The sequence below is a fragment of the Triticum urartu genome, chromosome 4A (genome assembly GCF_056163025.1).
Source record: "Triticum urartu cultivar PI428250 chromosome 4A, HENAU_Tu73, whole genome shotgun sequence".
In the NCBI taxonomy this organism is placed as follows: domain Eukaryota; kingdom Viridiplantae; phylum Streptophyta; class Magnoliopsida; order Poales; family Poaceae; genus Triticum; species Triticum urartu.
The window spans coordinates 606,670,366-606,725,390 of record NC_141876.1 but is presented as its reverse complement, the minus strand read 5'-3'; the positions used below and the strand labels follow the sequence as shown (position 1 = coordinate 606,725,390).

Genomic DNA, 55,025 nt, shown 5'->3' with positions numbered 1-55,025 from the left:
GAAATCAGAGCAAACGGCAGTGACAGTACGGGCTAAGAACTGAGATCTAACCTTGCCATCCCTACCAGCCATTGATTTGCTCAAGCACTTCACAAATTCCTGCCCAAGATTTCCATTCTCATCAGTCCTACTGACCCACCCTTTCAGAGGCTCTGGGCGTGGGCATGACGGGCACCTTGTGAGCGGCACTGGACCATACTGACGCCATTTTGAGTGCGTGGCGGAGGAAGTGGACATCTGGACTAGGTCACCGGAGAAGAGGAAGAATGGGGAAAGGGGAAGCAATGGGCGGCGGCGGGCGGATGGGCACGGGCGAAGAGGTGGGTCCCGCGCTTACTGGAGAAGTGGTGGGTCCCGCGCTTACGTGGATAAGTTATGGGTCCAGCCCATAACAGCTAATGAGGGCATCAGTTCAACTTAAGGGCCATCTCGTGTCTGGGCTATTTTCGCGCTCAAAAGTGTCGCTCCAAAGCCATTTTCTTCAACAACGTCGCACTCTTTCCAATTCCCACGAAATATGTCGCATAGGAGCTATTGACCTAGCAGTCCCAAAAACATCTTGGGAACTCCACTGAACTACTAAATCACAAAAATAAGGCATGACATCCAATCTGGGTGATGGCACTACCTCGATCAAGTAGTGGCCATGGTCAATTCGACACCACAGATGAGAAGGATTAGGGGGCTGGCACCATGGCGATCATACGTCATCATGGCCTCAGGAGCTTTGCTGTTGGCACCTAACAGTGATCCGTTGGTTGGGTCACATTGGATATTTTTGCATGAAGACTGGAGATGGGAAGGAGTAGGAAGACCTGATGTGGAAGATTAGCGTGGGAGTTATTTGCAGCATCACGTGGGACAATAGGGCTAGGACTCATAGAAGCCATCTGGATTGTACATCTTTCCAACGGTTAATTACAATTAAGACGCGAGGATTAACATGGAGGCTTGATTAAGGCCTTCAATTAGTAAATATAAGATATAAGATGTCCTGCCCCCTATTTTTTAGGGAAAGAAACCATTTGCAATTTATTATTTATTTATAAAACTATAGGAAAAAGGAAAATATGTTTCACCCAGCCTCTACGTCAACAGATTAATACACCTCAAAATTTTGTTATATCATCGCAAAAGGCTCGCGCCCCACTTTATATATAAAGCAACGATCATACAAACCAAGCCATACTACATGACACCACAACACACGCACATAAGGCTAGATACAAGGGTGTTAAAGGACAACTACACAACCCCAAAAACTTGAAGCACACTACACGAGGAAGCAACTTGGAGTCACCGGAACTCTCAGCCGTGATCGAGTTACCATGAAGTCATGTACGACCAGCCAGGTACTCCAAGGTGGCACCTTCAAGAAAGGCACAACACCGGAGCGCCGCCACCGCCTGATCCAAGATCAAGGTTTCTCTCAAAGCAACATAGAGGACGAAGAGTATCCACGACGGTGCCTTCAAAAAGGAAACGATGCCCATAGGCACTGCCGTCGTCGGCCTAGCAGAGCCAGAGCAGGCTTTCACCCCCACTAGTAGAAAACAGGCCTATTGTCCCGGTTCGTAAGGGCCTTTTGTCCCGGTTCCTGAACCGGGACTAAAGGGTCGTTACTAATGCCCTGACCCTTTAGTCCCGGTTCTAACCAGAACTGGGACAGATGGGCCTCCACGTGGCCTGTGTGGTGAGCTCAGGCAGGAGGGCCTTTGGTCCCGGTTGGTGGAACCAACCGGGACCAATAGACCTCCACGCGTCAGCATTTCTGTGGCTGGGGTTTTTGTTTTTTTTGAAGGGGGGGTTGGGGTTTTGGGGGGTTAATTTAGGTATTTCATATATTGTGTTAGATAGCTAATTAATTAAGAGAAGTGTCCTCTCTTATGTCCGTGCTTGGTCGACGCTACGTACTATACATACGTATAGAGAGGACTAGACATGCTAGCTAGCTAGTAAGCAAACGAAGGAAACCGAAGATCGTCATGAACATATATGCATACAGAGAGAAGTGATATCGACCACCTCTCCTTCTCCGAGAGATTTGTCGTCTCGTATATCTATCCGACACTACCGGCTACACATATACAATAATTATCTCTTACAAATATAATCTCCTAAATTACGGACGCATGGTCCACATAGTATTCTCCGTCTTAAGCGATCACGTGGTCAAGAAAGAATGCCGCCAATTCCTCTTGAATTGCTCGCATGCGATCTGGTGCTAGGAGTTCATTCCGCATCCGAAACATCTAATTTGAAGAAGGGGGTCAATACATATATATATATATGAATGAATGAAACTCAACACAAATGATGGTAATAAAATAAAATTGTGAATATTGTTATTTACGCACTTCATATTGTTCGTCGGAGTAGCCCCGCTCACAGGTCGTGTGGCGGATGGACTCGCAGACGTAGTATCCACTGAAATCATTCCCTTGTTCCTGCCACAACCACTTTACAAGAAATAGAGGTCAATCAAACTGATAAGCAAGAATTCCAAATGGTTTTGATGAAACTAGCGCTTGAATCACTAGGAGATGCGCGGAACATGCTACTATAGTACTTACTTTCGGGTGTCTAAATTGCAACATCTTCGGCAGTCCCGGAGATTTTTTGGTGAATTTTCTCCAAACCCTGCCAGACAAAAGAAAACAATTACTTGATATCAGGAAATGAACAAAGTTGCTGATATGGTAGATAATGATCGATTTAACTTACTTCTCGAGGATTTCAGTCATGTCCGCATACTCCTGGGGATCTTTTCGTCTAGAGTCCAAGACAGTTACTACTCCCTGCTCAAGCCTAATCTCTAGGAGAATATAGTGGTACCTGCGCACGCATGCATAACTCATCAATTACATTACTATAACCTGGACTAATATATAAGGGAAACCGAATATGCACAAGACAGTAACACTCACTTGAAGTTGTAAGGAAAGAGTATTATATCTTTGTGTTCATTTATTTTGAATGATCGTAGCAAGCTGGCCTCGGTTTCTGCGGCATGAAATTTAACCTGAGTTGCATCTATGAGATATGTGTTAATGAACCCAATATCTCCGACTTGTCTTTTCTTCAATTCGGCGATCTTCAATCTGCATAATTAATATAGTGAGGATAATTATAAATACATGCAATGAAAGAGCTAAGCTATATAGAGAGACTTAAGACAGAAGTAGTAGTACTTACAGACCGTGGCAGGTGACCGTTGCTTTATCGAGGGCCAATTGATTGAAAAACTGATAGAACTCCTCAAATGGAATAGGCAACAGATCAATTCCAACGAGGTCATGCTCCGGTTTAACTCTCACATACAAAGTACTCCTCCCCCCAGACTCTCTGCAGATTTTCAAGTACCAATCATGCAATCTTCGCATCATCGTTGTTAGAGATTTTTCATCTTTGATGAGAGGCTTCCCGTACTCGTATCTGTGTATCTGCACATCTATGGGATCATAATGTACATCGTCGGGTAGGTAATCTTCAAGATTGCTATAACCAGGCACCATCCTCGGATCGACGATGCCGCTAGGCACCTTGAGCGGGGGGCACGATTGATTCCCTTGTTCGCCGAGCTGGGCAATTTGTTTCCCAGCTGCTCGTTGTTCTTTCAACCTTTGATCACTGACTGTACTTCCTGACCGCTCCGCTTCGGCCCATGTCTTTCCAATAATGCGCTCATAGTTGCCTTTCGGCAGAGACTTGGGTGGTTTTGCAAGGGCAGCCAGAGTGCGCTTCACTTTCACCGGATCTACCTTCTCCTCCGAAGGTGGATGTCTCTTTGCTTTCAACCCTTGAAACCAGTCATCCACTTCGGTTCACGCGATCTTCGCGTTCTCCTCCGGGGTCCTCTCGTATGGTAACTTCTCTGGAGTCTTCAGAGAAGGACCGAATCTGTATGTCCTCCCGCCTCTGGCTGTACTGCTAGACGCCGACCGAACAGACGGAGCGGCTGTCTCTATAGTTGCTTACGAGGCGGAGGAGAAGGACTACGACGCGCCGGAGCAGCTGCCGGAGCGGCGGCGGGTCTCTTCCGCCCTTGCTGACGAGGCGGAGAAGGAGGAGGCTGGCTGCTCGGGTGCGCCGGCGCAGGCGGAGAAGGAGGCGGAGTGCCGCCACGCGCCGGAGAAGGAGCCGGCCGAGGGCCCTGATCGTCACTCGCCGGAGGAGGAGGCGGTGGAGGAGGCGGAGTGCCCTGACTCGCAGGAGGAGGAGGAGGAGGAGGCGGAGGCGTCCAGTTCGGAAGGTTGATGAGCTCCTTCCGCCATAGGCATGGAGTCTTCAGAGAAGAACCCAGCCAAGTCTCCCCTTCTCCGGTAGGGTGGTCAAGCGGGAGGTCCTCAAATCCCTCCGTTATTTCATCCACCATCACCTTAGCATATCCTTCTGGTATCGGCTGGCAGTGAAAAGTTGCGTCGGGTTCATTAGGAAAAACAGAGCCAACAGCCGCCTTGACCTTCATATTAATCCATTACGTCATAAGGTGGCAATTTTGAGCCTACGTGATAGCATCCACAGGATAGCTGGCAGGAGCCGTCAAGACAAGCTCCGGCTGAAGCAGCTCAGTGGAAGCCACGCTGCTTCTCCGCTGAGATGGCGGGGTAGCTTCAGGGGAAGCTTCGGCAAGTCATTTGCTGCGATTTGCTTCTCGTTCCTCTATCGCTTGTACCCTTGCATGCAGCGCGTGCAGTTCGGTCTGCTGCACTTTCTTCCTCCTCTCGTGGCTTTTGTAACCGCCTACGTCCGGAAACCCAGCCTTCCACGGAATGGAGCCTGGCGTGCCTCGTGTCCGTCCAGGGTGCTCAGGATTTCCGAGGGCCTTTGTGAGCTCGTCGTTCTCTCTGTCTGGAAGGAACGTCCCTTTCTGCGCTGCATCGATATAGTACCGAAGCTTCTTCAAGGGTATGTCAAGTTGCTCGTCCATCCAAATGCACTTCCCTGTTACAAGGTCCAAGGATCCGCCAGCCCCGAAGAACCAAGTCCGGCAACGGTCTGGCCAGTTCATTGTCTCTGGTTCGATCCCTTTATCAAGAAGATCAGTCTCAGCCTTTTCCAACTTAGGCCGGGCTTTGAGGTAGCCACCTGACCCCGTGCGATGGTGAAGCATCTTCTTCGCAGCATTTTTCTTGTTTGTCTCCGACATCTTCTTACTCCTATCCGGTGTCTTGTGGGCCACAAATGCGGGCCATTGATCCCTGATCTTCTCATATTTGCCCTTGAATTCTGGTGTCTCTTTTTTGTCGACAAACCTTTTCAGCTCATTCTTCCACCTCTTGAATAGCTCTGCCATCTTCTTAAGAGCAGCAGACTTAATTAATTGCTCTATAACCGGCTTCTCCGGATGCTCCTCTGGCGGTAGGGTGAAATTTGCCTTCAGCTCATTCCAAAGATCATCTTTCTGCATATCATTGACATAAGACACCTCAGGGTCTTCTTCAGCCGGCTTAAACCATTGGTGGATGCTGATCGGGATCTTGTCCCTAACAAGAACCCCGCACTGAGCAGTAAATGCATCCTTCGTCCGGATGGGTTCAATCGGTAGGCCGTCGAGCGCGATTGCTGTGATCTCAAACCTTTCATCCTCGCGCAACTTTTTCTTCGGGCCTCGTCTCTTTACCGAAGTTGTGCTTGATCCGGAGGGCTAGAAAAAAGAAGAAAGACGAGAGTTAATTAATATGTGTACGTACCAAAACAATGAATGCATCAATTAGCTAGTGTCAGCACAGGCTTAACTAATATATTTACCTGGCCGGACACTGTTCGGTCACCGGAGCCGTCACCCTGTTCTTCCGGACCTGCTTCTTCACCTTGCTGTTCTTCCGGACCTGCTTCTTCACCCTGCTGTTCTTCCAGACCATCATTGTCATTAAGAAAACACGACATGACATCATCTCCGTCTAAGATTATGTCCCGCAACCTCTCTTCTGCTTCCTCGTCTCGTCCGTGCTCCATATTGTTTCTGCAAATATATATTACAACATGGCAATTATTACACAAGCATGACAACACGTGGATATATTAGTTTGGGTGTACTCCTCGAGAGTTTTCACTGTCGAAGTTATGCGGGAGTGGGTAATATCGACAACGATGAGATACATACATGGGAAAATAATATTATCGGGGAGGGGGTATATATATCGACTCCACGTGTTGAAGTTATCGGGAGGGGGTAATATCGACAACAATGAGATACATACACGGGAAAATAATGTTATCGGGGAGCGGGTATATCGACCCCCCCCCCCCACGTGTTGATGTTATCGGGAGGGGTTTATATATCGACAACGACGACATACGTACATGGGAAAATAATATTATCGGGGAGGGGGTATATCGACCCCCCCCACGTGTTGAAGTTATCGGGAGGGGGTATATATATCGACCCCCCCTCATGTCGAAGTTACCGGGAGGGGGTAATATCGACAACGATGAGATACATACACGGGAAAATAATGTTATCGGGGAGGGGGTATATCGACCCCCCCCCCCCACACGTGTTGAAGTTATCGGGAGGGGTACGTATATCGACGACGACAGACCTGATAAAACATAAGAAAACGAAGAAGAAATAAAAAGAGGAGAAGAAGAAAGGAATAGCTAGAGGAGAAGATCGAAGAAAAAAAAGAAGAAAAAAAAGAGGAGAAGAAGAAAGGAATAGAGGAGAAGAAGAGAAAATAGAATATATTCTATTTTCTCTTCTTCTCCTCTATTCCTTTCTTCTTCTCCTCTACTTTTTCTTCTTTTTTCTTCTTCTTATTTATTTCTCCTCTTCTTCCTCCCCTCTTCTTCTCCTTTCTTCCTCTTCTTATTTCCTTTTTCCTCTCATTCTTTTTCTTCTTCTTCCTTCTTAAAAATACATGAAGTAGTATTGCCTAATTCATTGTTCATATGAATATACAAACATTTGCATATTTACAATAATTAATATCACCAAAAAAATCTATGAACAGAAAAAAAATCCTAATTTTTCTAAAAAACTATCTTTTGCATATATACATGAACATATATATACACAAAGAACATATATACATATATATAAAAAAACAAGCATATATATGAAAAAAATGCTAGCTAGGGAGGGCGCCGGCCGGACCAGGAGGACCGCGGGGTCGGCGGCGAGGATGGCGACGGGGCAGTGGGCGTGCGCTCGGGGTAGGGGGCGCGGGCGACGGCGGGCCGGGGCGGCGCGCGTTAGGGAAGGGGCCGGCGCGGGCGATGGCGAGGGCGGGCCGGGGCGGCGCGCGTCAGGGCAGGGACGCGGGCGACGGCGACGGGGGCGGGCCAGGGCGGCGCGCGTCGGGGCAGGGGCGCGGGCGACGGCGACGACGGGGGCGGCCGGCGTCGGGGCAGCCTGGCGGCGTCGGCGTCGTCGGGGGCGGCAACTACAAGATGAGAGTGAAAATCTCCTAAGTGTGGACTTATATAGCAGAGCCTTTAGTCCCGGTTCGTGGCAGCAACTGGGACTAAAGGTGGGCATTGGTCCCGGTTGGAGCCATCAACCGGGACCAAAGGCCACTTTTCTGCAGCCCAAAGGGCGGGAAGCGGCGGCCTTTGGTCCCGGTTGGTGGCACCAACCGGGACTAAAGGGGGTCATTGGTACCGGTTCGTCGCACCAACCGGGACCAATGCCCACCTTTAGTCCCGGTTGGTGCCACCAACCGGGACCAAAGGCGTTGTGCTGCTGCGCCCACGTCGAAAGTTTAGTCCCACCTCGCTAGTTGAGAGGGGTGCGCAGTGGTTTATAAGCCCCACTGCCGCACCCCTCTCAAGCTTCTCTCCATTGCAGGCTTTTGGGCCTAATTGTCACTGCTATGCCTGTGGGCCTACTGGGCCTCCTGCGGGTCTGAATCCTGGCCCATGGATGGGTTTCTAGTCGTATTCAGGCTGTGGGGGCCCAGTAGGTGGCACTTTTTTATTTTTTTGTTGCTTTATTTATTTTATTTTCTTTTGTTTTTTGCTTCATTTTTTAATTCCATATGCTTTTAGTTTTAGAAAAATTATAAACTTTTTGTTATTGCCATTAGTTTTCAAATTTGAAAACACTTTTTTTGTTTTTTTGTTTTTTGTTGCTTTATTTATTTTATTTTGTTTCTACTTACAACAAAATACTTATTGTTGCTATTTTTATTTTTATTTCAGTTTTTTGTTTTGTTTTCTGCATTATTTATTTTCTTTTGTTTTTTGCTTTATTTTTTAATTCTTTTTGCTTTTAGTTTTAAAAAATTATAAACTTTCTGTTAGTGCCATTAGTTTTCAAATTAGAATAGTTAAAATTTGAATTCTTTGAAATTTGTGTGAATCACAAGTTTATTGCCCTCTTGAGAGTGTTCATGGTGAGAACATTGTTGACAAGGAGTGAACCGGGATTAATAGTATGACGAGGGCCAAACCATAAGACATTAAAGCATTTGAAATGAACTCTAAAAAAGTTGGCATAGCATGTGCATGTACAAAACGGATAATGGTATCATACTCGTTTGTTACAAAGTTGGCATGGTATCATCACAATAGTTGCGCGAGAAAGTCTTCACTTTTTCTTCGCTTGTGTCATTTGCTTATTGCGCCGTAACCATGGATAATCTTCATCGTTTATCAGGATTCTTGGGTCAGCCTTGACTTTGAAGGGAGGAATTTCATGAAACTTTTCATAATCTTCAGACATGTCTGTCTTGCGCTCCACTCCCACGATGCCCCTTTTTTCTGAAAGAACTATGTGGCGCTTTGGCTCATCGTATGATGTATTCGCTTCCTTATCTTTTCTTTTTCTCGGTCTGGTAGAATGTCCTTCACATAGATAACCTGTGCCACATCATTGGCTAGGACGAACGGTTCGTCAGTGTACCCAAGATTTTTCAGATCCACTGTTGTCATTCCGTACTGTGGGCCTACCTGTACCCCGCCTCCTGAGAGATTGACCCATTTGCACTTAAACAAAGGGACCTTAAAATCATGTCCGTAGTCAAGTTCCCATATGTCCACTATGTAACCATAATATGTGTCCTTTCCCTTCTCGGTTGTTGCATCAAAGCGGACACCGCTGTTTTGGTTGGTGCTCTTTTGATCTTGTTCAATCGTGTAAAATGTATTCCCATTTATCTCGTATCTTTTGTAAATCAATACAGTCAGAGATGGTCCCCTAGACAACAAGTACAGCTCATCACAAACAGTATTGTCACCTCTAAGACGTGTTTCCAACCAACTGCTGAAAGTTCTGATGTGTTCCCATGTAATCCAGTCGTCTCACTGCTCCGGGTGTTTGGAGCGCAGACTATTCTTGTGTTCATCGACATACGGGGTCATCAAGGTAGAGTTCTGTAGAACTGTGTAGTGTGCTTTCGACCAAGAATGCCCGTCCCTACATATTATTGAGTCCGCTCCTAGCGTGCCTTTTCCAGTCAGTCTCCCCTCATACCGCGATTTTGGGAGACCTATCTTCTTAAGGCCAGGAATGAAGTCAACACAAAACCCGATGACATCCTCTGTTTGATGGCCCATGGAGATGCTTCCTTCTGGCCTAGCGCGGTTACGAACATATTTCTTTAGGACTCCCATGAACCTCTCAAAGGGAAACATATTGTGTAGAAATACGGGCCCTAGAATGACAATCTCGTCGACTAGATGAACTAGGACGTGCGTCATGATATTGAAGAAGGATGGTGGGAACACCAGCTCGAAACTGACAAGACATTGCGCCACATAACTCCTTAGCCTTGGTATGATTTCTGGATCGATCACCTTCTGAGAGATTGCGTTGAGGAATGCACATAGCTTCACAATGGCTAATCGAACGTTTTTCGGTAGAAGCCCCCTCAATGCAACCGGAAGCAGTTGCGTCATAATCATGTGGCAGTCATGAGACTTTAGGTTCTGGAACTTTTTCTCTGGCATATTTATTATTCCCTTTATATTCGACGAGAAGCCAGTCGGGACCTTCATACTGAGAAGGCATTCAAAGAAAATTTCTTTCTCTTCTTTTGTAAGAGCGTAGCTGGCAGGACCTTCGTACTGCTTCGGAGGCATGCCATCTTTTTTGTGCAAATGTTACAGGTCCTCCCGTGCCTTAGGTGTATCTTTTGTCTTCCCATACACGCCCAAGAAGCTTAACAGGTTCACGCAAAGGTTCTTCGTCACGTGCATCACGTCGATTGAAGAGCGGACCTCTAGGTCTTTCCAGTAGGGTAGGTCGAAGAATATAGATTTCTTCTTCCACATGGGTGCGCGTCCCTCAGCGTCATTCGGAACAGCTAGTCCGCCGGGACCCTTTCCAAAGATTACGTGTAAATCATTGACCATAGCAAGTACATGATCACCGGTACGCATGGCGGGCTTCTTTCGGTGATCTGCCTCGCCTTTGAAATGCTTGCCTTTCTTTCGACATTGATGGTTGGTCGGGAGAAATCGACGATGGCCCACGTACACATTCTTCCTGCATCTGTCCAGGTATATACTTTCGGTGTTATCCAAACAGTGCGTGCATGCGTGGTATTCCTTGTTTGTCTGTCCTGAAAGGTTACTGAGAGCGGGTCAATTGTTCATGGTCAAGAACAGCAACGCCTTTAGGTTAAATTCCTCTTTATTGTGCTCATCCCACGTACGTACACCGTTTCCATTCCACAGCTGTAAAAGTTCTTCAACTAATGGCCTTAGGTACACATCAATGTCGTTGCCGGGTTGCTTAGGGCCTTGGATAAGAACTGGCATCATAATGAACTTCCGCTTCATGCACATCCAAGGAGGAAGGTTATACATACATAGAGTCACGGGCCAGGTGCTGTGATTCTTGCTCTGCTCCCCGAAAGGATTAATGCCATCCGTGCTTAAAGCAAACCATACATTCCTTGGGTCCTTTGCAAACTCATTCCAGTACTTTCTCTCGATTTTTCTCCACTGCGACCCGTCAGCGGGTGCTCTCAACTTCCCGTCTTTCTTACGATCCTCACTGTGCCATTGCATCAACTTGGCATGCTCTCCGTTTCTGAACAGACGTTTCAACCGTGGTATTATAGGAGCATACCACATCACTTTCGCAGGAACCCTCTTCCTGGGGGGGCTCGCCGTCAACATCACCAGGGTCATCTCGTCTGATCTTATACCGCAATGCACCGCATACCGGGCATGCGTTTAGATCCTTGTATGCACCGCGGTAGAGGATGCAGTCATTAGGACATGCATGTATCTTCTGCACCTCCAATCCTAGAGGGCATACGACCTTCTTTGCTGCGTATGTACTGTCGGGCAATTCGTTATCCTTTGGAAGCTTCTTCTTCAATATTTTCAGTAGCTTCTCAAATCCTTTGTCAGCCACAGCATTCTCTGCCTTCCACTGCAGCAATTCCAGTACGGTACCGAGCTTTGTGTTACCATCTTCGCAATTGGGGTACAACCCTTTTTTGTGATCCTCTAACATGTGATCGAAGTTCAGCTTTTCCTTTTGACTTTCGCATTGCGTCCTTGCATCGACAATGACCCGACGGAGGTCATCATCATCAGGCACATCGTCTGGTTCCTCTTGTCTTGAGTAGCTTCACCCGTTGCAGCATCATTGGGCACATCGTCTGGTTCCTCTTGATCTTCACCAGCTCCCCCCGTTGCAGCATCACCGTATTCAGGGGGCACATAGTTGTCATCGTACTCTTCTTCTTCGTCGTCTTTCATCATAACCCCTATTTCTCCGTGCCTTCTCCAAACATTATAGTGTGGCATGGAACCCTTGTAAAGCAGGTGGGTGTGAAGGATTTTCCGGTCAGAGTAAGACTTCGTATTCCCACAATTAGGGCATGGACAACACATAAAACCATTCTGCTTGTTTGCCTCAGCTGCTTCGAGAAATTCATGCACGCCCTTAATGTACTCGGAGGTGTGTCTGTCACCGTACATCCATTGCCGGTTCATCTGCGTGCGTTATATATAATTAAGTGTGTCAAAAACCATTACAGAACATCATGAATAGATAATTAAGTGACCAAATTAACATAAGTTCATCATCACATTAAAACCAAAGTACATACATAGTTCTCATCTAACAACATATAGCTCTCCAGAGCATCTAATTAATTAAACCATACATTGAAACTATGTAAAACATTTCAATGCGAAAACAAACGCGATCATAATCGCAACCAAGGTAACAATTGATCCAACGGCATAATGATACCAAGCCTCGGTATGAACGGTATATTTTATAATCTTTCTAATCTTCAAGCGCATTGCATCCATCTTGATCTTGTGATCATCGACGACATCCGCAACATGCAACTCCAATATCATCTTCTCCTCCTCAATTTTTTTTATTTTTTCCTTCAAGAAATTGTTTTTTTCTTCAACTAAATTTAACCTCTCAACAATAGGGTCGGTTGGAATTTCCGGTTCACATACCTCCTAGATAAATAAAATCTATGTCACGTTGGTCGGCATAATTTTCATAAACAATAAATGAACCAATAGTTATAAAGATAATATATACCACATCCGAATCATAGACAGGATGAGGGCCGACAGGAGCGGATACCAAAACCATCGCACTATATAAGATGCAATAATAAAAGTAAGAAAATGATACAAGTATCTATCTAAACATACAAGTAAGAATATTTTTCCTTTCAGAAAGAAGATAAGAACAAGTGGCTCACCACGATGGTGCCGGTGATGAGATCGGCGCGGGTGATCGACGGCGGTGAAGACAGGGGTGGGGCGTGACGGACCGCTAAACCTAGACAAATATTGAGGAAAATGGAGCTTGGAGGTCGAGCTTGGAGAGGAGAAAGCTTAAGTAGTGTGGCTCGGGCATTCCATCGAACACCTTGCGTGCATAGGAGGTGAGCTAGAGCACCACCAAGCCCTCTCCCCCTCGGCAACAAAAAACAGAGCGGTGTGCTCTGCTCTTGCGCGAGGGGGTATATATAGGCACCACCATTGGCCCCGGTTGGTGGCATGAACCGAGACTAAAGGGGGGCCTTTGGTCCCGGTTCATGTCACCAACCGGGACCAATGGTGGTGGGCCAGGAGCCAGGCCCATTGGTCCCGGTTCGTCCCACCAACCGGGACCAAAAGGTCCAGACGAACCGGGACCAATGGCCCACGTGGCCCGGCCGCCCTCCTGGGCTCACGAACCGGGTCCAATGCACCCATTGATCCCGGTTCTAGACTAAACCGGAACTAATGGGCTTACCCGGCCTGAATCTTTGTCCCCTTTTCTACTAGTCCCCGACAAGCACTTCTCCGAAATGTAATACAACAGGCCACGCCCGCTGCGCCAACGCCATCAACCATCGGAATGTGGCCACCACGCCGCCCGCACGGCCATGACACCCAGCCAACACTCGAGCCACGAGCTCGGCCCCGAGCACCGTGGCTCCCACGACGAAGGCCGCCGCCCCAGCATCCATGGCTCCAACTCCACCCTTGCTCCATGCTTGCAACCAAGATGACAAAAGAGATGGGTGGGAAGGCACCACCTTCCCCACCCCTGGGCAACCCCCAAGTCCACACCCACCCTCGGGCTGGCAAGATCTGTCCACCACCGCCCCGCCTTGCCCCTCCCAGGCAAAGGCGAGCTCCCCTGTAGCGCACCGCCACCAGACAAGAGGCAAAGACAAAGTCGAGGCACCCCTGCCGACAGAACATCCCTCAATGGTGCGCCAAATTGGTAAAAGTCCAGCCCTTTGGGCATTCTGAACACGCCTAGCTTGGGGATGGAGCGGAGCCGCTCTCGTATCGACGCCGCCACCAAAGCCGCGCCATCCACCACTGCTACAACTGCCGCGAGTAGCAGAAGATGCATCTCCCCTGGTGAGGGCAACCACGAAGGCAGTTGCAAGCTCGCGGTGCCTAGATCTGGGTTGCCCGCCTCGACCGCCACAACCCCAACCCTGCCACGTACCTGGTATCCTCGATGCCGTCGGCTCCTGCCAGATGCCCACCAAGGTCCACCGCCACACCATGCCGCCAACGCACGTAGATCGGGCGAGGTCCGTCGTGCCACCGCCACCAGCTACGAGGTCGAGAGAACTGGGCAGGGATTGCCCAGGGGACCTCCCCGCCGCCGCTGTCCTTGGAGCCCACCCGGGCTTCGTTGGTGGCACCTCCTGCGGCGGCGCGACGAGAGGGAGCAAGAAGGGGAGTCGGAGGTGGTGCGCAGGTATCGCCCCCCATGTCGTGAGAGGAGGGTGACGCGGGGGTGTTTTTTCTGCTGTAAGGTTTTCCCGAATCAAATATGGTGCCACTAATGAAGCATGACAGTACTAAAAATAAAACGAAAACATGGAAAAACTTCTTGTGAATCCAAGAAAATAATAGTTGTAGCTAGTGACTCAATATGGAAATAACCTATTCTTTATCCCAGATCCTATTCCTAATCTGCCACCAGTGCTTAAAGCAGACCTCCCTGGTAATAACCTCCAATGACATACGTGCCGATGTAATATTCTCCTGAACCTCTGTTTGCTGCAGCACACCAAGATAAAACATACACAATATAGGTTACTCAAAATCACGGATAAAATATATGACTTAGCCCAATATATTATCCAGAAGAAAGTTTGTAGTTATTCTCGGATATATCTAAACGTGCCGCCCAGACATCAGTTCACAAATACAAGATGCAAAGTAGAATGTACTGCTACTAGTAGTTGAGTTGTGCTTGATGTGAGAAATGCCCGAGCTGCTTCTCCTCGTATTCTTAACTGAATAGCCTCACAGACACGCTTGCCCTCTGTTTCTCCTTATTATTTATCTTGTCCAAATAAATGATGATACAGTTTTTGCCGTAAGTTAATGTTACTTGCTTAATTGGATGATTCCTCTGTTATTTTGTCCTAAAGGAGCTGATCCAGGTTGACCCCAGTGAGCTCCGCCTCAGTGAGCTGATACAGTTTTTGCCATAAGCAAATGTTACTTGCTTAATTGGATGATTCCTCTGTTGTTCTGTCCTAAAGGAGCTGATCCAGGTCGTCCCCAGTGAGCTCCGCTTTCCATTTCTGCCGGACGAGAGAATGCTGGTGTCAATCTCAATCAAGCTAGTCAACATCACGGATAACTACGTCGTTTTTCATCCAAGGTATGATAACAGAAATGTGGCAGAGTACGACACCCGTCCGGACGGAGCAATCCTGCCACCAAGGTCCACACAGGAATTTCATGTAGAAAGGGAAGCGAACAAGTCCGTTGCACAGAGCATCGAGTGCGATGACAAGTACACTCTGTTCAGCACCGCTGTGACAGAGAGCTTCAGTAAATCCGAGTATGGTAGCAATTTAAGTAAATTCTACGGAAAACACGAGGGTCAAATATGACATAGGAGAGAGTTGGGCGTCGTTCTTTACCGAGCATATCAACAAGAGTTCCCCGATGGTATGCCAAAAACTGAGGTGAGTTCCCCTACTCTTCTATGGGCATCGTTCTAAATCAAATTTTATTTCGAGTCCATTTTATTTACATGTGTAGCATATGTCCTGCCGGCCCTCTTTTTTTTTAGGAAAGCAATAATGGCAATGGGTCTTTACCGGAAAAAAAAGTTCAGAAAAGGTCCCTTCGTTCCTAAATATAAGTCTTTTTGTAGATTTCAATATAAGTCTTTTTGTAGATTCCAATAAGAGCCTACGGCGTCAGCAACTCTTCTGATGGCGTCTACAGCTCCTCTCTCGGTCCCTACGTCGCTGGCGTCCTGCACCCAGCATGCAGCTCAGTGCCAGTGCAGTTCACACTGGTGTTGTCGACCTGATACTCCACGGTGAATGTGCTGGGTGCCACCCCAACAACCGCTGTGGCCGGCACCGCGTCCTAGCTCCAAGGAACATGTTCATCAAACACAACACCCCTCGTGACATGGAGCTTGTGTCCCATCGGCTCATACACCCGGTAGGCCTTGTTGCCATCTTCATAGCCGAGGAACACCATGGGAATGGACCGGTCCGAGAGCTTGGTGACGCCTGGGCCGGCGGGCTTAACGTGAACCTTGCAGCCAAAAGTGCGGAAGTAGGCGACGTTCGTCGTCGCCCATGCCACGTCTCATACGGCGTGACACCGTCCAACGCGCGCGTCGGTGATCGATTGAGTATGTGGACCGTCGTCTTCACGGCTTCTGCCCAGAAGACAGAGGGCAGTTCATCCCCTTCAGGAGACACCGTGCCATTTTGTTGCGGAGAGTAGAGCGCCGTCGTGTACGGCTTCACTCCAGATTCGTGCAGAAGCTTGCGAACGCCGTGGAGTTGAACTCGCCACCACGGTCGCTAAGCTTTAGGCCATGCTCATTTTCTGAGATTGCCTTGATCTCCACCCACATAAAACTGCTACAGTGTCCACAACGAGCAGGAAATATCGGCAGCGGTCGCCGTGAGATCAGGCCACAAAGGTCTCCATGGAACAGCTCCAGAGGCTGCTCCGCCTTGTATGCCGTGACTGCAGGGACCGACTTCCTGTGCATCTTGCCAATGGTGCACCCGAAGCAGAGCTGGTGCACTTGTTCTACCACATGCATGCCACTGACCCTCCAAGCCCAGTCGAGGTGCTGCCCATCTGAGCTCCAGGATGCATATCTTGTTTCATTTTTTTATAGTTTCCCTCATCAGGATTAAGAGGCACTCTTATCTCGTCTGTATCACGATTAGGGTCCCTGATCAGCACCTGCTCCACCTCATAAGCAAAATCATAAAAGTGCCCTCCAAAACTGAGTCAATATTTCTGCGCCCTAGCTTCACACGCATAGAAGTAGGGCGATGCAAGGTTGCAGTATCAATCTCCAGGGGAACTCCCACTAAAGAGGCCACGAAAGCTATGTTTCTCTCACTCCTTTTGTCTAGTGGGACGTTAATTACCCTCACCCACGCAACTTCCATAACCCCTTTTGACCCCACAGCTGAAGACCACTGAGTGGCGCGAATCACAGCCCCACTTGTTTTCAGAGTGATTTTTTCCACATAGCAAATTTGCGCAACAGCCCGTGGATTAGGAAAACGAACTACAAAAGTCCCAGGACCAATGGCATGGGCTGAACAGCGCCATCCAGTAGCAAGATAGTCAGAAAAATCCAACTCCATCTGCCTGGTCGATGTCTCATCCTCCACAATTGTAACAACAATATTATTGGACCTCTCCTTAAGCTGACTAGCTGTGCAGGAATCATGGATGTAATAAAAACCCTGCCCCTTGGATTGAAAAGCACACATCGGGGCAATACACTCCCAAGGAATGAATGCCGTGCAAACAGATGCCAGATGACCTAATTTGTTACACCTCTCGCAGAAAACTTGAGGGCATCTAGCAGGAGGATGTTCAATGGATTTGCAAATGGGGCAGGGGATGTTCAAATACTTCGCTTCCAGGAGTATTTGCTCTTGTCTCCACCGCGGCCATTGCCGCGGCCGGCCATCCTCCCCGCGCCGCGACCCGCGCCGCGTCCCGCACGGCCCGCATCCGCGCCTTGGTGTCGCTCCCCCTGGTGCCCGTGCCCCGCATCAGTCGCCATAGGCGGCGAGGCAGCTACCTCCGCGAAGGATCGAGGATCTCCCCCCACCTTGCCTCTCCACCACCCCCACTCCTCTCTAGATCTCGATCTAGGGTTTTTCTCCGCCGTCCAGAGGTGGGCGAGGGCCGAGTCTAGGTCAAGCAGGGGCCGAGGCGGAGATTTTATACCCCCACTACACGCCCGCGGTCTCGTGTGGATGCTTGGATGTGCACCCACGTGTCGCCCATCCGCCATGGATGGGCGGGGGCCCGAGGTTGTGCCCGTGTCGCACCGCGCCCGATTCGCCGTGTACCGCCCATCGGTGCATCCGTGCACCGCGCCTGTCCGCTTCGCTTCCTTTGCCGTGTCTCCCGCCGATGCGCCCGACGCCTGCAGGCGGTCTCGCACCTTCGCAAAGTGGCAGGGGAATGAGATCATATCTCCGACATCGATGGATTCGCCCTCGCGGAGATATCTCGCGTCCACGATGACGCCGCGCTCATCGAAGAGGACAAGACAGCGCCCCTCGCCGGAGGAAGACCTCCCCGTCGATGAATCGGAGAGCGCCCGTCATCAGGTCGGCGGCGAAGGAGACCCGCCTTCGCACGTCTCGGTCCATGACCACCGCGTGATGTACTTCCTGCCCATGCTGGAGGCCGTGCGCACAAGTCTGCTCTCGACGAGCTGGCGCTATCTCTGGGCATCTACGCCATACATCCGCATCGACCACCACGACTTCATGGATGACAACGAAAAGATGGAGAAGTTCAGGGACCGCTTGTTGCTCTTGCGCGACAGCACTGCTTTCTTGGATGAAGCCCGGATCATTGACCACACGGTTGCTAGTACCACATGTACTGTGTGGATTCGTCATGTCATAATGCACAAAGTTCGTAACCTCCATGTTCCCGGATTGGGCCATCTGGATAGCTCAGCCATTCCTCCTTCTAACCACCTCAAAACAATCAGGCTCCAATTTGTCATATTGGGATATGGGCTCTTTAGGCCGCTCAACTACGACTGCCGAGTGCTTCAACTTCTACAGCTGGAGGATTGCGTTTTGGTTGACCTGAAGGAGATCTCATCCAGGTCACTCAAGGTTCTGCATATCATTAACTGCCTTATCACCGGGAGTCTCCTGATTTGTGCTAGCAATCTTACCCATCTCTCTATCGTAGACATGCATAGTCATTCCAGAGCTATATTCACTACCAAAAAAACTGGGGTTGCCGACGGCCAAATCTATGCCGACGGCCCCCGTCGGCATCTATGGATGTATGCCGACGGGGCCGTCGGCATAGACGAGGCCGTCGGTACCGCCCGAGCTATGCCTACGGGGCCCATCGGCATAGGACAGGCCGTCGGCATAGCCCGGGCCCACCTGCCCGGTCAGCGCTGACCATTTGACGGCGTTGATCCTACGCCGACGGGCGGTAACGGCGGCCGTCGGCATATCTGTGGCAGAGGTATGCCTACGGCATAGTCGTCGGCATAGGCCCCTCTGCCACGTCAACGATCCGTGTGCCACGCCACGTCATCGATCCATGTGTGCACAGATATGCCGACGGCCTTGCCGTCGGCATATGTTTACCTTACTTAATTTTTTATTTTTACTTTGGTTATCTGTGGCAGAGGTATGCCTACGGCACAGCCGTCGGCATAGGCCCCTTCGCCACGTCATCGATCTGTGTGCCACGCCACGTCATCGATCCGTGGGACAACCTCCGTCAACAATCCGTGTATTTTACTTTACTTTTTTATTTTTACTTTGTTTTGTTATTTTTACTTTATTTTAGTTTTTGCTTTTGCATAAGATAATTATGCCTTATCTAAAAAAACATACCCGATGGTATATCGATTGCCCCCCGTTACGAACGTCGCTATCGCCGTGTCACGGAGGGGGGAAACGGTCGACACGGAAGGAATTCTGGTTGGTGGGGGGATTCGGGGTGTAGCTATGTCACCAAAACATCGCACGGGTCCCGATGCATATGTGAAAGTGTTCATGCATGCGTAGACGCCCGTCTTGGGGCTCCGGGGTGTGCCCCCCCTCACGGACGGCGCCGCCGCCGGCACCTGGAGGGGGGAAACGGACGCGTGGGGTCTACACGGAGGGGATCTTGCTGTGGGTCTGTCCCGGATGTTGCTCCAAAGTGTTCCTATGGGCTGACTGTTCGGGAACGTAGTAATTTCAAAAAATTTCCTACGCACACGCAAGATCATGGTGATGCATAGCAACGAAGGGGAGAGTATGATCTACGTACCCTTGTAGATCGCAACGGAAGCGTTGACACAACGTAGAGGAAGTAGTCGTACGTCTTCTTCCCGATCCGACCGATCCAAGCACCGTTACTCCGGCACCTCCGAGTTCTTAGCACACGTACAGCTCGATGACGATCCCCGGGCTCCGATCCAGCAAAGCTTCGGGGAGGAGTTCCGTCAGCACGACGGCGTGGTGACGATCTTGATGTTCTACCGACGCAGGGCTTCGCCTAAGCACTACAACGATATGATCGAGGTGGAATATGGTGGCAGGGGGCACCGCACACGGCTAAGGAACGATCTCAATGATCAACTTGTGTGTTCTAGGGTGTCCCCCTGCCCCCGTATATAAAGGATCCAAGGGGGAGGGGCTGGCCAGCCAAGGAGGGCGCGCCAGGAGAGTCCTACTCCCTTTGGGAGTAGGATTCCCCCCCCCCAATCCTAGTTGGAATAGGATTCCTCGAGGGGGGGGGGGAGAGAGAGAGGGGGGCCGGCCACCTCTCCTAGTCCTAATAGGACTAGGGGAGGGGGGGAGGCGCGCGGCCACCTAGGGCTGCCCCTTTCTCCTTTCCACTAAAGCCCACTAAGGCCCATATAGTTCCCGGGGGGTTCCGGTAACCTCCCGGTACTCCGGTAAAATCCCGATTTCACCCGGAACACTTCCGATATCCAAACATAGGCTTCCAATATATCAATCTTTATGTCTCGACCATTTCGAGACTCCTCGTCATGTCCGTGATCACATCCGGGACTCCGAACAACCTTCGGTACATCAAAATGCATAAACTCATAACAACAGTCATCGTAACGTTAAGCGTGCGGACCCTACGGTTCGAGAACAATGTAGACATGGCCGAGACACGTCTCTGGTCAATAACCAATAGCGGGACCTGGATGCCCATATTGGCTCCTACATATTCTACGAAGATCTTTATCGGTCAGACCGCATAACAACATACGTTGTTCCCTTTGTCATCGGTATGTTACTTGCCCGAGATTCGATCGTCGGTATCCAATACCTAGTTCAATCTCATTACCAGCAAGTCTCTTTACTCGTTCCGTAATACATCATCTCACAACTAACATATTAGTTGCAGTGCTTGCAAGGCTTATGTGATGTGCATTACCGAGAGGGCCCAGAGATACCTCTCCGACAATCGGAGTGACAAATCCTAATCTCGAAATACGCCAACCCAACATCTACCTTTGGAGACACCTGTAGTACTCCTTTATAATCACCCAGTTACGTTGTGACGTTTGGTAGCACCCAAAGTGTTCCTCCGGAAAACGGGAGTTGCATAATCTCATAGTCATAGGAACATGTATAAGTCATGAAGAAAGCAATAGCAACATACTAAACGATCGGGTGCTAAGCTAATGGAATGGGTCATGTCAATCAGGTCATTCAACTAATGATGTGATCCCGTTAATCAAATAACAACTCTTTGTTCATGGTTAGGAAACACAACCATCTTTGATTAACGAGCTAGTCAAGTAGAGGCATACTAGTGACACTCTGTTTGTCTATGTATTCACACATGTATTATGTTTCTGTTTAATACAATTCTAGCATGAATAATAAACATTTATCATGATATAAGGAAATAAATAATAACTTTATTATTGCCTCTAGGGCATATTTCCTTCAGTCTCCCACTTGCACTAGAGTCAATAATCTAGATTACACAGTAATGATTCTTACACCCATGGAGTCTTGGTGATGATCATGTTTTGCTCGTGGAAGAGGCTTAGTCAACGGGTCTGCAACATTCAGATCCGTATGTATCTTGCAAATCTCTATGTCTCCCACCTGGACTAGATCCCGAATGGAATTGAAGCGTCTCTTGATGTGCTTGGTTCTCTTGTGAAATCTGGATTCCTTTGCCAAGGCAATTGCACCAGTATTGTCACAAAAGATTTTCATTGGACCCGATGCACTAGGTATGACACCTAGATCGGATATGAACTCCTTCATCCAGACTCCTTCATTTGCTGCTTCCGAAGCAGCTATGTACTCCGCTTCACATGTAGATCCCGCTACGACGCTTTGTTTCGAACTGCACCAACTGACAGCTCCACCGTTTAATGTAAACACGTATCCGGTTTGCGATTTAGAATCGTCCGGATTAGTGTCAAAGCTTGCATCAACGTAACATTTTACGATGAGCTCTTTGTCACCTCCATATATGAGAAACATATCCTTAGTCCTTTTCAGGTATTTCAGGATGTTCTTGACCGCTGTCCAGTGATCCACTCCGGGATTACTTTGGTACCTCCCTACCAGACTTATAGCAAGGCACACATCAGGTCTGGTACATAGCATTGCATACATGATAGAGCCTATGGCTGAAGCATAGGGAGCATCTTTCATTTTCTCTCTATCTTCTGCAGTGGTCGGGCTTTGAGTCTTACTCAATCTCACACCTTGTAACACAGGCAAGAACCCTTTCTTTGCTTGATCCATTTTGAACTTTTTCAAAACTTTGTCAAGGTATGTCCTTTGTGAAAGTCCAATTAAGCGTCTCGATCTATCTCTATAGATCTTAATGCCCAATATGTAAGCAGCTTCACCAAGGTATTTCATTGAAAAACTCTTATTCAAGTATCCCTTTATGCTATCCAGAAATTCTATATTATTTCCAATCAGTAATATGTCATCCACATATAATATCAGAAATGCTACAGAGCTCCCACTCACTTTCTTGTAAATACAGGCTTCTCCAAAAGTCTGTATAAAACCAAATGCTTTGATTACACTATCAAAGCGTTTATTCCAACTCCGAGAGGCTTGCACTAGTCCATAAATGGATCGCTGGAGCTTGCACACTTTGTTAGCTCCCTTTGGATCGACAAAACCTTCTGGTTGCATCATATACAACTCTTCTTCTAGAAATCCATTCAGGAATGCAGTTTTGACATCCATCTGCCAAATTTCATAATCATAAAATGCGGCAATTGCTAACATGATTTGGACAGACTTAAGCATCGCTACGGGTGAGAAGGTCTCATCGTAGTCAACCCCGTGAACTTGTCGAAAACCTTTCGCGACAAGTCGAGCTTTGTAGACAGTAACATTACCATCAGCGTCAGTCTTCTTCTTGAAGATCCATTTATTCTCAATTGTTTGCCGATCATCGGGCAAGTCAACCAAAGTCCATACTTTGTTCTCATACATGGATCCCATCTTAGATTTCATGGCTTCAAGCCATTTTGCGGAATCTGGGCTCACCATCGCTTCTTCATAGTTCGTAGGTTCATCATGATCTAGTAGCATGACTTCCAGAACATGATTACCGTACCACTCTGGTGTGGATCTCACTCTGGTTGATCTATGAGGTTCAGTAGTATCTTGATCTAAAGTTTCATGATCATCATCATTAGCTTCCTCACTTATTGGTGTAGGTGTCGCAGAAACAGTTTTCTGTGATGTACTACTTTCCAATAAGGGAGTAGGTACAGTTACCTCGTCAAGTTCTACTTTCCTCCCACTCACTTCTTTCGAGAGAAACTCCTTCTCCAGAAAGTTTCCGAATTTAGCAACAAAAGTTTTGCCTTCGGATTTGTGATAGAAGGTGTATCCAATAGTTTCCTTTGGATATCCTATGAAGACACATTTCTCCGATTTGGGTTCGAGCTTATCAGGTTGAACCTTTTTCACATAAGCATCGCAGCCCCAAACTTTCAGAAACGACAACTTTGGTTTCTTGCCAAACCACAGTTCATAAGGCATCGTCTCAACGGATTTTGATGGTGCCCTATTTAACGTGAATGCGGCCGTCTCTAGAGCGTATCCCCAAAATGATAGCGGTAAATCAGTAAGAGACATCATAGATCGCACCATATCTAGTAAAGTACGATTACGACGTTCGGACACACCATTACGCTGTGGTGTTCCGGGTGGCGTGAGTTGCGAAACTATTCCACAATTTTTCAAATGTACACCAAACTCGTAACTCAAATATTCTCCTCCACGATTAGATCGTAGAAACTTTATTTTCTTGTTACGATGATTTTCCACTTCACTCTGAAATTCTTTGAACTTTTTAAATGTTTCAGACATATGTTTCATTAAGTAGATATACCCATATCTGCTTAAATCATCTGTAAAGGTGAGAAAATAACGATATCCGCCACGAGCCTCAATATTCATCGGATCGCATACATCTGTATGTATGATTTCCAACAAATCTGTTGCTCTCTCCTTAGTACCGGAGAACGGTGTTTTAGTCATCTTGCCCATGAGGCACGGTTCGCAAGTACCAAGCGATTCATAATCAAGTGGTTCCAAAAGCCTATCAGTATGGAGTTTCTTCATGCGCTTTATACCGATATGACCTAAACGGCAGTGCCACAAATAAGTTGCACCATCATTATCAACTCTGCATCTTTTGGCTTCAACATTATGAATATGTGTATCACTACTCTCGAGATTTAATAAGAATAGACCACTCTTCAAGGGTGCGTGACCATAAAAGATATTACTCATATAAATAGAACAACCATTATTCTCTGATTTAATGAATAACCGTCTCGCATTAAACAAGATCCAGATATAATGTTCATGCTCAACGCTGGCACCAAATAACAATTATTTAGGTCTAATACTAATCCCGAAGGTAGATGTAGAGGTAGCGTGCCGACCGCGATCACATCGACTTTGGAACCGTTTCCCATGCGCATCGTCACCTCGTCCTTAGCCAATCTTCGCTTAATCCGTAGTCCCTGTTTCGAGTTGCAAATATTAGCAACAGAACCAGTATCAAATACCCAGGTGCTACTGCGAGCATTAGTAAGGTACACATCAATAACATGTATATCACATATACCTTTGTTCACCTTGCCATCCTTCTTATCCGCCAAATACTTGGGGCAGTTCCGCTTCCAGTGACTAGTCTGCTTGCAGTAGAAGCACTCAGTTTCAGGCTTAGGTCCAGACTTGGGTTTCTTCTCTTGATCAGCAACTTGCTTGCTGTTCTTCTTGAAGTTCCCCTTCTTCTTCCCTTTGCCCTTTTTCTTGAAACTAGTGGTCTTGTTGACCATCAACACTTGATGCTCCTTCTTGATTTCTACCTCCGCAGCTTTCAGCATTGCGAAGAGCTCGGGAATTGTCTTGTTCATCCCTTGCATATTATAGTTCATCACGAAGCTCTTGTAGCTTGGTGGCAGTGATTGGAGAATTCTGTCAATGACGCAATCATCTGGAAGATTAACTCCCAATTGAATCAAGTGATTATTATACCCAGACATTTTGAGTATATGCTCACTGACAGAACTATTCTCTTCCATCTTGCAGCTATAGAACTTATTGGAGACTTCATATCTCTCAATCCGGGCATTTGCTTGAAATATTAACTTCAACTCCTGGAACATCTCATATGCTCCATGACGTTCAAAACGTCGTTGAAGTCCCGATTCTAAGCCGTAAAGCATGGCACACTGAACTATCGAGTAGTCATCAGCTTTGCTCTGCCAGACATTCATAACATCTGGTGTTGCTCCAGCAGCAGGCCTGGCACCCAGCGGTGCTTCCAGGATGTAATTCTTCTGTGCAGCAATGAGGATAATCCTCAAGTTACGGACCCAGTCCGTGTAATTGCTACCATCATCTTTCAACTTTGCTTTCTCAAGGAACGCATTAAAATTCAATGGAACAACAGCACGAGCCATCTATCTACAATCAACATAAACAAGCAAGATACTATCAGGTACTAAGTTCATGATAAATTTAAGTTCGATTAATCATATTACTTAAGAACTCCCACTTAGATAGACATCCCTCTAATCCTCTAAGTGATTACGTGATCCAAATCAACTAAACCATGTCCGATCATCACGTGAGATGGAGTAGTTTCATCGGTGAACATCATTATGTTGATCATATCTACTATATGATTCACGCTCGACCTTTCGGTCTCCGTGTTCCGAGGCCATATCTGTATATGCTTGGCTCGTCAAGTATAACCTGAGTATTCCGCGTGTGCAACTGTTTTGCACCCGTTGTATTTGAACGTAGAGCCTATCACACCCGATCATCACGTGGTGTCTCAGCACGAAGAACTTTCGCAACGGTGCATACTGAGGGAGAACACTTCTTGATAATTTAGTGAGAGATCATCTTATAATGCTACCGTCAATCAAAGCAAGATAAGATGCATAAAAGATAAACATCACATGCAATCAATATAAGTGATATGATATGGCCATCATCATCTTGTGCTTGTGATCTCCATCTCCGAAGCACCGTCGTGATCACCATCGTCACCGGCGCGACACCTTGATCTCCATCGTAGCATCGTTGTCGTCTCGCCAATCTTATGCTTCCACGACTATCGCTACCGTTTAGTGATAAAGTAAAGCATTACATCGCGATTGCATTGCATACAATAAAGCGACAACCATATGGCTCCTGCCAGTTGCCGATAACTGGTTACAAAACATGATCATCTCATACAATAAAATTTAGCATCATGTCTTGACCATATCACATGACAACATGCCCTGCAAAAACAAGTTAGACGTCCTCTACTTTGTTGTTGCAAGTTTTACATGGCTCCTACGGGCTTAAGTAAGATCCAATCTCACCTACGCATCAAAACCACAACGATAGTTTGTCAATTTGACTCCGTTTTAACCTTCGCAAGGACCGGGCGTAGCCACACTTGGTTCAACTAAAGTTGGAGAGACAGTCGCCCGCAAGCCACCTATGTGCAAAGCACGTCGGGAGAACCGGCCTCGCGTAAGCATACGCGTAATGTCGGTCCGAGTCGTCTCGTCCAACAATACCGCCGAACCAAAGTATGACATGCTGGTAGGCAGTATGACTTATATCGCCCACAACTCACTTGTGTTCTACTCGTGCATATAACATCAAACCATAAAACCTAGCCTCGGATGCCACTGTTGGGGAACGTAGTAATTTCAAAAAAATTCCTACGCACACGCAAGATCATGGTGATGCATAGCAACGAAGGGGAGAGTATGATCTACGTACCCTTGTAGATCGCAACGGAAGCGTTGACACAACGTAGAGGAAGTAGTCGTACGTCTTCTTCCCGATCCGACCGATCCAAGCACCGTTACTCCGGCACCTCCAAGTTCTTAGCACACGTACAGCTCGATGACGATCCCCGGGCTCCGATCCAGCAAAGCTTTGGGGAGGAGTTCCGTCAGCACGACGGCGTGGTGACGATCTTGATGTTCTACCGACGCAGGGCTTCGCCTAAGCACTACAACGATATGATCGAGGTGGAATATGGTGGCAGGGGGCACCGCACACGGCTAAGGAACGATCTCAATGATCAACTTGTGTGTTCTAGGGTGTCCCCCTGCCCCCGTATATAAAGGATCCAAGGGGGAGGGGCTGGCCAGCCAAGGAGGGCGCGCCAGGAGAGTCCTACTCCCTTTGGGAGTAGGATTCCCCCCCCCCCCCAATCCTAGTTGGAATAGGATTCCTCGAGGGGGGGGAAGAGAGAGAGGGGGGCCGGCCACCTCTCCTAGTCCTAATAGGACTAGGGGAGGGGGGGAGGCGCGCGGCCACCTAGGGCTGCCCCTTTCTCCTTTCCACTAAAGCCCACTAAGGCCCATATAGTTCCCGGGGGGTTCCGGTAACCTCCCGGTACTCCGGTAAAATCCCGATTTCACCCGGAACACTTCCGATATCCAAACATAGGCTTCCAATATATCAATCTTTATGTCTCGACCATTTCGAGACTCCTCGTCATGTCCGTGATCACATCCGGGACTCCGAACAACCTTCGGTACATCAAAATGCATAAACTCATAACAACAGTCATCGTAACGTTAAGCGTGCGGACCCTACGGTTCGAGAACAATGTAGACATGGCCGAGACACGTCTCTGGTCAATAACCAATAGCGGGACCTGGATGCCCATATTGGCTCCTACATATTCTACGAAGATCTTTATCGGTCAGACCGCATAACAACATACGTTGTTCCCTTTGTCATCGGTATGTTACTTGCCCGAGATTCGATCGTCGGTATCCAATACCTAGTTCAATCTCATTACCAGCAAGTCTCTTTACTCGTTTCGTAATACATCATCTCACAACTAACATATTAGTTGCAGTGCTTGCAAGGCTTATGTGATGTGCATTACCGAGAGGGCCCAGAGATACCTCTCCGACAATCGGAGTGACAAATCCTAATCTCGAAATACGCCAACCCAACATCTACCTTTGGAGACACCTATAGTACTCCTTTATAATCACCCAGTTACGTTGTGACGTTTGGTAGCACCCAAAGTGTTCCTCCGGAAAACGGGAGTTGCATAATCTCATAGGCATAGGAACATGTATAAGTCATGAAGAAAGCAATAGCAACATACTAAACGATCGGGTGCTAAGCTAATGGAATGGGTCATGTCAATCAGATCATTCAACTAATGATGTGATCCCGTTAATCAAATAACAACTCTTTGTTCATGGTTAGGAAACATAACCATCTTTGATTAACGAGCTAGTCAAGTAGAGGCATACTAGTGACACTCTGTTTGTCTATGTATTCACACATGTATTATGTTTCCGGTTAATACAATTCTAGTATGAATAATAAACATTTATCATGATATAAGGAAATAAATAATAACTTTATTATTGCCTCTAGGGCATATTTTCTTCACTGACCTAACACAACCGGGTGGGGAGGTGTACTGGTCAAAGCCCGTCCGTGCAAAGTCAAAGGGCTAGATCCCGTGGTCAAACGCTACAGGGTTAGGCGGGACGGGGGCACTGGGGGTTAGCAATGCCACCGGAGCGTCGCACCGGGACCTCATACATGCGGGTTGGTGTGGTGGCATGTCCGAAGAGGCGGGACGCGTCTCCGGTGCGTGGCCCCCCCTCACGGACGGCGATGACACGGTAGCAGACGTTCTGCGGTAACGATGCGGCGTCAATATTACTAAATACTCGGAGCGCGATAAAATCAAGAGTTTTTTTTGCACGACGTGGGCACATGTGCTATAGGAACGATGGTATTTTTTCATAATTTTTGGTGATGGAGAAGTATCCGAAAAATTCCCTCTACGCGGATTGCCCTTCGCGCGTCTACGGCTGTGGCCGGCGGCCTCCGGGGGCTAGCATGCCGCCAAATCTTGCGTAGGCGGCCTCTCACAAGTCTGGAAGTGTTGTGGGGGTTGCAAACGCCCGGCACGCATGTCCGGGGTGTGCCCCCCCCCTCACAGATGGCGCCGCCGCCGGCACCTGGAGGGGAGAAACGGACGCGTGGGGTCTACACGGAGGGGATCTTGCTGTGGGTCTGGCTCGGATGTTGCTCCAAAGTGTTCCTATGGGCTGACCTAACAAAACCGGGTGGGGAGGTCCATTGGTCAAAGCCTGTCCGTGCAAAGTCAAAGGGCTAGATCCCGTGGTCAAACGCTACAGGGTTAGGCGGGACGGGGGCACTGGGGGGGGGGGGGGTAGCAATGCCACCGGAGCATCGCACTGGGCCCTCATACATGTGGGGTGGTGTGGTGGCATGTCCGAAGAGGCGGGACGTGTCTCCGGTGCGTGGCCCCCCTCACGGACGGCGATGACACGGTAGTAGACGTTCTGCGGTAACAATGCGGCAGAGGTGGAACACATGCCGACACGGAGGGTATCTTTGGGTGGTTTGGGCCGGAATGGTGTTGGGGGGTGCAGCACATGTCGTAACAAAAAAAAATAAAAAATAAAAAAATGCCGTAACAAAAAAATAAAAAAAATGCAAAGTATCTATGCCGACGGCTTAGCCGTCGGCATAGCAGTGCACATGTCCACGGATCGATGACGTCGCAAAGGGGCGGGCCTATGCCGACGGCCAGGCCGTCGGCATAGGGCCGACCTTATCCCCTTGCGGTTCGCCCCCACCACCCATTCGCCATCCATCTCCCCCTTCCTCCCCGACCCACACCCGCGCCGCCGCCCACCACCTCCGCCGCCCGCCCTGAGCACGTCACCACCGGCCCCGAGCTCGCCGCCCCGCGCCGCACCAACCCTGGGCCGCCCCGCCCCGCCCCGAACCCGCCATCGCCCGCGCCTCCCCCGTCTCCCCCACCCACCCGTGGTGCACCGCCGTCCTCCCCGCCCCGCGCCGCACCGCCGTCCTTCCCGCCCCGCGCCGCACCGCCGTCCTCCCCGCCCCGCGCTGCACCGCCGTCCGTCCCCGCCCCGACCTCCATCGACCCCGCCCCGGCGGCCACTTCGTCCGTGCCTGCCCCTTCGCCACCTGCTTTGGCCCGTCGTCCGTTCCTACCTCTCCCCCCGAGCCGGCCCTCCCCCACGGTGAGCTCCCTCCCTCCCTCTCTGTAGATTTTTTTTGATAATTTTGTTGTTGTTCATAGTTATGTAACTAGATGGATGGATGCATAGTTAGTTGATAGATGATTTGATGATAGTTACAAATGTGAGAAATGCAAGAAAAGCAATTTTTTTAACAAGGGGCATGACGTTAGATGATAGATTTTTTGATGATAGTTGCAAATGTATGATGATTGTTACATGATAGATGATGATGTTAATGATGATAGATGATGATGTTAATGATAGATAATGATTTTTTTTGCGGAAGAGATGATATAGGATGCTGATTTTTATGATTCGATGATTGTTAGATGATGATGATGAATATATTGTGATGTACTTAATTATTGTCACGGTGCAGGTTCTGTGGTGTTTCATCTTGGTGGAGTGATCGTCGTAGGAGCTGTTGGTCCCGGTTGTCCCTCCGGTGTTCGACTACTTCCTCTACAGCCGAGGGTGAGCTACGAATCATGTGACTAGATTTCATTCTCAAGTCAACTGACGTAACCTAGGTGTCTCCCGTCCGAAAGGGTTGCATCGATAAATATGCATTCAATTGCATATTTATCACCGCAGCTCTTTCGGATTGTCCAGCGTTTTCCATGGACAACCCGAGAATGTGTAGATTGGGTATGTTCTCCATGTTCTACCCCGTTCCGAGACAGGATTTCGGCGGCGCCTCCCCATTGTTCTCCGGAGCACATTCTCTCGGCTATTTGCCGAGACGTGTATCTGGAGAACAGCGGGGAGGTGCTGCCGAAATTTTGTCTCGGAACGGGGTAGAATGGAGAACGTACTCAATCTACACATCCTCGGGTGGGATTAGGACCCATCTTTACCTATTAGAGATGTAGGTGGATTAAACGCGGTAGAAACTGAAAATTTGATGTGATTAATTTAAGTGAATCCTTAATTATGTTGTGTGGGTTGCAAAAAAGCAGAGGATGGCAGATAATCAGTGGATGTACAGTGGTTTTATCCGTCGGAATCGAGTAACATCAGAGTGGATCACGAAAACCGATGTGTATTTGAAGGAGATATTCCGTCGTCCAATGAGAATTATCCCACCATGCCCCTGTGCGAGATGTGCCAGACGTCACCGTAGAAATCAGACGGACATGAGTGAGCACCTTCGCACGCACGGATATATGCCAAACTTTGACATGCCGCCGATAAACATAGCCGAGCAGGACCGTGGTAGAGAGGAGGTGATGCGACAACGCATCGATGGATATGAGGACGACGGGGTCAGGGACATGCTAGATGATGTCATTGTTGCAGAAACGGCAAATGCGACACCTTCAGAGAATGAACCGGAGGAGCCGGAGGCAACCGCAAAGGCCTTCTTGGAGGTCTTGGCCTTGTCGAAGAAACCTCTTTATGCGGGTGCGAAAATATCTCAGCCGGATGCCATCTCGCAACTGATTGCAATCAAGGCTGAGTATGGCTGTAGCCAGAAATGCTTCGAAGCATTCCTGGGAGTATGGGCTAACAGCCTCCCTGAGGGTCATGAACTGCCGAAAAGCATGTACGATACAAAGAAAATCATGAAGGCACTCTCTATGGTTATGAGAAAATAGATGTTTGCCCAAAGAATTGCCTTTTGTTTAGGCACGAGTATGCGGATGACAAGTACTGTAGGAAGTGCGGTTCGTCTCAGTACATTGAGGTGGTCGGTGAGGATGGTGAGAAAAAGCAGCTAACCATCCCCGTTAAGGTTCTTCGGTATCTTGATTTTATAAAAAGACTGCAGCGCCTTTTCATCACGAAGGAGTCTGCCAAAATGATGAAGTGGCACAAGGAAGGTATAAGGTACAATCCAAAAAAAATCGTGCATCCATCGGGAGGGGAAGCATGGAAGTCATTCGATGAAGAATACCCCGAGGAAGCAGCCGAGGCTGGGAATGTCAGAATAGCCATATCAGGTGATGGGTTGAATCCATATGGTATGTCGTCCAATCCATACAGCTGCTGGCCTATGTTTGTAATTCCGCTCAATCTTCCTCCCGGTGCCCTAATGCAATGGAATACCATGTTCTTGTCGCTCATCATTCCGGGGCCTGACTACCCGGGGAAGCAATTGGGTGTGTTTATGCAGCCGCTTGTGGATGCTTTGCACCATTGTTGGTACTTTCCGAGGTTGACATACGACCGGGATCTGCAGAGAAATTTCTTGATGAAAGTTTGGTTGCACTATTGCATGCATGACTTTCCTGGCTATGCTCTATTCTGCAGATGGTGTACAAGTGGTAAGATGCCATGCCCAGTGTGCATGCAGGCTCTGCGAATGATTTGGCTGAGTAAGGGTGGCAAGTATGTAGCCTTTGCCCTGCATCGACAGTTCCTCCCTCCAGACCATCCGGACAGGGAAGACAAGAAGAACTTCACGAAAGGCTGGGTTGTTCATGAAGTAACCGAGATTCCAACATTTTCGGGGGCAGATGTTCTTGCTTAGCTAAAAGCTCTCAAGCCTAAAGTCAAAGGCAAAGCCAAAGCCAAAGCCAAAGGCTTCGAGGGATATGGTGAGACGCACAACTGGACGCACATTACCCCCTTCTCGCAGCTTCCCTATTTCAAGGACCTCAAACTTCCTTACAATATTGATGTGATGCACACCGAAAAGAATGTGGCAGAGTCCCTTTTCCACACGATCCTCAACATTCCTGATAAGACGAAGGATAATGTAAAAGCTAGAGCCGATCAACAGAGAATTTGTGATAGACCACGCCTGAACATGAAGCCTCCCACAGGCGGTCGAAAAAACTGGTTCAAGCCAGATGCTGACTTTGTCCTTAAACCGCCAGAAAAAAAAAGAAGTACTTATCTGGCTGAAACAAATTTTGAAGTTCACCGATGGTTATGCATCGAATATAAGTAAGGGAGTCAATCTTTCAACGGGCAAAGTGACCGGCCTGAAGAGTCATGACTACCATGTATGGATTGAGCGGATAATGCCGGTGATGGTTCGAGGCTATGCCGAGCTTAGCCATTTCTTCCGCACGCTCTGTGCTAAAGAAGTAAGTAAAGAGGTGATTGAAAAATTGCATAAGAAGGCACCGGAGTTGATAGTCAAGCTAGAGAAGATCTTTCCGCCAGGCTTCTTTACTCCGATGACACATCTCATTCTGCACCTCGCGAACGAGGTATTGTTGGGGGGCCCTGTGCAAAATCGCTGGCAGTACGGCCCTGAGAGGCAGAACAAGCATCTCCGATGGAAATGTGGAAACAAAGCTAAGATTGAAGCTTCCATAGCTGAGGCAGTTATCCTAGAGGAGGTGTCAGACCTCAGGACCTCATACTATCCAGACCATGTTCCCCATCTGCATAACAAGGTGCCTTGATACAATATAGAAGAGCCCAAGTATCAACCCAGGCTCGATCTATTCAACGCGCAAGGTGGGAGGGCTGGGGCCTCGAAATCTTATAACATGCCACGACAAGAGTGGGAGGACCTCATGTTCTATATCTTGCACAACATCAAGGAAGTTGAGGAAGTGTGGATGAGGTAATACCACTACACCATTCCTTTATGTCTTCCACATCATCATGTTTCATGTTCACTTAGTCCCGGTCTAACACCGCTTATCTTTTTTTAGTGATTTCGTTCAAGAGGAATGGACGGGAGTGAATCCTCCTACTGAGGCGGAGGCACTTACTCTTCTCCGTCATGGAAACCCTGGACGTAAAAATTGTGTTACTTGGTTCATGGAGAAAGTAATTTTCCACACTCCCCTATTAAATACCTACTTCAACATTTATTAGTTAACCGAACTAATGCACGCAAAAATTTCCATTATACTTGTAGGGAAAAGATCCGAACATATCTATGGATGATGAATTGAGATGGGTTTCCATGGGTTCTGACCCTGCCGTCATGACATGTAAAAATTATGATGTGAATGGGTATCGCTTCCATACAGAGGAGCACCAAAACAGCTGCCCCGATACCAAAACTATAAATACTGGAGTGTACACCCCCGGTCAAAATTCAGTAGACTACTACGGAAGGGTACAAAATATATACGAGGTTAAATTCCGCCAGGGGCGTGAGACCCTAAGTCTGCCTGTGTTCAAATGCCGATGGTTCGATCCGCGGGAGGGGGTAAAACATACGCCTTCCATTGGTTTGGTCGAAGTTAAACCATCAACCGTCTATGCCGGAGCCGATCTCTTCATTGCGGCTACCCAAGCTACACAAGTATATTATCTGCCTTACCCATGCCAGAAAGTGTATCTAAAGGGTTGGGAAGTTGTGTTCAAGGTGTCGCCACATGGTAAGCTACCAGACCCGAATGAAGACGATTACTACAACATTAACCCCATGCATACGAGGGAGTGTTCTATCAAGAGCAACCTGATGATGATGATGATGATGTGGTTAGAAACGATGACGCTAGACCATTGGGTGATGATGATGTGGACCCAAACGTCGACGATGCACGGAATGATGGTGAGACCATTGTCAATGAAAATGACATACTTATGCTAGAAAAGTTAAATGAAGACGCTGACGACGAGGAAGAGCCTCCACCTCTGTCGGATAACGAAGATGATATGATTGATAGTGATGATGAGACAGACCGAGAAAGAGGTTACAACAGTGATGATTCATATGGGTTCTAGCAGATGTACGTTTCAAGTATTTTTTTTCTATAGTTTAGGAATATGCCTTTTTATGCATTTTTATTAATGTGTTTATTATCATGCCTTTTCCTTCATTTCATTAATTTACTAATTGCTTTTTCTCTTTTCAATGCAGGTTCATGGAACATGGGCAAGGGGAAGGCCGACGGTGTGGGTTTCCTACGCAAGGTCGTCAGCCTGCCTAGTCGGAGTGGTCGAGCACGTAATCCTCCCCCTCGGCTACTTGACGATGACTCCTCACAGGGAGGTCGAGGGAGAGGTGCCCCTAGAGGAGGAGGGGGCGGGGGGAGAGCCTCTAGAGGACGAGGTGCTGGGGGGAGAGCCACTACAGGGGGTCGCGGCCAGAAAGAGCGCACCCTCACCGACTTAGGGGTGTTGTCTTCGAGGCCCTCCTCTAGTGAGGTACCCTCCTCTAGTGAGGTACACTCTAGGGAGGAGGAGGAGGAGGTGGTGGTGGTGGAGGAGGAGGAGGAGGTGGAGGAGGAGGCAGGCGAGGAGGAGGAGGTTGGGGAGGGGGAGGCAGGCGAGGAGGAGGGTGGTGGCGGGGATGATGGTGGTGACGGGAAGGGGGTAGACAAGAAGGGGTGGCTGCGTGGTAACACAAAGCTACCAAAGCAGGTTCCGGCTACTGAGGAGCAGAAGTGGCTCATTGAGCCCACGGGAAAAGAGTAAGTGGTTCATTATTTTGCTTGTCACATGCTTATTCCGGTTGTTATTTATTTTGCTTGTCACATGCTAATACTTCATTCTTTTGCAGCAACTGGATATATTCTAAAGGGGTCCGTATTCCCAACGGCCTCATCACCGTCTTGCTGAACTTATACTGGCCGGGGTTGTACTGTCCGGATCCAGTCAGGCAGCCGGCTCGTCGGGTTTTGGCCATGAGCTGGGACCACTGGGAAGCGGCCCGCCACGCGGACCATGAGACCCATGCCAAGGCCGTGATCACTACTTTCTGGGTGAGTCCTCTTCAGAAGAATAAGTCCATTCTAGTTTCATGAAAATGATTTAACTCATGGCTTCTTCCATTCTTGTTTCATGAATGATTGTAGAAATTCTATTGAGTTCTTCCGGAGCACAGGGCTAGAGCGGACCAGATCGTGTTGCGCCAATGCAAGAAGAAGGCCCGCCAGATGCAGTACAAGGTGCGCTATGTGGCCATCTCCACATACTACCACGACTATCTTGGTGTGAAGATGACCAAGGAAGAAGCGCGGAGGACGGGCATTACCTTGGAGAGGCCTGAGTTCTTGGCGGTAAGTATAAAAGATTTTTCATTATGCTTTCATTACCTTGTGGTACATTATGCTTTATGCTTTATGCTTCCATAACACCAATTTGGACACACCTACATGCCATTATGCTTTTATTATGTAGGTGTGTCCAAATTGGTGTTATGGAAAAGACGAGTCCTGGGCGGCATTGGTGGATCTTTGGTGTGATGAGGCTGGAGCCTGGGCGGCTATGAGAACCAAAAATAAGGCTAACCGAGGGACGGAGGGAGTACATGCTCAGGGAAACCGAAACCACTATCTCCACAAGGCAGTTAATGTATGACTAACCCCATTAAACATTCTTCTTCTTCTATTTACCATCACTTTCTTATGTATGACTAACCTCTGTTTGGTGGTGCAGGAGGAGAAACTGAAGCGGCCGCTCTCACACATGCAGGCGTGGGAGATCGCCCATACGCGAAAGGACCCCAAGCCTGGCGAGCCCAAGTACTACGGCAAGAAGACCGCAGGGAGGAAGAAGGCCTACTCCGAAGCGTATCTGAAGTTACATCCTAACACACCTGACCCCATTGCGGCGCCTCTGGACGACATGGCGGTGGTGAGGATGGGGCCCAAGGAGCACGGTCGGGAGGCGGTTCTCGATGCTATGATCACTCCTAGTATCTCCTACACACAGCTTCGTCGGATCGACCCGAGCCTGAGCCAGCGCACGAGCCAGCCAGTGACCAGTACACAGTCCCTCTTTCAGGAGCAACAATCTGTAAGTATTTTCCCTCTTATCTTCATTGCTCACTTTATTTTCCGCATTTAGTAGTTTTATGAGTTCCATCATGTCATACCGTAGGCCTACCTGGAGTACACACGCCAGGAGACCATGGCGTGGCATCAGAGGCTTTATGAACACCAAGTGTAGAGGGATAGCCAGATGCAGCAGGCTTTTCAGGATATGGCGGCCGGCAGGTGTCCTCAGTTCCCTCCAGCACAATGCCCTCCAGCACAACCAGTGCTGATGAGCTTTGAGGAGTTTGTGGCACAGAACGCTGGCCCCTCGCCGGTTAGTTCATCCCCAATCTATTCACCCAAAGCATGTCATGCCTTTCAACACAGTCATATATCCCGTGCATATGTCTTTTCAACATCTAGGGAACAGGTGGATCTACCATTGGCGGTGGTCTTCGCAGCACTCCGGAGACACGGAGCCCGACCACTCCGATCCACGGAGGCGGAGGCGGAGGTGGAGGCGGAGGCGGAGGCGGTCTTGGCGGTAGCGCTGCCGCTAGCAGTGACGACCTGGGCTTCGGCCGTCTTGGCGGTGACGACCTCTGCGGTGCTCGATGATCCTTGTGTGTGGTGATGATGCTTGAGATGACTTGTGTGTGCTGATGATCATTTAGATGACTTGTGTGCTTCTCTATATGCTGCTTATGTTGGTTGTGATGATGTTCATTTAGAGACTTGTGTGTGATGATGCTTATGCATATATTGTTGTGATGGTGCCGGATGATATCCCGTTGTGTTTTATATGTCTATCCCATCATATATCTGCTGATATGTGCTGTTATTTGAATTGAATTGATTTGAAAAAACACAGAAAAAAAAAAGCAAAAGCAAACTATGCCGACGGCTAGGCCGTTGGCATAGGGCTAGCGTGAGCTCCCAGTAGCTGACACGTGACACCTATGCCGACGGCCTAGCCGTTGGCTTAGTTTAAAAACTGTGCCGACGGCTAGACCGTCGGCATAGGCGCCCACGTGTCAGCTACTGGGAGCTCTGTATGAAGGACTATGCCGACGGCCTGGCCGTCGGCTTAGTTTCAAACTATGCCCCGACGGCCCAGCCGTCAGCATAGCCCTGGTCCACGAGCAGCGGCTGGTCGCCACATGGCACACCTATGCCGACGGTCGAGCCGTCGGCATAGTTTTTGACTAAGCCGACGGCTAGGCCGTCGGCATAGGGGTGCCACGTGGCGACCAGTCGTTGGGCAGACTTGACGGCGGCCGCCGTTAGGCGTGATAGTTGCCGACGGCCGGCGCCGTCGACATAGATGTACGGCCCCCGTCGGCGTATCATATATGCCGACGGCTTTTCTATGCCGACGGCCTCCCTGGCTGTGCCAACGCATATGTTGTCGACGGCCCTATGCCGACGGGGGCCGTCGGCATAGGTCTATCCCAACGGGACTCAGGCCTGGCCGTCGGCATAGGGGGCGATTCCGGTAGTGATTAGTTAGGGATCTGTCTTCTCTAATAGCAGCCTTTGTTAGTGTAAGGACAATAGAGGGCCATGGTCTACTTGATGGCCTCTCACATGCCACAACCTTGGAGTTGCATGCACCATTACTTGAGGTACGAACTAGTTCTTATTCTTTTCACATTCATACACGTTTAGATGAATATCTATATTTGATTCCTTAGTTAGATTTTCTTATGTAGTTGCTTCTCGGGGTTTAATCTTAACCTTTTCAGCTTACTTGTTACCCCTCCTACGAGCTGGTATTATTTCAATAAGCTAGCATGGAAAAAACATGAAATGATCAAACTATTCTACTCACTGTCTTCACCATCATTTTGATTTCATCTGGGATGAATATGAAGCTTCTGTTGCAGAGAGGTTTGTGGATATGCCCAATGTTCAGCAACCTGACAAGCCTAGTGCTGGGCAATTGGTGCATGGCTGCTGATTTCGACGCGCTGCTTCGCATTCTCCTATGCTCGCCCAAGCTGAAGGAGTTGGCTTTTAAGCTCGAAATGGTACTCTCTAGAAACCATCTCTAAGTACGAGTTGATCTGCTATAACAGTGGAACCACTTACTGATCCTTCCACCTTAATGTTGACACTCTACAGCTGCAATGTATAAGGTGCATGCATTCTGAATCTACTTTGCCACCATCAGGAGCAGCGTTGAGCTTGGGCTTCCACCCTTGCATCGAGAGGATCAAGATCTGCTGCTCAAAAGAAGATCCAAGTGTCGGCGCACTGGTGGAGGCGTTGCAACCGATTGTCGGTGATGTGAAAATCAGCATCAAGCGTCTCTATTAATCAACACATTGTTTTGTTTTGGGCACCTGCCACCTTAGACCAGTGCTAAGTTGATGTGTTGAGACGAAGTGTTCCTGACGTAAACCTTCTGTAAACCAGAATAGCCAGTCGACTCCAGCCGGCGGCCGCGGAGGAGGCTGGGTCAAGCTCCTTGCTCCTGTATCTCTCGGAATGGATTGGGTAATTAATCTGTAATTTAGCTCCCGAGCCCTCACAAAGACACTATGTGTTGAATTGGGCTTAAATGCATGCGTAGTTTACCTCTTGAATGTCAATATCTTAGGCCTGAAATAGTTACATATTTCCATTTGCCAAGTTTAGTATGATTGCCCTCAGAGATTCAGAACAAGCCAGGCTAATGGATATGTTCCTATGTATGACCCTGATGCTACACAAGACATATTTCTTTCACACGGTAATATCATGCGTATAATAGAGGACAATTGCTAATCCAGTTCAGAATACAATCATCAGATTTAACAACAGGGTGCCACCATTCTTATTTGTGGAACAAAACAATGCGGAGGTGCCCAACATCATAGTTACTGTTCTTGTATCATACAGTACAATGCATTCGGAGTAAATCAGACAAGACAACGCCATCATGAAGATCCTTATGGTGCAGACTGACAACATGTTTTCTCCCACGCTTTGCCACACAGTGGGTTGGTATTTCTCTGAATGAAGTATCAGCAGACCAAGTTGAAGGCATCCTCTGCTTATGAAAACATGAGAGGATGTGGCCTGCTTCGAGTTCGAGGCGGTAGGGTCAACAAATGCATACCGATAGACAAGGGCCAGAACATGTATGGCTGAATTTATGATGTGGCCCATCGTTCACTAAGAGAGCACATTGCTTTCTCCGGTGTTTCCTGCAGTTCAGCACTATTAATTGTTTGCTTCTGCGGAACATACAACAGGGCAAGCGTTAACACTCAGTTTATTCGAGCATTGACATCAAACATTTGAGATCTCGAGTATAAAGAAAGCAACAATAGCCTTTCTTGATATATATCGATAAGTAAGTTTGTTAAAAAAACATGGAACACTTTCATTAACGCAGAGTCCATACGTTATCATTTGCAGAGATCAGCAATGTGATCATTCCGCATCTCGAATCTTGCGCATTTATTTGTATACTTTTCAGATTCTGGGATACAATTGGCTAAATAATGCCAGAGCAGCGTTTTGTAGACCGGGCTTGAGGGAGCCTGGTGTTTGCAAAATATGAAAATGCTATATGTAAGTTTAACAAAAAAAATGATTTTTTTTCATGGACACATACAGATGTTCTTCACTTGTCTGTAAAATACTAAAATTGCACTGAATAATAAGTTGTTTTGTATCCTATGCAAAAAAGACAAAATCCTGACCCAACAATAAGAATAGAAATGCATATTTTTATACACAAATTTACATTTTCTATGTACACACATGGAAATATATTTCCATGAAACCTCATACATACGAACTATACATGCATTATATGTATAAGCGCAATTGTTTCCAGAATTGATTTCGAAGTAGAAATGGAGTATTGAGAAAATAAATAAAATAAAGGGCTCCAGGAGCCCGCCTCCAGAGTGCAGTATCGCAGATGTGCAGCCTACAACAGAAAGGGGCCTGGGCAAGATTTGCCAGCAATTTCAAGCTATGTGACTGGGATTTTGCACGTGTCCTGAACTTTTTTTTAGGTGATCCCCCAAATTATCGTACACGTTTTAGATTAGGCCCAGGGCCCAGCCCATCAGTAGCCCACCAAGGTCCGAAGGCCGAAGCCAGACGGCCCGAGCGTGCGTCCCCCACCGACCGCCGCCCTCCACCTCTGCTGCTATTTCTCAAAAAAAAAAAAAAAAACCTCTGCTGCTCGGCCTCCTCGCGACCGCGCCGTCAAGGCGCCGTCAAGGGCACCCCTCCCGCCTCGGCCCTCCGTCCTACAGCCCCTGCCTGAGCCGCGGAGCAACGCTGGGTCGAGCTCCCTGCTCGCACTGCTCAGCTGCTCCCTCTGAATCGATCGGGTAACCTCTAATTTTAGCTTCTGGGTCCTCATAAATCTACGTGTTGAATTGAACTTAAATTGACAGATTGCCTAACTGTGGCTCCTAGCTAGTTTGTCTCTTGAATTTCAAGATCTGAACTAATCTACCGGCCGTAGCTATTACACATTGGCATCGCCAAGCACCACTTCAATCCACAAGTAACACCGAGGTATGCCTGACACTCGATCTGATGTAATTTATGCACTGCAGCTATGACACTGCCACTGCCACATGCTACCCCTTTAAGCCACAAGCGACACTGGTGAATCTTGCCTCCAGCCTGATCAAATCTTGTGCCTGAAACAGCTGCATGTTTCCATTTGACAAATCAACCGTCATTGCCCTCAGAAATTCAGAACATGCCAGGCTAATGAAGATATTCCTATGGCCTGATGCCAGACAAAAACAGATTTCTCACAGAGCAATTCACACTGTAATATCATTAGTGTATTCAGAGATTCAGAGGACAACATACTGCCAATCATAATTCTGAATGCAAACATCAGATTTGACGGCAGAGTGCCGCCATTTTAACTTTCGGAACAATGCATGAGCTGCAGGTGCCTGAACATAGTTACTCCTGTATAATAAAACACATTCACAATAAATCAGATAACGTCATCCTTATCTTCAGACCGAGAACATGTTTTCTTCCGCACTTCATCATGTAGTGGATCAGTATTATTTCTCTTGATGAAGTATCAGCAATTCAGCAGTGCAACAAAAATCCGAAGAACCCCAACATAAAGGCCTCTCAGGAAGATATCTTCCAGTCACCTGAGCAAACTAAGCATAGACTACAACTCACTTTGTAACATATAAACGAACAAAAATAAAAGTGTCCTATTCCTTGGCGCGCAATGCTAAATATTCTCGTTTGATTGCGGAGACTTCTGCGTAGACGTCCGGCATCGTCGGTCGATCTTTTGGTGTCTCCGTGGAGCATGAGAGACCAAGCTGAACAAGCTGCATAATGCAGCTCAGCATCCCCACCATTGTATGGTTTCCATGGTCAATAACTTCGTCTCCGACGATATTAGGATCAAGTATCTCACGGATCTTTTCGGGGAATGCATTTCCCACAAATTTCTGAAGGCTCAGGCCATTCTTGAACAACACATCTGTTGGGCGTTTCCCTGTGAGCATTTCTAGGATGATAATTCCATAGCTATACACATCACCCGCCGTTGAGATCTTGTTCCCGATGCCATACTCTGCATTGTTTAAATTTCAGTTATCTTAGAACAATGATTATTTAAAACTATATAAGGTTCCTTCTGAATAAAGGAAAAGTGAAACTTGAATCATATTAGGGAGTAAAGATAATAATAATACTATAGTAAATGTTTACCTGGTGCAATGTACCCAATTGATCCTCTTGGTCCTGCTAAGCTCGTAGAAGTAATAGTACTGGAAGAGTTATGACTTTGAAGGAACTTAGCTAACCCAAAGTCACTGAGACGGGCACCCATGGCATCATCTAGTAGCACATTGCTAGGCTTCAAATCACAGTGGACTATAGGGGGCACGCAACTGTTATGTAAATAATCCAATGCAGCAGCTATGTCCACTGCTATTGTTACTCTGGAGCCCAAACTCAACGGTCTTCTTGTTTCTGAATAAATCCAGCTCTCTAGGGTGCCGTTAGCCATAAATTCAATAATAAGAGCCTTGAAATCATTCCCTTTGTTGTCCCATGTTGAGCATGCAGAAATCACCCTTACAAGATTATGATGACGAGTGTTTCTGAAGGCCTCACACTCGGCAACAAAGCTTTTTGGTGCTCCAAGTTGGTCAAGCTTGAAAACTTTGACAGCAATCATTCCATTTGTTTCAGACTCAAGTACACCCTTGTATACTGATCCGTAAGCCCCTGAGCCAACCAAATTGTCTGGAGAGAAACCGTTTGTCGCTTTGGCTAGATCAGCATATGAGAAGCTCTTCATCTCAGTGTATGATGGTTGATCTGACTGTTTAGATCTCTTACTCCTCCTCTTCAAGAGAATAAATACCACACATGACAAACAGACCAAAGCAAGAGCCGCCACACTGATCCCAGTTATCTTTAGAGTTCGCCAAGTGCGCCGGTGTCTGGATGATGCAAAGCAAAGTGGCAGTTGTAGCATTGGGGAACTAGAACATAACATACTGTTCCCTTGGACAGACACCTCACTAGAATTTTGAAATATCCCCCCTTGTGGCATTTGACCCTCGAGGTCGTTGAAGGACAAGTTGAGATGCTTCAGAGAATTGAACGACTGGAAAAAGTTTGGGATTTCACCACTCAAGTTGTTTCGAGAGAGATCAATCTCGGCAATGCCTCTCAAATTGGAGAAAGACTCAGGAATTCTACCATCAAGTAGGTTACCCTCTAAGCGAAGGGACTCCAGACGAATACAAGCACCTAGAGCAGTTGGAATATGCCCAGAAAGACGGTTGTTGGAAAAATTCAGTGGCCCTATATTAATCAAGCCACCAATCTCCCGTGGAATCTGTCCAGAAAGCTGGTTGTGGGACAAATCCAAACCTGCTGATAACGAGTCAAGAAAGAAGAGTTCTCTTGGTATGCTCTCGCTCAAGGAGTTACATGAAAGGTTGAGAGTGATCAAACTTCGGCAATCACCTAGCGTCCTAGGAATGGGTCCACTGAAACTATTTTCTTGCAAGAAGAGGTTGTTCAGTTGACGGAGTTTGCCTATCGAACTTGGAATCTGTCCGGAAAGTCTGTTCCGTGACAAGTCCACGTATGTCAAGCTTGCAAGGTTTCCGATTGTGCTGGGGAGATCGCCAGCAAACTGATTCTGCTCCATTCTAAGAAATGAGAGGTTTGTGAGGTTCCCTAGCTCTGGTGGTATGCTGCCAGACATCTTATTTGCGTGCAGAACCAAAGCCCCTAGGCTATTTGCAAGACTACCAACTGAACTCGGCAGATTTCCTTGCATCATGTTGGTTCCCAAAGACAAGACCTGCAGCTGTGTGCAATTTGCCAACGAGGAGAGGAATGACCAGTCTCCAGCTTCTAGCTGATTACTAGCCAGAATTAGCTCTTCTAGGTTAGAAAGAGACCCAAAAGAAGGGATAATGCCATAGAATGCATTAGCCCCTAGGTTAATGGACAGGAAATTGGTTGCGTTGGCTAGCGATGCAGGGATTTTTCCTCCAACCTTATTTTGTTGCAATATGAATGTTTGGATGCTTGGAAGTGTATATCCGATGTCAAATGGAAGTTCGCCAACAAAATTGTTAACAGCTAAACTAAGGTAGGTGAGTGAAGACATGTTGAATATGGAGAACGGGATAGTCCCTGACAGAAGATTGTAAGAAATATCTAGTTCTTGCAAGTTTGGGATTTTTGCTATACTCACTGGGATACTGCCTTTGAAACCATTGGCTGCAAGCAGAAGGATCCGAAGGGAAGAAAAATTACCCAGAGTCGACGGTATGGTGCCTGCAAGACTATTCACCGACAATATAAGAGCTTGCAAGGGTGAGTCGAAATTTGGAACGACAGCTGGTATGGACCCAGCAAAGTTGTTCCATCCAAGGGCTAATCTCACAAGTGATGTGCTGTTGAAAAGGGCAGGAGGGATCTCTTCATCGAGGTTGTTTCTTACCAAGTTCAACACCTGAAGAGATGAACTGTGAGCAAGGGCCGACGGAATGGGTCCGGTGAGGGAATTGTTTGCGAGGATGACAGAAACAAGGGAGTTAGAGCTGCTGCTCCCAAGTGAAAGCGGAATGCTGCCCGTCAAGCTGTTGCGAGCAAGGTGTAAAAACGAGAGATTGCGGAGCTTCCCGATGCTTTCAGGGATATCTCCGCTGAGCTTGTTGTTCCCAAGATCAATCACCTGGAGGGATGTGGAGGACAGAGTGTTGGGGATCGAACCAGTATGGCTGTTGGAGCTGAGGTTAAGGTAGCTCAACCTGCTCAGCTGCCCGAGTTGCGCTGGTATGTGGCTGCTCAGCAGATTTCCCGGGAAGTGGATTCTTGAGAGGAGGGTGAGGTTGGCGATGCAAGGCGGCATCTGGCCATCGAGGCCGGAGTTCTCGAGGTCCAGCGCAACGACACGAGATGCATTGCAAGTGACACCGGGCCAGCTGCAGAAATGGAGGGAGTTGTTCTGCACCCATGAGCCAAGGAGGGAGTTGGGGCTGCTGGAGAGGTGGAGCTTCAAGCAAAGGAGGGTCTCGAAGTCGGTGGTGTTAGATGAAGAAGTAGCAGCAGTGAAGCTGAGAAGAGAGGTTACAACAACAATGGCTAGGAGCCTTCTTGGTGTGTCACACATGTTGTGCATCTTCAGTAAGCTGCGTGTTTTTTTGTGCTAGAGATATGCTGCACTTATACAAGGAGGATAGGTGAGCTGCAAGATTTCTGTCATGTGAGCCGCTAATTTCTTCTTCCATATTTGCACCTAGTTTCTTCTTCCACTTTCTTGTCATTTCTGCCATGTGAGCAATTCAAGTCTTCTTCCAGCTATCCCGGTCCTAGTTTCAGACTACCTTTCCCACCAGTTATCTTGGTCCTCAATCACCACTTGATTGAAAGATTTTCTTTTGGACTGCCCAAGTTGATTTTGCCACCTCTCTCAGATGCATGAAGGCCAAAAAGAATGTGTGTACACTTGGCCACTTGGCCACTTGGCTGTTATAGGAACCCAACTCGGTCGTTCCCCCTTGGATATACTCCCTGTGATCTAGAATATAAATATCGTTTGAGATATCTAATTGATAAGATCTTCGAGGTGGCACTTTGACTAGCAATCTAAATTTAAAATAAATTGTTTCAAATAAAAAAAAGATTACATGTTAATATGTTTTTCAAGTCTTTTTTGTGAAATCCAAGAATACTAACCTTAGCTCTGCAATCTACATGGTATTCCTCATCTTTTATTTAGTGATGGTCAAAGCTAAGTTTGACCAACGGTAATTGTAAAATAATGACTTGTATATTCTCTGAAATTACCATCAAATTAGAAAACTGACTGGACAAAGTACTCTCTACACCACATGATACTCATGCAAGGAGTCGTCAGTCAATGTACACCAGCTCTTGACTGCAATTTCTTCCCTTTCCATGGTGGCTACTTTTTTTTTTCAACCGGGCTCACACCGCTTTCCATGGTGGCAACTGAAGCTGATGTAAGCATATTAATCCCCAATCGTAACTTGATTCAACATGTACAGCCAATTCAAGCACGTGGCCACTTGGGCAAGTTTTATACCTGAACTGAACTTGACAGGCGTGCGTTCATATGCAGATGTCTTTTTTCTTTTCTTTTCTTGGCGATGATATGCCGATGCCTTGTCTTGACTTATTTGATACTCCTTGGATGTATGGCTCATGAAACAAATAATTGGCACCTTATTTGTGCTCACGTATTTGTCTTAAGCTCCGGTATGCTTGAGAACACTACCCTGACTTTCCTAGTACTACAACCAGACAGTTTGATTTATTTATTTATTTGCTTATTTGTGTTACCTGAACCTGAAATTTTTCATGGACACGCATATTCTCTCTAGAACTCTGAATTCCATTTGGAATTTTGGAAAGAAGATCTGACGCGCAGGTTTCCGTTGTTTTGTTTGTGTTCCTTGCACTGATTAGAGTTGTTTTGTTTGTGTTCCTTGCACTGATTAGACGTTGTTTGTGTGTTTTGTTGCTGCACCAGATGTGCTACGCGATCAGGGTCTCAGTACACGGAGCACCATCAGGTAGCCGCCTCCTACAGCAGGTAGCAGCTTCCACCCTGTATAGCAACGTGCGTTCTTACTTGCATAGGAGTATTATATCCTTTAATTTGATCAACTTGTACTACAATACTCCCCATTCCACCAACCCCCAGAAGCACCACACCATTTTTCTTCATCTTCCGCATCTGCACCTACCCTACTTTCACCATGGAAACTATACCTGCGCTCTATATATAAGTGCTCCAGTCGAGCACCCATTGCACAAATTGTGAGCCAGGTCGCCAATCCGAGTAGAATAGAAACACAGGAAGGAGCAAAGAGACGAACGATCGAGGATGGCAAAGAACAACTCGTCTGCGACCTCAGTTCGGCTGATGCTGATTCTCCTCGTTCTGCTGGTTTTCGTTGGTGGCATCCTGGCAAATAGTGGGCCGTCCAAATGCAGCAACCGTAAGTTAATTAGCCACCACAGCTGATGTTTCCATGCATGTCAACCCTCCCAGTAAATTAAGTCATGTACTCCTCTCTTTCTAACTAATTATCTTGTTTTTTCTTTCATTTGTGGCAGCTGCGGCTCAGCGAGACTGCCCGCGGATCCCTAATGGCGGCTCATAAGCAAGAGATGAACCATTTCCGCGTAGCAGGATTCGGTAGGATCTTGTGTTGGCAGGCGTTGGAAGCTTCCTGTTATATGCGAAGCAAACAATATACAAGTTCTTGAGGTTGTCCGTGTGTTATATGTTTGTTTGTATTGATATGTTTGTACTGTGACCTGGTTTCATATAAATAATATGGCCTGCCCCTTGCATTAAAAAGTGCTGTTTAGATCCATTACTGAATGTGGCCCGTGGACTAAGAATGAATTGCCAAGAAATTTCTTAACTATTTCGAATTATTAGTTTTTTTTTTACTTCTGGGACTGGTTTCACATGATCCAACTATTTTTATAACTATCTGTTATGAGCATCTGAGTTTATTTTTCATGATCAGCTTCACTAACTAGTTCTTCACTATATATCTCACATAAAACTATATCTATACGGTTTGCAATTTCTCAATCGATTGAGAAATATATATAGTTTAGTAGAAGCTGTAGCCGCAGGATTATGCGCAGGATTCGTGCTGATTTTTGTTTTTTTTGAGTTCTTGGTTCTTATTTTTCTATTGTTTTTCACAGGAGATTAGTGCTGTTTAAGCTCTAGGCTCTTACATATCTATATCAATAATACTATATAGTATTACCAATATGATGGCATATGAATTATTAGATCTTTAATAAAATGGATCATGTCAGATAGATTTCTTTCTGCAACGATGCGGCCAAAAATGCACCTTTTGATTTGGCAATCTAATGGCCCAGGTTATAGGTGGCAAGTTTGGTAGTACGGACAGCCACACCGTCAATTATTTAAAATCAAAAGGGACTATATGGTAGATTTTTCAAGGGCCCCATATTTCACACAAAATCTATTTATAAGATGTACCGATTCAGTTCAAACTATATACACTTCAGCTATGGATGTGCTTTGCATGTGCCAGCATGCTAGTAGAAAACAGTTCTTCAAGGACATTTATTGGAGAATCATAGACATTTTTTTTGCGGGGATTAGATCATATACATTGTCGATTGCTCATTCACTATTATACAATTAGGGCCGGTCCTGAGTTACCATGGGTCATGAGTTATCGGTTTTCTCAGTCTGATCCCGATTGCACACCTGATCGTTTGGTTGGATCGGTCATGGTCTTGGTTCTGTTTTTTTTTTTTCTGTTAGACCGCCAATCCAGTATGATCCTAACAACTATGCATGAAGGGCAAAGATGACAATTACAAATTCTTGTAACCTATATTTTGTGTCTTCCTAACCATGTATGTAACCCTATAACTTGTATTTTGTGTCTCTTCAACTATGTAACTTGGCAATGAGCTAGGAGAGCGGATATGATGTAGAGTTGGCCATGATGGTAGCATTGACGACGGTTACCGTCAAAAGGGTGTAGGATGAATAAGTAAATCTATTGTACTTAAGGTAATTGTAGCTAATAACATGTAGTAGTGAATGAGCAGTAGGCAATATATATGATCTACTGAATTTCTTTGAAGAACTAGTTTCTACTAGCACCCTGGCATGTGCTAAGCAAGTCATAATTGAAGCTTATATAGTTTCGGTTGAATCAATGCATCTCATAAATAATTTTTGTATGAAATATGTGGAGCCCTTGATAAATAATTGACGGTGTGGGTATACATCAGACCATATAATCCGGTCCGACGGACGGCCCATATTCACCGGACGTCACTGTGTTGTCACCTGTAACTTGGGCCGTTAGATTGCCAAATCAAACGGTGCATGTATGTCCACACTGCTCCAGAAAGAAATCCATTTAACATGATCCAATCGATTAAACATCCAACGGTTCATATGCCGTGATATTGGTATGCTATATAGTGGTCTAGACATCTATACAAACTTTTATGTAATAGGTATATATTGAAGAACTAGTTAGTGAAGCTCAACACTGAAATAAACTGAGATGCACATCACAAGATAGTTATAAAAATATCTGGTTCATGTGAAACCAGTCCCAGAAATCACAAACAAAAAGATATAATAATTCCAAATAGTCAAGAAATTTCCTGGAAATTAGATAGTCTTAGTCCACGACCCACATTTAATACTTTTTAACTATACATGCGCCAACTTATAATCCTCGATGGCTCTCAACATTATTTTTAATGGATAAGTATATTTTTCGTCCTCGAACTCTGGTGATAGTATAAAAATCGTCCCTTAACTCCGAAAACAATAAAACTCAAACCCTTAACTATCTAAACCGGATACTTTTCGTCCCTCATGATGTTTAAAGTGGTTTTGGTATGACGTGGACCCGGTTTTGACTAAAACCGTCCATGTGACCTGGTTTTGACCGCCATGTAATCTATCATATGTTATTTTTCATCATATGTTATTTATGAAAAATTGGGTTTGCTCAGAGCAATTTCAGTCGCATGTTTGGGGTTCGTGGATGAGAGAAGGGGATCGAGAGAACGCGGGGGATAGAGATAGCCGGGGGTGCACTTAGTCACTTAAGTGACATGGCGGGAGCGCTCACATGTACTTCCTCCGTTTCAAAATAAGTGACTCAACTTTGTACTAGCTTTAGTACAAAGTTGAGTCACTTATTTTGGGACGGAGGGAGTATGAAACAGCAACAGTGGTAGCTAGTTTTTTCTTTTGAAACGGAATGATAGTAGCTAGCTTAGGATCGTCGCAGGTGGACAGCCCACCTCGTCCGACGATGCCACCAACGAAAACCAGCAGAACAAGGAGGATCGGCATCAGCCAAACCTGTCAGAATAAATCCGAGGCATACCGTTGATCATCCGAGGACCAAGCAATCACACGAGGCACGACACCGAGATTTGTTAACGAGGTTCACCGATATGGCTACATCCCCGGGGCCTGACTACGGGCGCTCCTCCCCGTGACACCGTCACAATACCGCACACCGGCCACCCGGGCGCCGGCACACGTCGCCGGCTCCCCCTTGCGCGCCTATGCTATTATGTTGGCATAGGTTACATCGTGTGTTTACCCCCACTATATATGAGAGGCTTAGGATACAAGTGTCATACTAGGACACGTCTCCAGATCCTATCTAAACACAATACAACTGCAAGTCCAACTGTAACCTACCTTCTACACTATATTCGACACAACTCCAACAAACTCCACCTTGGCGAATATACTCCACCACCCTGGATTTGTCCACGCGTCAAACTTCCATGTACATTGGACTTGAGCTTATCCCATGAGGATCGCTGCTACTCCAAAGACTCCATATGACTCCACCTGCAACTTGTAGTCCCTTCTTTTCTTGACCATAGTCAACACTCGAGCAAAATTAAGTTCCACATTACTCTAGTTTGTGCTCCCAACTTTCAGAGTATCCGTCCAACGACATCACACACTGATCACTGACCTGCGTGAAAGTGAACAACTCACATATTGGGTGTCACACGTAAGGGTTACCTGAACTCAACATCACCGCTCCTTTCTTGACCGCTTATCTGAAACTTGAAGGAATTTCACCATTGCTTGTAGCACTAGTGCAGAACCGGGCAATAGCACCGGTTCGTAAGGCCCTTTAGTGTCGGTTACATAATCGGCACTAAATTGTGGTCACTGAAGGCCCCCCCTTTAGTACCGGTTCAGCACAAACCGGTGCTAAAGGGCAACCACGTGGCACGAGCCAGCTCCGGGGGCCTGGAGCCCTTTAGTACCGGTTGGTAAGACCAACCGGTACTATAAGGTTTGAGGGGTTTTTAGTTTTATGATTTCTTTTTCATTTAATTTTGTGTTTCCATTTTAATTCTTTTTCGTTTGCTGGTATTTTACGATACTACACATTGTACACGTTATGCATATATATATAAATAGAATTTCTAGTAGAACCAATCATTGAGTTCAACATGATTGTCATGATATTATAAGCGTTCATATATAACACCACAAAAGCAAATCACTTAAGTTCAGAACGAAGAACACGGACATGAAAGGACAAGTACTAATTAAGAGCAGCATGAAGAACTAGCTAAATCACTCCTGCTAGCTACTCTCTCTCTAGTAAAATAGCATAGAACATGTATAGCTCTCCTGATTGATCATACTGGAGCATGCCGATGAACCTGTCTCCTAATCGTGGGCTGCGCTTCTCATTGCTGCCCCCTAGTACTTCTCTGCGATCATTAACAATTTTCCTCCAATCTTTCACTATTAAGAATTCATCGCTTCTAGAAATCCTGAATGCATTCATGTGCAATGCAGGATATCTTGGCCGTAAGCTAACAATTGACATCTGACCTTTAGTCTCGATCCCCTGAGGCACAACTGTCATCGGGAGTCCCTGTTGAAGAACATCGTATAGTACTTAATTAATATACTTAGCAATGAAAGTTTAGCAAAAAAAATATGTATGCAAAATATGCACTGAGGACAAATAGTAAATATCTTACCATCATTCCTAAATAGATGTGACCGTAGTTCAATACCATCACTATTGGTCGCACGTTTTGAGTACTAACATTTCTAAGTGCAGGAAGAAAATTTGTCTTGACAGTATGAAGATCCTCAAGCCATGAAACATAATGACTTATCTCCTCGCAGTTTAGTTCAGCTCCGGGACAGTAGTAGGTCCTGTCTACCAAGTGCCGGACATGTTTGGTTGAATGGAGATAAGCTGTCAATAGAAATTAGTTGTCAGTTATTTTTGAATAAGCAATATCAAAGACAAAAATATAGTTGAGAAGAACTCACATAATGGTAGAACTGGAGGCGTCTGCACATCGACCCATATGTCTCTATTACCTCCAATATCATCTTCCGGACGAATATCAAAGGTGATAACCATACCAGGCTCAAATGCATAAGCCTTGCATAGTGCTTGCCAAGTTTTGCATTCAAAATAGGTGTACGTGTGTGCATTGTATACTTTGACGTTGAAAGTATAACCATCATGCTCAGTTTTCAGGTAAGCTCTCTCTACCTCCATAGTTTCCATATCTTTGAAACCTATCTTATCCAAGAAAAAAATTCTTGCATGGCAGGGATGCGCTAGTAGAATAGTGAAAATTAAAAATTATAAGTCAGGCAAATGAAGCATATATAAGTCATGCTTAATTATGAAAACAGACTTGTCGTTGTGACTTACTGTATCGAATTCGAAAGTCTCATCCATCTTGATGCTGAATCGCCTACCATCAACAAGGAAATTTCTGTCGCACTGGCCGCGCTGGTCTTCACAGTATTCGCACATAATAAAAAAAATTCCGTCGTCAGACAACATTTTCTATGTTCATATTAGGCAAAACATTAAACACTTACTAATTCAATTAATTCAACTACTTCTATTAATTCAACTAAGCATTTACTAAAAATAAACTAGTTATATTAATTCAATTAGTTCAACTAAGCATTTACTAAAAATAAACTAGTTCTATATATTAATTCAACTAGTTCAACTAAACATTTACTAAAAATAAACTAGTTATATTAATTCAACTAGTTCAAACTAAGAATTTACTAAAAATAAACTAGTTCTATATATTAATTCAACTAGTTCAACTAAGCATTTACTAAAAATAAACTAGTTATATTAATTCAACTAGTTCAACTAAGCATTTACTAAAAATAAACTAGTTCTATATATTAATTCAACTAGTTCAACTAAGCATTATATTTACTAAAAATAAACTAGTTATTATATTAATTCAACTAGTTCAACTAAGCATTTACTAAAAATAAACTAGTTATATATATTAATTCAACTAGTTCAACTAAGCATTTACTAAAAATAAACTAGTTCGTTCTATATATTAATTCAACTAGTTCAACTAAACATTAACATATTTCTAATTCATCGATGATAACATTTCTAACATTCTAAAAATAAACTAGATAGTTCTAATTCATCTAAACATTAGAAAACAGAAAATAAGTAAAAAAATATGTGTGTGTGTGTAGTGTGTGTGTATATGTGTGTACGTACATGTGTAGTGTACGTGTAGTGTGTGTGTGTGTGTGTTTGTGTGTGTCTGTGTGTATGTGTGTGTGTGTGTAGTGTGTGTGTGTGTGTGTGTATGCGTGTGTGTGTGTATGGAGTGGGCCGGGCGCGTACGGGTGGCGGGGGCAGCGACGACGGGCGGCGGGGGCCGGGGACGGCGACGAGACGGGTGGCGGCGGCCGGGGACGGCGACGAGATGGGCCGGCGGCGGCCGGGGATGGCGACGAGACGGGCGCGACGGGGGCGGCGACGACGACGGGCGGCGGGGGCGGCGACGACGACAGACGGCGGGGGCGCGCGGCGACGACGATGACGGCGGCGGGGGCGGCGAGGGCGATGACACGGCGGCGCGGCGGCGTCGGCGGCGTCGAGATCGAGACTCTCTCGCGCGAGAAGTGAAACAGGAAGTGGCGACGATAACTGATTTTTCATAAGTGCAGTATATATAGGGGGAGCCTTTAGTACTGGTTGAAGCCACCAACCGGTACTAAAGGCCAATTTTGGCCAGCCCAAGCGGCGGGAAACGAGGGCCTTTAGTACCGGTTGGTGGCTCCAACCGGTACTAAAGCGCAACACATTAGTACCGGTTGGAGCCACCAACCGGTACTAATGGCCGTGCGCTGCCACCCGCAGTGCGTTATGTTTAGTCCCACCTCGCCGAGTGAAGGGCAGCCGCACTGGTTTATAAACCCAGCCACGGCTGCCATTTCGAACTCCTCTATATAGCAGGCTTCTGGGCCTAACTAGGGCGCGCTACCCTGTGAGCCTGCTGGCCCTACTGGGCATGTATTTGCACACCCAAGGTCTGGCAGGCCCACCGGGCAGCGCCCCAACATTTTTTCTTCCTCTTCTTATTCTTCTTCTCCTTCTTCCTCTTCTTCTTCTTCTTCTTCTTCTTCTTCTTCTTCTTCTTCTTCCTCCTCCTCCTCCTCCTTCTCCTCTTCTTCTTCTTCCTCTTCCTCTTCTTCTTCTTCTTCCTCCTCTTCTTCTTCCTCCTCCTCCTCCTCCTCTTCTTCTTCTTCTTCTTCTTCTTCTTCTTCTTCTTCTTCTTCTTCTTCTTCTTCTTCTTCTTCTTCTTCTTCTTCTTCTTCTTCTTCTTCTTCTTCTTCTTCTTCTTCTTCTTCTTCTTCTTCTTCTTCCTCTTCTTCTTCTTCCTCTTCTTATTCTTCTTCTCCTTCTTCTTCCTCTTCTCCTTCTTCTCCTTCTTCTTCCTCTTCTTCTTCTTCTTCTTCTTCTTATTCTTCTTCTTCTTCTTCTTCCTCCTCCTCCTCCTCTTCTTCTTCTTCTTCTTCTTCTTCTTCTTCTTCTTCTTCTTCTTCTTCTTCTTCTTCTTCTTCTTCTTCTTCTTCTTTTCTTCTTCTCCTTCTTCTCCTTCTTCTTCCTCTTCTTCTTCTTCCTCCTCCTCCTCCTCCTCCTCCTCCTCTTCTTCTTCTTCTTCTTCTTCTTCTTCTTCTTCTTCTTCTTCTTCTTCTTCTTCCTCTTCTTCTTCTTCTTCTTCTTCTTCTTCTTCTAATGTTTCTAATCTTCAAGCGCATTTTCTCCATCTTGATCTTGTGATCATCGACGACATCGGCAACATGCAACTCCAATTCCATCTTCTCCCCCTCAATTCTTTTCAATTTTTCTTTCAAGTACTCGTTTTCTCTTTCAACTAAATTTAACCTCTCGACAATAGGGTCGGTTGGAATTTCCGGTTCACATACCTCCTAGATAAAAATATCTATGTCAACTTGATGGGCATAATTTGTCATAAACACGAAATGCAACAAATAGTTTTAAAAGAGAATATACCACATCCGAATCATAACA

The 55,025-nt window shown here is 46.7% G+C and overlaps 2 protein-coding genes, 1 long non-coding RNA gene and 1 pseudogene across 3 annotated transcripts; 3 read left to right on the top strand and 1 right to left on the bottom strand.

Moving 5' to 3' along the window:
• The first annotated feature begins 17,699 nt into the window (after positions 1-17,699).
• Positions 17,700-38,922, top strand: LOC147977242 (F-box/LRR-repeat protein At4g14096-like; annotated as a pseudogene).
• On the top strand, positions 35,782-37,112 carry LOC147977243 (uncharacterized). The gene is made up of 4 exons (XM_087519932.1): positions 35,782-35,904; positions 36,026-36,199; positions 36,320-36,937; positions 37,027-37,112. Exons 1-3 carry the CDS (start codon positions 35,782-35,784, stop codon positions 36,692-36,694), a joined length of 672 nt encoding a protein of 223 aa, XP_087376058.1. The 3' UTR covers positions 36,695-36,937; positions 37,027-37,112.
• Positions 38,923-41,620: 2,698 nt separating the features above from the next.
• LOC125553195 (uncharacterized) lies at positions 41,621-45,303 on the bottom strand. Its single transcript, XM_048716992.2, has 2 exons — positions 42,313-45,303; positions 41,621-42,175 (listed from the first exon to the last, which is right to left on the bottom strand). Exons 1-2 carry the CDS (start codon positions 45,254-45,256, stop codon positions 41,805-41,807), a joined length of 3,315 nt encoding a protein of 1,104 aa, XP_048572949.2. The 5' UTR covers positions 45,257-45,303; the 3' UTR covers positions 41,621-41,804.
• Positions 45,304-46,800: 1,497 nt separating this feature from the next.
• LOC125553197 (uncharacterized) lies at positions 46,801-47,483 on the top strand. Its single transcript, XR_007303984.2, has 2 exons — positions 46,801-47,102; positions 47,221-47,483. It is a non-coding gene; the product is annotated as an uncharacterized LOC125553197 (long non-coding RNA).
• The last annotated feature ends 7,542 nt before the right edge of the window (positions 47,484-55,025 follow it).

Excerpts from the sequence above, each read along its gene's own strand:
- LOC125553195 (XM_048716992.2), bottom strand. The coding sequence starts at position 45,256 with ATGCACAACATGTGTGACACACCAAGAAGGCTCCTAGCCATTGTTGTT. Across the intron at positions 42,176-42,312 it reads AATTGGGTACATTGCACCAG|AGTATGGCATCGGGAACAAG; the intron begins GTAAACATTTAC and ends TAAACAATGCAG.
- LOC147977243 (XM_087519932.1), top strand. The coding sequence starts at position 35,782 with ATGCAGTACAAGGTGCGCTATGTGGCCATCTCCACATACTACCACGAC. Across the intron at positions 35,905-36,025 it reads AGAGGCCTGAGTTCTTGGCG|GTGTGTCCAAATTGGTGTTA; the intron begins GTAAGTATAAAA and ends TTTATTATGTAG. Across the intron at positions 36,200-36,319 it reads ATCTCCACAAGGCAGTTAAT|GCGTGGGAGATCGCCCATAC; the intron begins GTATGACTAACC and ends TCACACATGCAG.